We start from the raw sequence: 71,668 nt of genomic DNA, 5'->3' as shown, positions 1-71,668 counted from the left end.
TAGGGGTGTGTGAACTTCCGACAAGCTCACGCCTGATTGACAAGAGTGGTTGTCGTAGAAACAACAACTCAGATTGACTTGAAACAATTTACTGCTTACAGACACCAACATGGCAACATCCCACAAAACGTCCTAAAAAATGGTGACTGAATTGATTTCATTTGGTTGGAACCGGAAGTGAGCCATTTTCTATGGGTGTCGTCACACTCAGTCCAGTTCTTGTATACAGTCAACTTAAGCAAAACAGTCCTAATTGTTAGAAAACACCAGTAGGACAATATTGAGATAAAATGCAGAGTACTATAAAGTCTTTGTAAGGTTAATGAAAGCTGCAAACACTTATGACATATGGGTGATGCTGTCGTACTTTGCCCTTACGCCACACTCTGGTCGTTATTAAGTCCCTTCACTGACCGTACGTGAATGCTGCACGTCCAGGGTGTGCAGGTGAAACGTAGGTGCCTGGAGGACTCCCATACAAACTACACTCTGACTGACTTATTTCCAGTCAAGCAAGGAGCACTCACTTATCAAATAAACAGCACGGGGTCCTTGTAATGAAATCCTCACCTATTTCACATTTACTTATCATCCATGTCGTATAAGTGTTTGCTACGACTGCTGCCTTCGTCCAGGACAGTCTGGGGCCACTCAGCGGGTCAAGAAAATAAACTGAAGTTCAGGACAAAAATCCTTGCATCGAGCGGCCCTGTTTTATTTGTTTTTTTTAACCCCTTGATCAAGTCTCTGAAAACGTCACGTGCGCAAAATCTTTGTTTTATTAAAGGTGGAATTAAAAAGAAAAACAGACTCCTCCCCCTAAAAAACCGCACTTTAATCCATGAATGTTCAACAGCATAAAAGATACAAGATGCTGAAGGAAAGTCACAAAGTCAGATAAATATGTATAGGTGTTTGCACATTTTCCTTTTTCCCAAATACACATCTGGAAACACAGGTGCAAGGTAAAAAGTGCCACCTGTGTGCAAAAAAGTCTGCTCTTAAAGACGAATTCCTCCTTAACCTGAAGGATAAAAAAGGCAGAGTTTTTTTAGAAAAAAGATGACAAGGTTGTTACAAAGAATGGGAAATGGGAACACAGTCTGTTTGCATGCCACAATCAGGGTGTTGATTACAGACTGATTGAGAGGCTTCAATCAGCACTAAATACACCCCCAGAAGCAGCCAGGTGAGGGAGCTTTCAGTCGTTTAGGCATTAATTAATAGTGAGGAGGAGGAGATGAGACTAACATGAGGTAGAAGAGCAGAAAAAAAGGCGTTTTTACAAGTTAAAAATATTCTCAGAGTGGGGGTTTTCAGTTACCTTTCTTTCCCTCTCATAAGTGTCTGGATCTGTGAGCACGTCTGAGTCAAACCTTCCAAAAAGGAAGAGGTGAGCATGTTTTGTTAGCAGCGGAAAAATCACTTTGGATGAATGGAAGCAGCCATGGAATGGGTGGTGAATCTTTGCCTCCTGCTCCTCGTACTCCTCCCTTTTCCTTTTTTTTTTAAATTTATTTATCTATTTATTTTAAGCATTCCTGCTCTGCAGAATAGAAAAGGAGGATGGCGTTTATGGAGTTGAAGCACACAGAAAGATTTTCTCTTTCAATTGTTTCAAAATGTTTCATCCACAGCAACAATATTTGACTCGCGTGCAGCTTTTTCTTCTCTTTTTGTTTTTTGTTGGCGGCTCTGGTGAGAACACACTTTGAAACGTTGCAGGAGATGTTCAGACGTTGATGGATTTGGTTCATTTCAAGCAATTTTTTGCAATAAAATTAGGAAAAAAAGCAATAAAATGTGAAAGAAATATATAGATTATACCTGTTTTAGATATTATTTAAAAAAACTAAATTGAAAATAGCAACAGAAAAGGATTCTAATGCTGATGTATCATCATTTTGAAGATAATCCAGATTATGCAACACATTGGTGCAACTTTTTGGATTGTCCGAAAATCCTCAAAGGCTTTTGTTTTGTTTTTTAATGACTTAACATATCAGACAACTGACGACAGTAAATTAACATACTGAAAACTAAAGTTTCTAAAATAACCCATGCTGGGCTGCTGACTAACATTTTTCTGGGTTATTTTAACTGAGGAAAAAATAAAAATAAAAACTCAGGAAAAAAATACAAAAAATAAAACTGGGGGAGGTAAAACTAAATTTCTTGTACCCAAAAATCAGAATTGTTTCAAATAGTTACCCAAATCACAACATGAATAACCCAAGAATTGAGCTGAAAAATAACCTAAATGTTAGTTATTGTTTTGCTAACTAAGGCTGCCTAAACCTGCCTGACATGAACATGAAATAAAATGTTAAAGGATAAAGGGAAGTTGCCCTACATTTCTTAGAAGTGGTTCAGACCTTGACCCTCATTATAGAACCAGTGAGATGGCCAATCTGTTTACAATGACAAAAATCTCCCACACCCACACCAACAAGCCTTGTTTTTATTCCAAATTTCATGCAAACATTGGAGTTTAAAATAAAAATAAGAGAGCTATGATACACAATTGTGATAACCCTCTGTGTTCAAATTCTTCAAAATGCATTGACTCATTAAAGTAAAACATTAGATCCACACAGGAAAAACCCTTTGAACACGTACAGTTTGTGAAATTCCCTCTGAGTTTTCCTCAGGTTTTATTGATGCAAAAAAATCTTAATTCTGTGATTTTTTTTTTAAATTTTATTTGTCTTATCTGGAAAGAAATTCAGGCAAGGAGTTAAACCTGCGATGCATTTAAAGCCTGACAAACACTTCGAAAGTTTGGTTTACACAGGATCAAAGTTTTATTTTACCAGGTTAGTCAGTTGCATTCTTAGCACACGGGTTATTTCTTCATCCCAACTCTGGGTTGTTCATGTTGGGGTATATTTATGGCCCGCAGCAGCAGTCACTGACTGCAAGGACCATATTGTTTTCGCAGTTGGAACGACGACTTCGCCGCCTTTCAGCGAGAATTTGACCCCCGCCGCATGCTCGAAAAGTCACCAAAATGTCCACACACCTGGGATAAATTGCAAATGAATTTTCCACATAGTCAATGTCACCCCCCCGAAGACGATGACATCGCGGCCAGCGATCCCGTCAAAAAAATGAATGGGCCGAAAATCGCGTATGGGGCCGAACAAAATGTACTTCAAAATACAGTCGCCAAACCAATACACACGTGTCGGGGATATCCCAAAGATGTTTTGAAATCATTATGGGACGGCCACACGACCTACGGCTTGGCGGCCATTTTGTGGCGAACTCTGAGAATTGGCGATTTTCGTGTTTTCCCACAATATGGGGAAAAGACACTTTTGTTTGAAGGATTTTCACGCAATTGCACACACTTGCTGCCAGCTCCAGTCTACAAACACCCCAGAAGTGTCGTTGACCTTTGACCTTGGGAAAAGGCCGCCATCTGGAATTTTCTCAAAAAAGCACCTTTAGCACCAGATACAAACGAAAACTCGTCGTTGGAATTTTCATCAATCGTCTCGTAACTTTTCGGGCACCAACGGCCAGCTACTCTGGAAAAAATTGACTAACGAAACCAATAACCAACGTTGGGCATCAATGGCAAGCTACTGTGGAAAAAACGTTGGAATTAGAAGTTGTAGATTTTGAACGGCGTGCGCGTGGCGAACTAGCAAAGTGGCGCACTGTTATAACTCCTATGTTTTTCAAAGGACTACTGTGAAATTTGAATGCATGCATTAATGCCTGAAACAGAATACATTGAAAAACACTGGATATGGACATATAAGGAATGTGGGCGTGGCTAGCATAAAACCACTGTTGCTAAGGACAACAAAAAGTTTACTTTTACCGATTTGTCCGAAACTGACGTCAACCTGTTCGTCCTCCCAAGGGGACCAAAACATAAAATGGTTGCTATGGAGATAAAATCAACAGAAAAGCTGCCATTTTGGAAAAAGTGGGTTTTTTAATCAACTTATGACATATAGCTCTCACCAATGGAGGAATGTGTTTTTTCTAGTCAGTTGATGATGCTGATCGCTATGCTAGCACTTTTAGCCACAATAGCATAGCTAGCGTAGTTAGCATAATTAGCATTTTAGGTAATGTGTTTTTCTGAGTCAGTTGATGATGCTGATCGTTATGCTAGCACTTTTAGCTGTGTTAGCATAACTAGCATAGTAAGCATAATTAGCATTTTTAAAAATGTGTTTTCCTGAGTCAGTTGATGATGCTGATCGCTATGCTTGCACTTTTAGCCACATTAGGATAGTTAGCATAGTTAGCATAATTAGCAAATGCCGTTTTGATTAGCCTTTATCAAAAGTGGGCGGTGAGGGAGGCGGTGGTGCGTAAATTTGGGCATGGAGGCGGTGGTGCGTAGAGTTGGGCGTGGAAGGGTGGGTTGCGTCTGCGGGCCATACAACGCCGCTTGCGGCTTTAATTTCGAGTTACTTTTTAGAGCAATTCCAAATATAGTGTTGTCGTCTTTTAACCCAATTTATGTTTATCTTCCAGAGTTTTTTTTTTTTTGTGAGTTGACATAAACCAGAAAGTAGTCATTTCCTTTTTAACCTCAAAGTCGGGTTAAAAACAGTCTATCTTGGTGTATTTTTAACTAAGGACTTTTCCGTATCGGAGAACCATTTCTCATTTACAGGGAGGACCTTGAAAGCATGTTTTTGGACTGTGCGAGGGGTCCCCAAAGAAAAGCCTGCTGCTCATGGTCAGGGAGGACTTGGAATACCCTCACAAAGGAGCCCAAACTGGCCTTCTCACTGTACAGCCATTTAGGCAAATGTGCAAACCACTTCATGGCAATGCAGAAAAATGTATCGCTGTTCAGCCATGCATTTTGGCAGAAATCTGTCCGATTTTTATCATTATTTTTTGCTTAGACATTTAAAAAGGAGCAACAAAGCCATTGAACCACTTTAGAAATCACATGAGTTATATTTTAGTGAGTTTGCATACTGTTTTTTCCTTATAGTCGTGTTTTGTTTCAGGTTTAAAACTAGCTTAATCACCTTACGGAGTTTACTGTCAAAGCACTCTCAAAAGTAGAGCATTTTCCCAAGCTTAATGTGCCCAAATGTCTTTAAAACACTGACAAAATTACAAGAATGCTATTTGTTCATTATAATTGCATTATTTGTGTAAATTGCAGAGAATGGAGTCATTACATAACTCATTTTTCAAACTATCTTGTGTATTTATGGAGTTTGAAGAACTACCTGCTCTTGATAAAAACCATATTAAGAAACAGTAAATACAATAAATATCAAAAGGCATCATTTTCATACATCAATGTGTTTTTATGCACTAGGCTTCTCATACTTTTTGAAATTGTTGTAAAAGCTCCAAAAACATAAAAGTTACAAGTCTTTTATTTTGAAGGAACCTCTTCTGTACTCAGATCTGTTTCAGCGGCAAACTGGGACCGAACAAAAAGGTCTTCCACTGAGAAAAGAGTGTGGAGTCAGAGACACTAAAGGCTGTGTGTTGGTTGCTGCCGCGTTGCAGAAAAAGCAGACAGCAACACCAGGTGCTGACAAGCAGAGAACCGTGATCGTTCCAGAAGCTTCTCCGGGGAAGTAGTCACGGCAGATGCCGGAGATGACAGGGCCGTCCTGGAGCGCAGTGACAGGCTTCAGCTCACGTCAAGACCCAGCTGCAGCACAACGCAGCCGACGTGGGCTCTGCGAGGAGGCTCTGCAGCAGCTTAGGTCCCACGAGAACAACTGAAAATATCCCTCCTTAATTATTTGAAAAGGTCGGAAATTGGACAAACACGTTCCATTTCTTCAAACCGAAAAACTGCATTAGAGGAAACAGATCAGGCCCAGATTCAGACAGCTCCACTGTGGGGTGAAGGTAGAATATAGGTAGAAAATGCTCAAAAATAATTGTATCAACATACCAGTTTGTCTATCCACATATCTATCTTCTCATTTGAGCTATTTGATATGTCTTATAAATGTTATGTAGAATGTTCTAACCTCTGCATTTACCAAGCTAGGGACAGGCACAAGCAGGACACTGGTTTGTGGCCAGTTAAGGCTGCATTTATCTTTTTCTACGTCTGCCTATTTGTCCATCCATCCCTAGGTTATTTTTATTTGATTTAATGTATTATTTATATTGTTTTTGTAAGCTTGTGTTTTTTTTGTAATGTTTATGTAGTGCTTTTCATTATTTTGTTTTGACTTGTTGAGGGACCTCACATTTGGGGGGGCAATGCCCCCTCCTTGCCTATATCCAACCTTGATAAAAAACCATAAGAAAGGAAAAAATCCTAATTTTAAGTTCAAAAACATACAACACAAAAAACACAGCAAACCTCAGTTGATGTGGCATTTTGCACCAAATTTTGGGGACCTTCTTGCATTTCACTGAGCTTGTGCTTCCCTCTAGTGGACATCTGGCATAACTGCAAAAACAACAAAAATGCACCTCAAATAATCTTTCATTTATTTATTACTTATTTACTTTCTGTAACTGCAGTTTCCTCTGATTTCTTTTACAAATTTTTTTTATCTCTATGATTAATTTCAATTTTTTTTAAATCAAATTGAGACATAAATTAGACCAAATCACTCAACTTTTTCTCTGTTTGTGTCCAGCAGGACTTGAAAGAAACTTGAAGCCGCTGCATTCAGCAGCATTTCTCCCTCTGCCCATTATCATGTCCTAATAGCTTGCTCAATGGCTTCCTATGTGGGTTCACTGGTCATCCGGGACACGCGCCATTAGCTTGAGAGAGCGCCGCGTCGCAGGCCCACACAAAGCATACCTTATTTGTATCGCATTAGCTCTCTGATGTGGCATAGCATATTATATCAACAGCTGCAATTTATCAAACCATTTTGGGTCAGAATTGCTTCGGTGGCGGTGACGGCAGCACCGGCGTTGGCCTTGGGTTTCCTGCGAGGAGCTGCAAATAAATTACACATGTGTCATTGAGCATGCTAAATGACTTGCAACACATAATCATCTAAATAATTATGAGGCTGTCATTAAAGTGAGCTAGATGGATGACACACGAGGCCTTGTGGGGGGAAAAAAGAGAGAAATACTGGAACTAATGGTGCAGGATTTGAAAGGAGAGAAGATGGGAAGATAAAAGAAAAGAGGAAATGCGTTTTTATTTTCTTTGCACTTTCTGGCGTTGCTGCCTCTCTTCTTTGTGGTGAAAAAAAAATCCCAAACTCAAAGTGCTAGCAGGTGGAGGTGTGGGGTTTGGGGGGGGGGACAATGGGGTGATTAGCCCAATCAGAAAAAGCAGCGAGGGGATTGTTGCACCGCTCACCGCCGTCTTTTTTGTCCTCCCACATTTCATTAATCAGCAACCTGAGGCCGGCTCGAATCAGTTGAGCAGATTGGCAGCTCGCTCATTTGTTCCCGCGTGGCAATCAGAGATGAGAGAAAAAAAAAAAGGAATGGGTTCACAACCTTTACGCCATTACCTGACATTATAAACCGGGCCTTTGTGTTTCTTTGTTTCTCTCCTTTGCATTTTCTCCCAGCTTTGATTTGCTCCTGCAAGTATACATCCAGATGACCTCCATTAACCCCGGTTTGTGCTAACAAAACCCTCAATTAAATCCCTCAAAAAAAAAAAAAGAGAGAGAAGTTATTCCTAATGACTAACGTACTGTGTGCTGCAGCTTCACATTCCACATCTCCACGCTTTGTTTTAATCAGTCTCTTGTATCGGCCTAAATGATGCGACGCGCCAAAGAGACACGGATGGCGGGAGCAATAATATTCCCTTCACGGAGGGTATTGTTCATGGCTCTGCACCTTTTCCACACCATTTGCTCCAAACGTCTGTCCGGAGTGTGCCTCGCCGGGTCCCACTTTGAAGCAGGCAGACAGGAGACGAGCCTGTGAATCGAGGACGATGAGCAACACAACGGTTTCTTTGCACAGGAGCTGCACTGACTCCCTACGTCTGTTCTGTGCTCTGGGTCACGGCCAAGAAGCTGCAGTTTGTTTTTTTTATTGGAAACAATCAGACTAAATCGACAATGATCATTTGGACACCAACATATGTCCGAATTCCTTCACTATTTACTATATAGTGCGTTCGCCATTTTGCAGTGCGGTCCGAATCTACATTTAAAAAATCTAGTGCCCTGCAAATTTCCCAGAAGTCTCTGCTAAAATCCAGTGTGCATCAATGCTCACTAGACTGGCGAATATAGACCACGATAAAAACAATTTTTTTTTGAAAAAATTGTATTTTTTTTAATTTTTATTAAACCATCAATGTTTTCCTTTTACAGAACTCAGTGGATTCATAAATAATCGTTGTGAAATTGGTGACGTCAAATCTCCCGTTAAAAAAAAAAAAAAAAAGCAGTGAGCATGGTGTCTATGAGCTGCTTTTAAAATCCAGGGCACTATAGTCCCACACTTTATAGTTTTTCCGGAGTTAAGGAAAGGGGCGGAAATTTGGACACAGTGTCCGTATTCCCTCACTTCTCATCGCACTATAGTGCGTTTGCAGTTTTGCCGGGGTGTATGAAGCTACAATTCCAAACTTTAGTGCCCTAGAACTTTCCCAGAAGCCTCTGCAAAAAACTAGTGTGGATCAATGGTCATTAGACTGGTGAATATAGACCATAATGCATTGTGTTTAAACACGTGGTCATTTGAAAAAACATATTTGTATAAATCCTCCAAGATTTCATTACCAGAAGGCAGTGGATATATAAATAGTCTTTGTAACTTATTCATGATTATGAGGTTTTTACTTTGACAAATGGGTGGCGTCATATTTTTCATAAAAAAAAAAAAAAAGAAAATAGTGAGCATGAGTAAAAATCAGGTTTAAATCCTAATCAAGCGAGATAAAAGACAGAGGTAAATCTTTCAGTCAGTCGGACTTTTCGGGAAATTCGGACACCATGCTCACTGCTATTTCATCGATTTCACGAAGGTAAATTCTAACTGATATGATCGTTTTGGTCGGTCATTTATGAATCCACTGTCTTCTGAAAATAAAAACGTTAATGGTTTATTTAAAAAAATACATTTTTTGGGCAAAAATTGTTCCGATGCAATGCATTGTGGTCTATATTGGCCTATCTAATGAGCATCGATCCACACTGGTTTTTCACTGACACTTCTGGGAAATTTCTACACTGGATTTTGGAATGGTAGATTCGGACACCACTACAAAATGGTGAACGCAATATATAGTAAAGTATGCAGAGAATAAATAGTGAAGGGATTCAGACACAACCACAGTCCAACGCTGCTACATGTTAGCCACGTTAGTGTAAACCTGTGACTTCCAACCTTCTTGGCAAATACAGCAGCTCTGAACTAAATAGTCTTTAGGTTACAGAGTTTTGAGGCAATGCAGACATAGCCCAGGATTGATTCAAACATTTGTTATATCCAAGTTTATAAAAGGCATTTTAAAGCAAACAGGACTTTTTTTTCTTTTCATTAATTTAGTTTGGGGCAAATATTTACTTATTGCACTTCCTGATGCATTGAAGATATATATATATATATATATATATATATATATATATATATATATATATATGTTACCTAAAAAATAACAACCTATTTTGTAACTTAGGCGTAAAGCATGGAACATTTGGGGACCTTTTTCCCAGGCTTCGATTTGTTTTTTTCTCGTTAAAAAAGCGTGAGGAAGCTCCAGAATTGAGTTTCATCCCTTTGGGGGGTGACAGCATCTGCTTAAACTTAACAAAAGGAGTCAATCAGAATGGCAACCTGCAGCCAATAAGCTAACAATCAATGTGGACCTGTATTGCAGAAACTTGCACAAATTGGCTCAAGATTTCCCTGGGGGGGGGGGGGGGGGTCGGATGACAAAATGCAATAAGTGACAGGGGGGGTTTTGTGGAGCAAAATGGCCGAGCAGGAAATGTGATTTGACAGACTTAATGGACAGATGGGATGCTGTTATTCAAGCTGAAGTCAAGAGTGACCTCTGCTGGACGGAAGAGGTCATGGTCTTTCCCAAATTACTGTGAAAATAAACAGTGGTAGAAAAAATATAAATATAAAGGCCAAATAGACTGTAGGGATTTAGGTTAGTTTTTTTCCATAAAAATATGAAATGTTCAAATATATTTTGTGAATATTTTCATACAGGTGGAAAAAACATCAAGGATTGCATCAGTGATGTTGCCACAGCAATCATCTTCACTTTAACCTATAAAATGGACTGAATTCACCAAAAAAAAACCTTATATCCAGATAGGAAAAGAGTGCATGATGTTTGACCTATACACTCAAAAAACGTTCACTTTGAATGAACATAAAAAAATTATGGAAAGGATTTCCACATGATTAGATTGCGTTACTTGAACAAAAATGAATCATGTTGGTCCTACTTAATTTATTTAGGTTGGCTCAACTTAATGAATTTAGGTTGGGTCAACTTAATGTATTTAGGTTCAAACTAATAAATTTAAGTTGATTCAATTTAAATAGAGCAGTTGCACCCAATTTTAAATTGATATTGTTGCTCACTCTAAAAAGAAAAACGTTGAACCAATTTAATTGAATCACTTTAATTGGTCACACCTAAGTAAATTAAGTTTATTTAACTTGAATTTCTATTTATTTCTATAATTTTATTTATTCATCTGTAATTGATATGTTGATCCAAAGTTACAACCAATGGGTCTTTTAATTTTCACATCAAAGACATGAATTACCCAGCAAAGTCCCACATCACAAGACAGGAGCTCAATTACCGCGAACTCTGTGTTAAGTATTGGAACATTAACAGTTTGCCACACAAGGGGGTTGGTCTTCATCCTCTACCAAACTTTAACTCATGGTGCAAAAAAAAAATAAACATAACAGTTTAAATCACTAGTTAAAACAGATCTAGAGTAAAACAGCTAGACAATAAAACCCATGGACAAAAACTCACACTTAGACCCCAATCTGCCCAGATAGACAAAGAAAATGGTATCCCACAATTCCTTGCGATTACTAATGCATCCAATTTAATGGTATCATGTTGGATCAACATGATTGAAATTAGTAACTTTTAAATGGATTATTTTTATGTACAATCGACATGATTCATTCACGTAAGATTTACAAACATAAAATTTTCTGGTTGAAATGACAAGTTACTTTTTCGTTAACTTAATTGGCTGGTAATTTCCTTTTTTTGAGTGTACAAGGGGCACCATCTAGAGGTAAAAGTGTGAAACACGCATCTGAAACGTGTTTACAGACTCCAGCTTCCGTCAGGTTAATCTGTAGAAATATGCCAGACCAAAGGGCAATGGAAACTTTTGAAACACACAGATCGGTGTTTTACAACCACAGAAGTGTTAGAGAATCAGTCGTTTCATTTAATTAGTCTAAAAAGCAGTTACCATTATCAAGAATTTGAAAGAACATAAAATACTTTTTTAATTCTCATTCAAGAAGCTTTAATAAGAATTACTGTATATTTGCAGTTTTATTTTTAAATTGTCAGTTGAGGGTGTGCCTTGTAGTAAGATATTTATTTGAATTCTTGTCGTTTCCTGGCGGAGCTGTGGGTAACGTGGCTGCGGCTCTTGACTGGAGGCTCCGGTACCGTTCGTGGCGAACTCCCTGAGAGAGAGAGGGGCGAGACAGAGTCCGTGGCTGGTGTTCGTGGTGCGTGACGTGGCTGGAGATCTAGAGGAGAGCAGTGGCTCTGTTCGATGCGTGGCATGGCTGGGAATCTTGAAGAGCACAGAGACTGTGGCTCACAATTGCAGGTGGCGTCAGCGATGGAGAGCTGTGGCTTCTGCTGCTCGCAGTGGTATTGGCTCAGGTGACACTCATGGCATGAGATGTAAAACCTGAAGTGCAGAGGACAAGACAAAGTTAGGTCAGGACAGGACAGGACAGGACAAGACAAGGGGCCAGCCGTAGCGAGCTTCAGGAGACTAGGCACCATCAGGGTTAACAAACTGGCGAAGAATGATGAAGCTGGGTCTCCTTAAGTAGCAGGTGTCTTGATGAGTTGAGTAGTCACAGCTGAGATGAATGAGCAGCAGAGCTGGAGGGGGAGGAGTCTGACAGGCCACCATGGGCCTGTTTCAGAAAGGAGGTTCAACCAACTCTGAGGTTAAACTTGAACTCTGAGTTGGTCAATCGAGAGATTAACAACTCTGAGTTTTCTGTTTCAGAGAAGCTGATCGGAGTTAGGTCAATCAATTCTGAGTGGACTGATTCAGAGTTAAGCGTGCGCACCGCGACTATAAGAAGCCATTATCAATGGAGCGCAGATATTACGAGTCACCATGGCAACCGTGGAAAAAAAGAGGTCTGTATATTTTTCGCCAGCTGCACGTCAAGTGCTGCTGCAGAGTTAGAGTGAATATGAGCACATATTCCGGAAGACAAGCAACACCGCTGCATCTGCAAAACAGAGACAGTTAGCGTGGGAAAACATAGCTGCTCAAGTTAATGCGCAAGTTTGCATTTAAATCATTGTTATAAATATTGACTGTAATAACTTTTTAAATAGCGTAAGGTGTGAAATAAAAAATGGCGATATTTAGGTGTACTTTTGCGGTGTTATTCCTGGTGTTAATGCATGAAATGCTGCATAGTGTACAGAACCAATCTGGGGGAAAAATGCATTTAACGTCGCTAATGTTTAGAGGACTTTTTTTATTAACCTTCCCCTCTTGCAAATGTTGGTCAGTTTAATATTAATACATTCAATTGTGTTTTTAAAAGTGAACTTTTGTCTACCCTTGTATTGATCAAGTGGTATAGGTTTATATGGGATTAAGAAAGTAAGCAGTACTAGCAAATTGTGTTTCCTAAAAGTAATTGTTACATTAATCTAATCCAATGTCCCTGATTTCATTTTCATGTAGATGCAATGCAGGAAATAAAAGAACATGGCAGCAGCTAAAAATGAAGTATAAAAACATAATCAATCAGGTCAAATTTGAGTATGTCATGGATGTAGGCTTTGTTGACAATATTTGACATATGAAACATCTACATAGCAATACAGATCTAATGTTGTTTTCATTGTATATATGTAATTGACTGCAACGAAAAACGGTAACGCTCAAACAAAAACATATGGGGAAATTACCAAAAATCGAGTCTAGGTCTCAAAATTCTCGCACGACGTAAATGTAATTCTCTACGAATTAATGCAGCCTCCTCGACTATTGGGTCCTCCAAAAAAGGATAAGCCATTCTTGTCACTTGTCTCTGTGTGACGGAAATTTGGGCAATGAAGGTTAAAGCGACAAATACCGCTTCGTCTTTAAAAAGGGGAGGGGACCGGCAGAAACCTTGAGTTTAGAGAATAAAACCTGCTCCCGACCAGGTTAGGTTGACAGCGTAAGTAACCATGGACACTGACTCTGAGTATAAGTTACCTCTCTTTCAGAAACAGGTTTGACTTACTCTGTTTACTCTGGTTTAACAAACCTCCCATTCTAAAACGGAAAACCCAGGGTTTCCCTGATTTCAGGGTTAACCCACTCAGAGTTTACACTTAACTTCCTTTCTGAAACAGGCCCCATGACACTTTCCACCTTTATCCACCTTTGTCATGGTAGGGAGAACACATCAATGCAAGGGTGGGGTCATCTAAGATAGCACAAGGGTAAACATAGGAGGCAGATGACCTTAGAGTTCAGGAACAGGTTCAGGGTTTTTTTTATTTTTGTTTTTTTTAATCTTATTTTATTTACTTATTTGTTTATTTATTTATTTTGTTCATAGCTAGCACACCTTGGCTGCACAGCTCACACTCATCCTGCCTTCACACTGAGCTCCTTCCCTCTTATGGGCTCGAGTTAATTAGCTGGCCACGCCCAGGAAGGAAGCCACTTTAACCAAACAATAAAGAAAATATACAACAAAAGATAGAGCTTAAAGTTCTGTAAACAAAGAAAACATATATAAACAACTCAAATCGTTACAACCAAAAGGTATACAAAGAAATCCAAATCCTTCCCACTTCCCATACCCAACTCCTGAACAGGAAGTGACGGCCTTGGCCACTGTAGCTACAATAACTATTCGGCCTGGAATAACCGTTCGGGGTCCTTTTGACTGAGGATAACGTCACACTACGGTAGCCCCACTTAGACAAACCATAGCGTCCAGGGGGTGTTCCAGAAAGCAGGTTATGCTAGCTCCCACGGTAAGTTTGAGGCTAAGGAAGTTGATAACCTCAGCTTTCAGTTCCAGAAATGGAGGTATGTTTCAGGGTATGTCAAGTTGCCATGGCAACTCATGCTCTGAACATAACCTGGTCCGGAGCAGGTTTAGTTGAAGGTTACTTTGTTTACAGAGAGGTGAAGCAGCATGGCGTGTCCATTTGAAGATGATTTAGTGGATGAAGAAGCTCAGATAATACTTTTTCCACCATGAGAGGTTGATAAGACCACATATGGATGTTGGAAAAATAAATATTTTTACAATCTAACTTAATTATTTGCTTTAGTTAAGATAAATTATTTTTTTGTTTAGTCGGTTTAAAAATAACACGTAGTTATCAGACAGTTATTTTCCTTTCATTCAAATTAATTCAATTAAGTAGGTGTAACTTTGGTGCTGCTGTTAGATTGGCAGCGCAAGGGATTGTGGGATACCATTCCCTTTGCCTGTCTGGACGGATTTGGGTTTAAATGTGAGTTTTTGACCAAATGTGTTTAGTTGTTTAGCTGTTTTACTGTTTTACCGTGTTTTGCCGAGTTAATTTGTCCTACTTTGCTCAAGTCTCTGCACCATGAGGGAGAGGGAGGGAGAGGATGATGAGTTTATATAGCAACCCTATGGTCCAATTATATATTGACAATGTTGGAAAATTCCTAAATGTATGCACCAAATACATACTGTTTTGTTCTTTTTATTGTTATAAAAATGAGTATATCTGCCGGCTCACACTTAGACATATGAGAGTTCAAGAATTATAATTCATTACGATGGAAAAAAGATTAATTGAATTAGAGTAATATGACATTTAGTTAAATATGTAAATTTGAGTTGTATAAACAATTATTGAGTTTTATAGACGTAAGAAATTAGGTTGAATAAATATAACTCAATTACTTGTTACCAATAGAAGTAATTCATTTAAGTTGGCAAAATTGGATATATATACATATATATACATGCGTCACATGAAAATGGAAATAAGATCAGAAACTCGTGCGATTACTTTGTTCTTCTACTGCAAGCAGAAACTCTTTCTTTTGATGATGCAGCCGTGTTACTTTTTGATGGACGTATAATCTTCATACGCCGTCATTAATCTCAGACTCCGTCTCACTGAAGTATAGCGCTCTCTGTTTTTCTCCACGCATTTCAGTGGTGACTCTGGAAATCGGCGATCCATTGAGAATGTCTTTATGTACCTGCTGTGCACGTGCATTAACCCAGGGTAACCAAGTCGAGCGTAATTACGCTAACTCATATCCGGTCTTTTGGAACCGACATACCCCGAGTAAGCAAGTTCAGGCGGATTTCAGCCAGAGTTCAGGCTTAAAGTCAGGCTAGTTTAAACTTGCTTCCTGGAATACCCCCCAGATCTGATCAGGCTCTACATATTTTCATTTCAAGTGTCCTTTTATAATATAAAGTTATTTTCCCTCGTAGGTTGTGACAAACATTATTCTTTATAGTGTTTATAGAGAGATTTTTGCCACAACCCACTTTGTAAAAAGATCTGTGGCTGTTAGAATGAACCAGCTGCTCCGAGAAACCGAGTTGAAACCATCCCAAGCCGCAGTACGTTTTTTACCAGGAACCATGGTAAAGTGTAATGAACTGACACTGATTCAAAAACAAGGGAAATAATAGAACTGGTTGGGAAATTTTCGGGATTCATTTGTACTATTTACAGATATTAGCGCGCCCAACTGTAAAAAGAAAAGGGACATCTGAACCGTGATTCGACCAAATGCTGCATTTGGGGCTTCATATGTCATCAACCACATGATCTGCGCTAGTTGACACACGCCCCGAAACATTGTGCCGAACTACTCTGCTCTGGAGCGTCCGGGTCAAACCGGCCATACCTAATAAAAATGAATTGTTTTAGAAAACAAAAGTAATTTTCAGAAATCAAAATAAAATGCTAAAAATCTCAGCAGAATCCAGCTAGGTACTATGGGACATTGCTGATTGGATGATGGCGCTTGATTTTTGACTTTTACGTTTTTTCCAATGATCTCAAATGTTCGCATGCTTATATAAAAGTTCTATGATTAGTATGGTGGAGTATCTAGTACGGCTTCCAGCCAAATAACTTTCACTTAAAATAATGGACAACCGTAATCATCCAATCAGCCATGTCCCATAGTACCTACTCTGTTTTACTCTGAAATGTCTGTGGCTGAAATAAGTAGGAAAAACAAAACAGACTGGTGATATTGTGACGAGTACATAAACAAAGTGGACAAGGGTTATGTCTATAGCTGCGTTTCCATTACATATATGCTCAAAACTTTATCGAAATTCTAGAAATTTCAAAGAAACACTATTTTACATTAACACCGTTTCCATTAAATCCTAATTATGTGAATGAACACAAACCAACTCACGCGATGAGTCATTCAAAAACACGGATGTAAACAATACTTGGATTTCCAGCAGATACATACAAAGGTTCTGCCACGGCTCTAACGCTCATCATCATATATCTAAGGACACGTCTGCATCTTATTCCGGCCATGGAGCGGCGAGCTCATTACACGCGGGAATGGCAATACATGAAGCGATTTTGGGAAATCATGGTTGGGGATTTTACAGAAGAAATGTGGATCTAACATTGCCGCCTGACACGCTCAACTTTTGATGAGGTGCGTGATGCTGTGGGACCTCTTGTGGCGCCCGCTGTGCAGCGCCCAAGGCAGCCAGTTCCTATACCAAGAAGTGCATTGCTGTCACTATTTAGCAACTGGCTACCCGTGGTCACATGACTCATTTGTTTAAAAAAGTCTTTCCTTCACAGTTTTGCGAAATACGTCGGTTTCGATACGTCTCAAAAACCACCTCCCCGAAGCACAAAAACTTTTTTTTTTTCCGATAAGTGACAGTTTAATTTAAATTGTCGTATTTCCATTAGGCAAATTGATCATCCCAAATCCAATTTGCAGAGCTTCATAGGGAACAGAAACACAGCTGATGACACGGACACATTGTGGCTTTTCAACTTCTAATTGCGGATCATCTTATTGTTCAGGTCAGTTTGTAGTTCTTTGCTTTTGTAGTTAGTAGAAAAGAAATTCAGAGAAATTATTTGAAGATCAGCCGTGGTTTTTTTTTTCCTTTTAAAAAAAAAAAGTAGAACGAAGATCCCCTTTTTTTTACTGAATGCAATACGCTTTCATAATAATCTGACCTAGCAGCATAAAATCTTGATGCAAAAAAAATTAAAAAAAGATTCAAAAGTGTTGTTAAGCAAAAGAAATTACAGTCAAAGTATTAAAATATCTTCCCAAGAAATGTCAAGATTCAACACTTCTGTGGTCTGCTTTTGGTAAACAGCTGAACTGTTTTTTCTGCTTCGTCTTCCAGCAGGGATCCCAATTGTCTCAAACTAGATATATTTTTTTATCTGCTTTTGTTTTTATGCAATTCACCACCTCTTCTATCACTTTTGAAGAACCCACATTGTACGACAAGGGGACCTTCCAAAACTGCTGTGTTTCATGCTTAGTCTTTAGTTTAATTAAAAGCTTTTTAAAATGTTTGCCTAAAACGTTAATGGCTGCCGACAGAAGGCTTTTTAGTGGATTCAGTCTGCATGCTATTATCATTTTCTGTCAAGTCCTTTGGTGTCATCTGGTTATTTTCAAACTGGTTCTAAACTGCATTAAACAGGAGATGGCTTCCCTTGACAGCTTCCATGTTATGAGGCAAAACCACCTGGAGGCTAAATCTGCAAAAGAAGCGCAGGCAGCTGGTTTCCCTGCAGATTCTGTAGAATCTTCTCAGCATCTGCCTGAAATGAAAGCATTCAACACATGCCTGAGTGGGATACGACTGTTAACATGGAATAAAAAAAAACCCTCTCCCAAAGGATGACTCCTAAGAAATTAAGCAGGAATGAGAATTTGAGTGTGATGTGACACATTTTAAAGGGCAGATAGAGTTATGTCTGAAATTTACATCTGTTGTTGCTGAAATGGTCTATTCCAACACCTGATAAATAAATATGTTTCCCACTTTGTTTTAGGAAAGGATGAATTTACTCAAGCAAGATCGATGCTACCTAAAAGTTAAAAAAAAGAAGAAGAAAAAAATAACTGGCTTAAAAATATGGCCCATGCTAACAAATAGATCACATGACCTAAAAGTGACAAACGATTCTGGAAGGTCTGGTTTGGATTTAGAACTCTAATGATACAGCGTCATACTACAGATTCTTTACATTTAAACAGAAACTAAATTGAGAATAATTTGAGAAGCATTTGAGACAAAAGTCACAACTTTGTTTGTATTTATCAAGACTTTTGTAACCTTTTCTTAAATGTAAACTAAAGAAATGGACAATGCTGCGACTGAACTCCCTCCAGAAACCTTAACACTTTGCAGAGTTCCTTCCAAACGTTCTCTGTGACTTGTAGTGAACACACAAAAGTCCTCCTCCCCCAAAAGGAGGATGCTAAAAGGATAGGAAACATTTTGTTTTTAAACCAATACAAGGACATACGACTTCCTCTCCAATCTCCATGAGTGGCTCGTTCATGTCCACGCCCCCGTAACCATACTGTAGGTCTGCTTCTGTCAGTTTGTTCTTCTTGATAAACTGTGTGTTGAGATACCTGTACAATGAGTGGATGGCAGAAACATGTTAAAAAGAAAATGTTTCTGCAGTTTTACAAAATTGCAACATTAAAAAAAAGTCAATTTCATGATGTGTGAACAGAAAAGAAAAACCTCTAATCAGTTAAATATTTAGAAATGGACAAAAATACTTTAGCTTTAGGAGGAGTTCATTTTGAAATCATAAGGTTAGATTTTAACTTAATCTTTAGTGCAAAATAAATGTACACAGTTTCTATTTAGGTTCTTATTTTTGACACAAATGGGGATTGACGAAGCGGATGACAGGTGGAAACATCCAAATATTTACCGTGTATCCTCATATCCTCTGATCATCTTTTCATCTATTTTTAAAGCGTTCCCAGATTATAATTTTTTTGCTTTGCAATTTTTAGCCAAAATCCAAAAAACTGTCTGGTTTTATAGGACATAGTTTCTGCAGAGCAGCAGTGGCCCACTAAAAATTGAGCTGTGGGCGGGACTGAGGGACTGACGGTGCAGATCAACCCCACCCCCCTTTCCCTCCCAGCTCCTGAAAGCTCTCTATTTACACTCTCCTGCTGGCTTACAGCCCCTCACACCTCCAACCTAAAGGCCCGTTCACACCGGGACGAAATTCGCCGGCGATTTTCGCCGACGTTTAACGCCTCTTGACTAAACAAAGGGCACCAATGAGAGTGTGCACACCGACGCGAAAAAACGCCACGCGTCAAAAAAAAAAATGCCTCGGGTTCGTTTTTTTTTTTTTTTTTTGACGCCTCGCGTCGAAATCTATTCGACCAATGAGAATGGCGCTTTTGCACACGTGTCTGGAGCTTCTGAAGTTACAGTAAAACACAACTTGGGGGCGCTCAAACACAAAACTGCCTTGCTGAGCATACATACCAGCGAAGAAGATAGACGCCAAGTAGCGTCTACACTGCCGCGGAGAAATAATGACGGACATTCTAAAACATCCCCGAACCAAGCACCAGTTGGAGCAACTGGTGCTTGAAATATTCATGTTTTCTTTGTATTATTCTGACAAGCGCGTAAATACTTGCTCTCTTCTTCTGAGTGAAAAGAGACTTTAAGAAGCGTAAAGTTGCGCAGCGCCACCTTGTGTACAGGAGTATTTCTGTTTACATTAAGCGCCATCTAATGTCAGGGAATGAAATTGCATGTTCGCTCGGCTCATCGTCAGCGAAAATCGCCTGGGTGTGAACACAAGAAACGAGGCGAAAAACGCTGGCGAATAACGGCTGGCGGATATTCGTCCCGGTGTGTACGGGCCTTTACATTAGCGGTACAACTAAAATGTTAAGCAATAACTGAGCTATCCAGCTGTACAGTTCTGATCCAGATGCCAGTTCAGACAAAGACGTGCATGGATCTATTTGTCTACGAGTGGATGTATCAGAATGGAGCGGAGCAGGAAGTGTGTGGCACACCCAGCATATTTTCTACGTCCCAAATAAGCTCTTTTTTTAAAAACTTTTTTCCTCTGCCCCTGATTCACAACAATTTGAATAAACGGACACATAAAATGCAATTGAGCTCAATTTTTATGGAATAATATTAATGCCAACACATTGCACACAAAACTTTCTAAGCTGCAAAAGAAAATATGAAATATTTCCAAAAGATATACAAAAAAAATGAAAGAAAGAAATTTGAAACCAAATATTGAATATTATTTAATTATATAATTATATATAATACAAGGTGAAATCTAATTTTTGTTTTTGTCAGATCTATTTTTATTTACCCAATTTGTACTTTTATTTATTTATTCTTATCCCTGGAATTTTACTTTTTTATCGTCATACATTCCCTATAAATCTGTAGCAGCGTACATTGATATTTTCGTTTGGTACCCATTGTACCTCCTTTGCAGTAACAATGAGGCTTTTGGAAAAAAACAGTCAATGGGGGAATCTTTTTATTTAAAAAAAAAAAAAACTAAACACTTCACATTTGCTTCACTGTTGTTGAATTTGAAGGTTTGCTTTTAAAGTTTTTTTTTCTTTTTCAGATATTGACTGCTTTGGAAAAAAATAATTTTACAAATAGCCCAAAAATATGACTCTTATATGCCCCTCCCGTCCTCAATATTGGTACGTCCTTATGGTCCTTTGGGCACCTAGCAACATTAGAGGAAAAAAAACAAAAAAAATCAGATTCACCCCAATAACTGTTGAACTTGTTGACTGTTACTTTATGAACATCATTTAAGGGTACATTCCTGCGCTTCTTGACTTGAGCTCGGTATTTTTGGTATGGTAACATATATTAATATAACATTTTAAGAAAACACACAAGAGGATACCATTTCAGGCTAATTTCCAGTGAGTATTATTTTAAATAACTAACATAACTTTATAACATCACATAACTTAACATAACTTTTATAACAGTTATAACTAACAGTTTATTTACTTAGCTAAAGTAAGTTTTAGCGCTTGTTTGAAGAAATATAGCATTGCTGGTAAAATTAATGCATTTTGGACTAAATTTTTGTTAATCACAACATTTTTAACTATAAATTTGCATTTTTTTTGCTTTGTTTTGTTGGGGAAAAAAAGAAAATATTAGACCAAGACAAGTTATTTGTAGCTTTTACCAAAAATAATCAAATCAAATTTTTTTGAGCTTGACATTTTACCAAAAAGGAGGGTCAGATGCTCTTGTATATAAACCTGCATTATTTCTTTTTTACAAATACAGTCTTGCTTTCCATAGAATGACTTCAAGGATGATGCAGCTAAATACAGAAAAGAGTGATGAGTCACAACAAGCTCCAGCTTCTCCCAGTTTGATTCCTTCTTACCTGCAAACTAACAACAGTTATGCTGGTAAACATGTCGATAGTGGTTAACATGACCATCTCCACATGTATATTGTGTATATATTGTGGCATATATTGTGTTCTCCTTGGTCTTTCAGGGCTGTGTTTTGATTTCCATCCAGACTTTTCCCCTTCGGATCTTCAGGGCGTTACAGATAACCAGCCATTTACAAACAACCCACAATTTTTAACTGTAGGAGCCACAAACACGCCAGTTGGTCCACTTCAGACAGGTAACCCCTGCTGTTTACTCTTGAAGGTATTTGTTGTCAAATGTGATTTTTTGTTTGGTTTTGTGACAGAAACAGCAATTACAATATATCTCTCCTCAACCTGTCCTAAAAACATCTAAAAATATTTTTCTGTAATCCATGTGTTATATGAACTGCTGGATCCAAAACTATTTCATGCAACATTGTACAAATCTCTCATTTCTTTTGTTTAAACAAATGTTTAAACATGGTGGCCAAAAGTTTTTTAATCTAGGAACAACAAATGTACCAAAATTAGGGGAGCAGATCTCATTCAAATTCTTAACTGTTCCAATGTTTGTCACAAAGAGGAAGGTTTGTGCATGCGGGGACCGATCCGGTAACTGTTACAGGCTGGGTAGCATCACTAGTATTTTACAATATGCTAGTCTGCTAAAACTAATATGCTAATTTCTTTTAAATGAGCATTACAATATGCTTATTTTCAGTAGCGTGCATTTGCAATATTCATTAAATCAACATTTTACAACATGCCGATTTGCTAAAAATAGCCTTTTACATTGTATTCAATAGGTAAAATTTGCATTTTAGATAAGTGGTAATTTGAAGTACATTTTTCTACTTTTGATGTTTAGGTAATTCCTTATAATGTCTTTTTTTTTATCAAAAACAAAAAATATTTTAATCCCTAACACTTACAATTGCTCTTTCGTTACATGTTAAACTTAAAATATTTTTGATGGAATTGGTTTTATTTGGCTCAGAATCTCTTAAAAAAAGCCAATGTCCCTTAAAATGTTGCTTTTAGAAAGTTATATTAGTTTAATGAATATGCATGTTGAAAATTAATGTATCAACAGTAAATGCCTCTAAATACCTTGAATAAACAAAACAGAAAACAAATCTCGTGATGCAACTAAAGGCAGCAAAAAACATAGAAAATAACCTCATAAATTTGGAATATTTTCATCCAAAAATCAAATTATTTGAAGACAAAATCTCCAATATGAAAATACGTCTGTCAGGAAGCAGCATAACAATAATAAAAATCCAAAAAGACTTTAATCCTCCCCAGATAAGAGTGGCACCATGGTTCTTTGTTTTGCTTAAACATTTGAACTTGCATCAACTTTTTCTTTGACCTTTTTTATTTTTAAATAGCAAATTTCTGGCTTTGTGACCAGAAACCAGAAATTCCAACCGCCGTCCTCCCAAAGGTGGAGAATGGAGCTCAGGCCAACCAGAAGGATCCACTGGAAGACACTCAGAAACGGCAGCTCCGTTTGCGGAAGAACAGGTGAAAGGGAGTGATTCTGTTCGCTGCGGTTAACGTGGGAATCTGACCATCATCATCATCATCATCATCATCATGATCGACGCTCACCATGGCCACTTTATCAGGCACACCTTAGTACCGGGTTGGACTCCTTTTGCCTTCAGAACTGACCTCTGGCAATCACCTTTCTTCTCCATCCTGATGCTCCCTTTGAACTTCAGCAGATCGTCTTGACCATGTTTACATGTCTAAATGCTCTGAGCTGCTGTCATGTGATTGGCTAATTAGAAATTTGCATTAACAAGCCGTTGGAGAGGTGTGTCTTATAAAGTGGCTAGTGAGTATAACTGAGAGTTTGTCATCTTATACTTCTTCTCCTCAAATACTGTTTATTTGCTGAGTTGACAGGTTTAAGTCAAAAAAAGTGTTGCTTATTGTAATCTAAACTGTTTTTACTGCAACATGGGTTTTTTTTGGCATTAGTTGTGAGGATGTCCTAATATCAAGCTGCATCTGCTGTTGTTTTTGCCCGCAGGGAGGCTGCACGAGACTATCGGCGACGGAGGAACGCATATATAGCAGCGTTAGAAAAGCGCGTGGTCAAGCTGGAGCAGCAAAATACGACTCTGGCAGCGGAACTCCGAGTCCTAAAAAGCCTCCACCAGAACAACATGGGGAGTTTTTTCAGAATGCAATGAAAAATTAAAAATGTGTTTGTTTTATTGCTACATGTTAAAGAGCTTGTTTCTCCATACACACACCTACTGACTAAAAGTACTCGACCAAGCTTAAGAGGTTCAAAAAGCTTCAGCTCAGATAAAACTGGGACTATCGTATTTCGAATTGGATGGAGACTTGTTTTAAAAAATATTTCCATCATGTTGGATGCCTCCACATTAGCTACAGGTTCCTAGGACAAATATATGCTTCGATTTATGTTTGGCAAACCAAAACCAGCTCCGTAACCAGAAATGATTATTCTGAGGCTTGAACTCCATGGAGCAGTGCTAACAGTGGAAACTGCTGAACTACTAACTGAAGGTATGAAAACACAGATGTACTCCAACGCCTGTCAATAGTAGACCGAAGATAAACTCGCAAGGCGCCCAAATCTTCCGCACGCCATGGGGAATACAACATCCCGTCGTCGAGCCCCAAGAGGAACAACAAGACTGGAGCCCTATCGACCAGAGCCGGAGCGAGTGAGGACACGGGCTGCAACCTCCAGCCCAGACGGTGAAAATGCACCACATTGGACAGAAAATCCATTCACAAAGCATTAAAATGCTGGTTCAGGTTTGATTTATTGCGCCACATTTGGTGGACACACAGTGGTCTTGATTCTTACCGGTTTTCTTTTACATTAAGGCTGAAGTGATGTCATAGCGTCAGTTTAGGCGACACACCCACCCTTAAGACTCCATGATCACTGTCCTGCACATGCACTTTAATAATCACTGTTCTGCAGAGGAAAACTCTAGAAATCTGGTAAGGCGGAGCTTTGGAGAGACAGTGATCATATGTCTGAGTACTAGACTGATAATATCACTTCTTGCAAAAAATTGTTGCATTAGAAAGGCAAGCTCTATTCAAATAAGGCCTTTGAAATGTTTACTGATTACTTGGCATGATCACTGAGGACATGGTTTCATTTTCATTTGTACTTCATTTTTTCATGTGTAGCAAAAACCAAACACTATACTACACACTGTACTTTAGGGTTAAAACCACACGATGGTGATATTGAGTTCATCCATATGTTTACCTCCTTCACTGCACATCATCATATTTGGGGTAACTTTACGTTAAAGCAGCTGCAAATGTTCAAAATGAAAACCAAGAACTTAAAAGGACTTGTGAGCGGCAGAGGTCACTTGCAGCCACTGCCTGACGTCATTTACAGAAAATGAAACCACAGTCTGGAATTAATGGGTTCTCAGGAAGCCATTTCCCCAAAAGTAACCGAATAAAAAGGATGTTTTATTACGATGCAACATAAAGGAAAATGGCTGTAGATAAGGGAAAATTAGTCTAAGACATGGCTTGATTCACCAGCTTGTTTGGTAAAATAAAAACTCAAAAATCCTGATTCTGTTTGCACAAATTTGCATTCAGATTCCCAGATATGATGTGCAAACTTTTATATAATGCATTTGGGTCCTGTTTCAAATATGAAAGAAGAATAAATCTTTAAAAACATTTTAGGGTGAGGCAATTTAATTGATTTTTCCAGGGAAAACCAAAGTAATAAAATGGAACTCATATAAGAAGTAAGGAACAAAAAAGAAGGTGTGTAAAATTAAAAAAACTGGAGATAGGAGAGTCATATAACAGAGTACGACATTGAAGCTCTTATGCCCTGATCATCTTTTATAGAAACTTGTTTTTAATTCTAATGTTTTTTTTTTTACAAAAACGATGAGAAAAGAGGCAAAAAATGCAAAAAAAAATAAATATTAACAAAATACAGTTTGGTATATAGAAAGTTGGAAATATGTAATCAAGTATAATTTTTTTTGTAGTTTTGTGAAATTTTTATTTCTTTTTGACAGAAATATCTAGTACGTCTGATAGTAGTTTGGGTTCTGAGAAACTTTCCTTTTCACGGTTGCAGCCTTTCGTGCAACATTGCAGTTTAAACCGCTCATGTGGGGTATCTTTCTTTTCATTGGTTGAGACTGCAGCTAGGGTGACTCATGCAGGGCTCTGATTGGTCCACCGCCCTGTCAATAACCGCCATCGCGCTCAGTCTGAGATACAGCCGTATAGATGCGGAACAGGGAGAAGTAGGAGAGCAGGCACACAACAGAGGGAGCTGAGGACTCCTGCCCTTCAACACTGAGTACAAACTGTTCCCGCCGGAAAGCCCATTTGGTCAGTTTTGTCGAACCGAACCGGGACAAACCGTGAACAGCCGTGGAAATGGCGCAGCCAGACAGCAAGAAGATCTTTTTTGAGAACCTGTCCGGAGCGGGAAAAGCCATCGCGGTCCTGACCAGCGGAGGTGATGCTCAAGGTAAAGTGTCACGTCCACAAGATGGATTTTAAGGACAAGATGTTGGAGGTTATTCCCCCAATTCCAGCTGTGAGATGCTAGAAAATAGGCTACTACGTCACGTGGAGGGGCCTAACGTCTAAAAGTATGTATCTAAACTATGACGCAACATGGAGTGGTTAGATATTATTTTACTTGATCGCCACCAAAAAGCATGCAATTAGCTAGCACGTTTCGCTAGTTTACCAGTCACATTCGGATCTCGTGACATTTCGTGACAGCATCTTTCAAGGTCGGGCTGCCTTTCCTGCACACACAGGAAACTATTCGCGTAGCGACAGTCTCAAACAAAGCGCGGATAAAATGTGACCATTAGAGCTTTTAGGAGTCTTTTTGGACCGCTGGACTTATGAAAAATGCAGAACATAAAATAAAAGGGTTTTCGAGGGGGATGAGAGTCTGCGGGCCGGCGGTTGATGCGTTCTGTCGGTGTACGTGATGAGCAGCACCCGGCCTCTACGTCACAGAGGAAACCCTGGTCACGTGGTTAGCCGGCTCTTCTTTGATAGTGTCTGAAGCTCGACGAATTCCATACAACGAACCAATCCAGTTTCCCCTCATAATTCATAGCGATACCGTTCTGTTCGTCCCCATATAAGGTAAAATGACCTTTTTAGGTTTTTCCTCGATATGTTTGACATTGTTTCCCCTTGCAAATGTTTAAATAAATAATTATTTTGAAATAAAGATAAAAAGACTTCCTGAGTTGCGTGTTTCCAAAGCAAAAACCCAGGTTTGACCAACACTATGCCTGACTAATAATAATAACAAATTAAGGACTGCTCATTATTTTTGATTCTTTAAATGTATTTTTCCTATTTACATTTTTGTTACTTTTAGTTTGAATAAAATATGCCAAAAAAAAAACAATAACATAGAAGTAATTTCCCATTTTCTTTTACCTTACAGTTCCTACTGCATTTTAAAAGTAGTTTAATAGGTTGCAAACTGTTTTTTCTTTAAATATTTAGTTTGAAATGTTGTTTTTTTTAATTCATAATTGACCATTTGTAACTTTATATAAATACTCACAAATCTATTTAATAAAAAACCCTTTGTCTTTGTTTCTTTGCATGTTTTTCTATAGCTCGGTGAACAAAAGCAGATCGATATGTCATCACTGTACCGCTTTATTACAAATGTACAAAGATGGAACACAAAAAACACACAACAAAGCTATGAAATACATGTAAGCTAATTATCAGAGAAAATTATGTGACATTGCTATTGTTTAGCTTGCTGTTATTGTACAATCTTGAGTAGTTGTTGGGTAGACCTGTACGATAAATAACAGCCTACACACACCTTTACACACATGCTAAAGCAATCTGACTCGTTCATAAAATGAATGAAATGTATGCATTTGACAATCGGATGGACTCCTCTTATGAAAGATGCCTGCCTCCTGTGTGAACATAGGTCATTTAAAGTATTTAAGTTACTTTTATTTAACCCTTTTACAGCGGAGCTTCAGCTCCATTGTTTAGATTCTTTCAACTACTGTAACTCTTCAATCACTGGTGCAGTTAACGGCTGATTCGCGGTGAATGATTGATCGGTCACGGATCTACGGTATGTCAGAAGCGTGTTATATTTAGATGTCGCTAGCGACAGCTCTGGTGTTGAATAAAACTGTTGCAGTAAAATGAAAATAAAGTTTTTAGATGTTTTTTGTTTTGGTTTTTGTGTATTGCAAGTCATTTTATCATCAAAACATTGACCTCTAAAATTTAACATTGCAAGTTTTCCTCATATTGTGCAGCCCGGCTTTTGAGAATATCCATGGATTACAATTTATGTATTGAATTAGGACAGTTTACTCTATAAAATGTTCAAAATCTGAATGACAAGGACATCTTCATTTCACAAAAATACCATGTAAGGGGGCAATTTTCACATATTGTCATGTTGTTTTCCTGCAGCTGTCATTCAGCACTTGTCAGAAAGCTTCTCATTCAGCTGCTTTTGTGGCTCGCTGTGCTCCGAGCGAGTTTCAGTCATGCAGAATGAGGGGCTGCCCGCTTTGGCGATGACTTGCAAACTCTGGAGAAGAAGAAAACGACAGCTTCACTCTAGCTCAGGGACACAAACGCACATGTTTGCATGATTACATAACAGGACTGCTGGTAACGAGCTGGCCCGCGCTGTTAGCCGCACTTGTTGGTAAAAGAACAAAAGCAGATGCTTTCATACAAAGTCTTTCTCTCCCGCCGCTCTCACAGTCTAAACCTCCGAGTTGCTTAGTAACAGCTCTGCAGACGCCTACGGCTTTCTGGGAAAAATGTTGGTTTGGGCTCCTCCAGCCAAGTTCCCGTTTGGCCGGCAGCGGTTGAAGCATTAACCATTACCTGTGCTGCTGGCGTTCGAGCCTCCACCAATGCCATTCACTCGTCTTGGCAGTTTTACGTGATGAACTCTGCTCTGCTCTGTAAAATGGGGAAACATTTGACCCAACATGGCAGCGTTTCGGCCTGCTCCTTTTTGAAATTTGAAACTAAAACGCTGGCAATTGTGTGTTTCGCAGGAATGAATGCTGCCGTCCGTGCGGTGGTGCGCATGGGGCTGTACGTGGGTGCCAAAGTTTATTTTATTCATGAGGTGAGTCAACACGATTAAAAATGTGTCTCTACAAACACATCCATCTATCAGCTCCAACTACTATCTGCCCGCTGAGGCTTCAACGGGTTCAGCCAGTTAACCGGGAGATGGACTAGTGACCAGGAAGTGACCTCGCATTTCAAACAGGAAGTACCTGCTGGTTCTAAAAAGCCAAAATCTCGTAGACTTCTATAGAGAAATAAACATCTATTACTATAACTTTCTGTTTGTCCGAATCATTCCTGTTGTTCTGATGCCTTTTTTTTTGTTTTGTTAACACGTTCTTGCAAATTCTAACGGTATTTTTCCTTTAATGGAAGTTGAGTTATAAACTGGCAAATCAGATTCCTCGAATATTTAACATGTTTGACACCTCCTAATGGTATGGACTTCCAACAAGCTCTGTCCTGATTTGGTGAGAGTGGTTGCCATAGAAACGTTGACTCGGACCTCCTTGGACCAATCACTGCATACTGACAACACCTGGCCAAAAGAAAATGGTGACCGGGTTGACTTCATTTGTTGGAGCCTTAAGGAAGTCCTTTTCTGCATCCAGTCCTCATTTACAGTCAGTGGTTCAATCTGGACGACTGGAAGAATTTCAACAAACTCCACCATTTCTGAAATGTACCGTAAATTTGCCAACATGAGGTGGAAACGAGTGAACTCTGCAGTCTACAGTCTCAGTTGTAATAGGTTTACAGGAAAGGCGGCGTGCGCCTTTTACCAAGCATGGGAAAGCTCCACAATAAACAAGAGCTGTGCTCTTTGTCGTCTGTTTCACAGCCTGTCCTCCTCTGTCAGGCTGTTACGTAACTGACTGGAGGCCTCAGCGGATGTCTCCGCTGAACCTCCCTTTGTGCTCAGTCAGCACAATAATGAAAAACCACGGAAGATGTCTTTTTTAAATTCCATTTCCTTACGGAATGTGGTACATCTAATGATTCTGACCCCCCTTTTTTTGTCTGTTTAAATCAGGGATATCAGGGTATGGTGGATGGAGGGGACAACATAGAGGAGGCCTCATGGGAAAGTGTCTCCAGCATGCTGCAAGTGGTGAGTCACAATACAAGTCCTGCTGGTTTTCTTTACTGTTTTCAGATTATTATTTTTTTTACTACTTTTATTGAGGATTATTCTCTGGAGAGGTTAGCTCACAGAAGTGGATTTTTTTTTCTCAGTTCAGTGTTAAAACGAGGGATGTCACAACCCGATCAGCTGATCGGAAATCGGTCCTGATCACGTAGTTTGGGCCCTGATGGGAATTGGATGTTTCGTCCCGATCAGGGATCCCGTCTTTGTTTTATTCTTGTTATGATCAACACTATATATTTCAAGCTTATTGTTACAGATAAAAACTCCATTTGAAGTCTGCATATAATGAACAAATCACGACATTCTATTGCCGAAACCCTATGTGCTATCTTATGGGGTCCAGATGACCCCACCCTTACATGGACGTGTTATCCCTACCATGATAGAGGTGGAGATTCAAAAAATTAAATATTTCTCTTTCTTTTCCGTGAGAATTAAATGGAGACGGCTTCCAAGGGACCGTCAACAAAGTGCAATTTCTAAGGGGGAAAAATGATCTAAGCTAGTATTGAATACTCATATTTATGCTACAAAAATTTGGGAAGAAAGTTATTGTTTTTTTATTTTTAGGGATTTGTAATTGCAATATGAATCAAATATGATCCAAAGTGTTCAACAGCCCTGAAGATTTTAAGTCGATTGTTGAAGTTACTTCACAGAACTGCTGTGTTTAAGTGTTAAATTATAAATATGTAACAAAAGTGTCACATCAGAAGATCCTCGAAATCAAATGACTCCATTTGGATCGGGGCCGAGGAAACCGGATGGGGCATCTCTAGTTCAAACAGCTGTAAACACCAGTTTCTGTCATCAGGGGGGGACCGTCATCGGCAGCGCCCGCTGTAAAGAGTTTCGCTCCCACGAGGGTCGCTTACAGGCGGCTCACAACCTGGTGCAGCGGGGCATCACCAACCTGTGCGTGATCGGCGGCGACGGCAGCTTGACGGGAGCCAACCTCTTCAGGGAGGAGTGGAGCGGACTGCTAAAGGAGCTGGTGGAGAAAGGTGGTGGAGAGGCCCCCACCATCAACGCAAAGGACAAAAGAAAGAAGTCTGACGCCTCGCTCCTTCTCAGGTCTGATCGAAGCCGACGCCGTGGAGAGGTACGCTGCCCTGCACATCGTCGGGATGGTGGGCTCCATCGACAACGACTTCTGCGGGACGGACATGACCATCGGCACCGATTCGGCTCTGCACAGAATCATCGAGGTGGTGGACGCCATCATGACGACTGCACAGAGGTAAGAGGGCCGCCCCAGAGGGGGGCTGCTGAACCCAGCCGGCCAGTTCTCAGCCCGATCTCTTCTCCTGTTTCAGCCACCAGAGGACGTTCGTGCTGGAAGTTATGGGCAGGCACTGCGGGTAAGTAAGCACCAACCGCAACAGAAAGACTCTCATCTCCTCGGTTTCCACCCACATGCGTTGCGTTTCAGATACCTGGCGCTCGTGAGCGCTCTGGCCTGCGGGGCGGACTGGGTCCTGATCCCTGAAATGCCTCCTGAGGACGGCTGGGAGGAGAAAATGTGTCAGAAACTCTCAGCGGTAACAGCCTGTCGTTTGTTCCCACACGATGGCAAAATCTTCTCATCCTCAATGTGTAGCGTTCGATTTTTACACATTTGTATCTCTCCGCAGTCCAGAAAGTCCAGTCCAGTCAGGGGAATTTACTGGCCTGGTGTCTTAACTTGACTGTTTTTTTTTTTTTCTGCTTTGGGAAACGATGTGATTCAGACCCGCTCCAGGGGCACAAGGCTGAACATTATCATAGTTGCAGAGGGATCTCTTGACAGGCACGGGAAACCTATAACTTCTAGTTTTGTCAAGGATGTGAGTACCCGAAGACAAAAAGAGGCGAAGGGGAAGCCAGAAGCACGGAGAAACCCGCCTAATGTGGGGCCAAACACAAGCGACCCGACAGTTCCAGTCTTAAAGACCCACTCCGATCATCTGAGCTGTTTTAAAAACAACATTGTCATGATGCCTTTTTTGGCCCAAATCAAGCAGACATTGGTTTTCTAGGACATACTTTCTGCAGAACGGCAGTCCATTGGAAATTCACCTCTGAGTTAAGAGCAGACCTGTTGACCCGCCCCCATTTCCCATCATGCATGTGTTTATGTGCCCTCCCTCTAGCTTACAGCCCCTTACACCCTCAATTTAACGTTACCGGTGCAACAAAAATGGCGAGAAACGTTGGAGCTATCCAGCTGTACAGTTTATGAAGCTTGCGGCCGGCCCAGCGTAGTTTTCACATCACAAATACGATCCTTTCTCAAGCAGCATTTTTTCATCTGCTCCTGATTCACAATTATTTGAATAAAGAAATACTCAGAAATGCCATTTGAAGCTTGATTTTCTTTAAAAAGGTCTTCCAACATTAGAAAAATGCTAAAAGAACATATTAAAAACACTTTTTTCATTGGAGTGGGTCTTTAAAAAAGCATCCTGACGCTTTGACAGCAATTGACCTTGGCCGAGACTGTCGGCAGGGCCGCCGTGCTTCTGAAAGCCCAGGTCATTAGCCGCCCTCTCAGTTTTTCTGTCATGTCTCTCCACCACACCCCCCCTTGTAGAACCGTGCAGGAATGAAACGGCTGAATATCATAATTGTAGCCGAAGGGGCGATTGATCGTAACAACAAAGCCATAACCACTGAATACATAAAAAATGTAAGTACAAAGCTTTGGTGGCCAGCCTCCCATACGACTCCTGCCCTCCTACCCCGGTGTGGCTTCCACTCTGTCGCTGTGTTTCTGGAATGCTCTATCAGGCACACTGGCTTGTTTGGTAAGATGGCTTTCACGGTTTGGGACTGCACCGCAACAACACTAAGAATTAAAAAAATTTTCTCTCCCTGAAGCTGTGTACACACCAGGCCTTTAGAACATGCTATTCTCACGTTTCTCACGCTCACATGCTTTTAGATGTTCACACTGGGCAAGCAGGCAGGGGCTTCTTCTTCTTTATCTTTTTCTTTTTCTACTGTCCGCCACCTACAGTTTGAAGAGACTTGATGCTAAATGTTAACGCGATTCAAATCTCATGATTTGACCACAAAATGCTAACTAGTCAGTTTAGCGTCCTAGCAATAGCACATATAAAATACCGTCACATCAGGATAGTGGCCGTGGTTTATCGTTATTTGAAAAACAAAAGCAGACGTCGTCAGCCTCGCCGCTGTGCCAGAGAAACCAGTACCTTGTCACTACAATATCCAAGACCCTGATTGGTCAAAGTTTCACCAGGTTTAGCTGGGAACGCGTGTTCGTTCACTGGCAACGCATTTTGGACGTAGAGTCTTAAAAACTTGCGTAGCTACACGTGATCGTGAGAGTTTTGAACACTAATGCCCTAAAACGATCCAAAAAAATGGTTGCTGCTACGCTCTATCGTGGGAAATTTCAACACAGAAACCCTGAAAAAGGTTATGAAAACATGCGTAGCTACTTGTGAATGCGAGAGATTTGAACGCGGAAGTCCTAAAACGGATAAAAAACACGTGAACGCAGGGGCCCGAAACGGGCGTTTCCATAGACTTTTCATTGGAAGTGGCTGCTTGAATAGGCGTTGCCGATGGCGGTGTGTACATAGCTTCACACACAGTTTTTGGACTGAGGGATCTTTAATTTTTCATTCCCCTCCTACTAACTAGTAGTTCATTCATCGAACTATTTATTTGTTTGTTTTAAATTGGTTTTAAGCTAACACTTACTGCCTGGGATTGCATTATGAGCTCCCGGCTAACATGACTGAAAACTTAGAATGGCTTGCTTGTGCTTTGCTGTTTCCCCTTCTCCACCTTTATATATATATATGTGTATATATATGTATATTTATACATCTATACTGTGTTTGTGGTTCTTCGTGTGTTTTCAAAAATTGCACATTTTGTCCGTATTTTTAAGAACATTTGAATTATTTTGCAGCGGTAACTGTCTTCTGCCCTCGCAGCTCGTCGTGAAACACTTGGGCTTTGACACACGCGTGACCATCTTAGGGCACGTCCAGAGGGGCGGAACCCCGTCCGCCTTCGACCGCATCCTGGTGGGTTCATTTAGCCTCGGAAGTTGGTAGAAAACTGTCAGAAATTCTCATTTTAAGGAGTTTTTGGATCCAAATCCCTGCTGAATACAGTTTAAATGTTAAATCTGATCTGTTTACTGACTGTTTCACATGTATTATGCATTAAACAGCGGTGGATGCATTATTTACTGTTCTGTTGAGGCATAGTAGTGAGCCAGAACATCTTGTCTAAGCCCTCAGGCGTGAGTTTAAGCACATTAACAGATTTGTGGCTGAACACATGAAGAGATGCACAGGCTACTACAGACTCACAGGAAGAGACGAAGGTGCAGAATCATGTTAACGCCTGGTGTCGGCTCCTGCAGGCCAGCCGCATGGGCGTGGAAGCCGTTCTGGCGCTGCTGGAGACCACGGCCGACACGCCGGCCTGCGTGGTGTCTCTGTGCGGGAACCAGTCGGTGCGTCTGCCCCTGATGGAGTGTGTACAGATGGTAAGAGCTGGCCGCCGACCAAAAACTGTAAGCGCACGTCTACGGAAGCTGCGGGGAGGAAAAGCCTGTGGGGCCGAGCAGCTTAAGGGGTGATCAGAGTGTCTCTGATGTTCAGGAGAGAGCAGCGTTGTCGTGTTTGGAGTGGCGAGCGCCTGTAGGGATGATGAGGAGTTGGAAGAGTTGGTCATGACTCGTACACAATTTTGTAATGATAGGCAGGTTGCCATGGAAGCATACACAGATGCTTTATTCTTGAACTGGTTTGTCACGAGTGAAAAGAATCCTGAAGGAGCTTTGATGGATGAATCCTTGCAGACTGTAAACACAAACGAACTTGTGTTTTTGTTTACAAGCCGTAGAAACATAGGGCTCTTTAAAGACCAAAGTACTTAAACACAACTACCGGTATTTAATCTGTAACACACACAAAATGTCTCTTTACTGAAAATGAAAGTATGCTGAGGTAAAGAGTTTCCAAATTACATTTGGGGTTCCACAGGGCTCATTTGTGGGCACCTTTATTTTTTCTATTCATAAATAAGATATCTGTTTCTTTATTGACTCCATTAGACAAAAACAGGGTTAGGTTTGTATTTACTGGTTTTCTCCAGAAAAAATGCCTCTTCAAAAATCACAGAGCTTATACACAGCTAATTGCTATATATATAAAAATCATGATTTAAATAAGTAAGCCATCTGTTACAGATTCCCTGGGGAGATAAAGCCAGGAGCATGAAGAGTCAAAGAAGTCCAGATATAGTTCAAACGATTTCATTCTTCCTAACTTGTAGAAAAAATACAAAGGAACTCTTCTTAGATAGTGAGACCATGTCACGAGGTCAGACAAAACCTAAATGGATCTCTTTGGTAGAAACGCCACTCACCATGCTTGGAGGAGGAAGAATGCTGAGCTGCATCCCAAGATCACCTTTCCCCCTTTGAAGCATGGAGGTGGAAGCATCATGCTCTGGGGCTGCTTTTCTGCAAATGGGACAAAACAGCTGATCTTTATTAGGGAAAGGAGGAATGAGGCCATGTATGGAGATTGTGGGCAAAAAACCTTAGTCCATCAGTGAGAGCATTGAGAAAGACTGTGATCCCAAACACATCGCCCCGGCAACGAAGGAGTGGAAGTTCTGTAGTGGTCTAGCTAGTCTCTGGACCACAATCCAATAGGGAATCTGTGAAGGGGGTTGTGTTGCCTAGCAACAGCTCAAACCATAACAGCTCTTGAGAAGACCTGCATGGAAGAATGGACCAAAAACGCAGCAACAGTTTGCGGAAACTTTGTGAAGATCTACAAAAATTGCTTTACGTCTTTATAGGAGCTAAAAACAAATGTTTTTCAACATTATACAAATACATTCTTTAGAAATTAAGCAGTAAGATTTCCTTGATTGAAAGTGTCACTGATGAACATTACAGAGCAAACTCGTCTTTTTAAATGGGGCCGTTGTCAGAATCAAAGAAGGACAAAACCTTTTTCTTCCCTTTATGTTAGAAATGACAGGAAAAAAACTGCAAACCTTAAATATTTTGTAAGAAAACAGCCGTCTAGAGTTCCTGATGCTGTTCTGGAAGCATTTTTAATAAACATAAATCCATTTCCTTCAGACCCAGGAGGTGCAGAAGGCCATGGACCAGAAACGATTTGAGGAGGCCGTCAAGCTGCGGGGCAGGTATGGCTGACCGGCCGACCGGCCCAAAACTCACTTAAATGCAGTGTTGTGGTTCGAAATCTGAGCTGACAAAGAGGTTTTTGCAGGAGCTTCGAAAACAACCTGCGGACGTACAAACTGCTGGCTCATCGTAAGCCGGAGTCGGAGCTGCCAGTCGTGAGTCCTCACTCTGAACCGTCCTGAGGTCCACCTACAAACGCTGACTCACTGTAAAGGCGTGGCTTGATGTGTGTGCGTGCATGGATAGAAATAAACTGGAATCCGCTCCATGAAAAACGATGGACTGCACCTGCTTAAGTGGCCTGCAGGTGTCTGTATGCTGCTGTCCTGCAGAGAGATGACTAACACACGCACACACACACACACACACACACACACATTTCTAATGATAGTCTATGTGGAGTCAGACCAAAGCCATCAAAAACCCATTCTTATGAAAAGCAGCAGATGTAACACAGTTACCCCCCACCTCAATAATATTTTGTTTTGAAACTCCCAGAGCAACTTCAACGTGGCGGTGCTGAATGTAGGAGCCCCCGCCGCCGGCATGAACGCCGCCGTGCGCTCCGCCGTCAGAGTGGGGATCTCGGAGGGGCACAAAATGTTTGCCGTCAACGACGGATTCGAGGGGTTTTACAAAGGACAGGTGAGCAGAACAGCACCATCTGAAGAGGAACACACAAAGAGATCCCATGTTTTGATTGAAATGCATAATTGACCCGAGAAGCTTCAAAAAATGATTCTGTGCAAGAATTCCAATTTTTCTTATCACTCTGTGGGAGAGAATAGGCTTAGCTCGGTGAGAGTGAGAGCGGCGTGCAGCCGCTGTTAGCTGCCTCACTGAAGAATTATCATGGGAACCCAGGGGATAATCTGAACAGATTAATGTAAACCAATTTCCCACACTGGCTGTCCGTCTGCTCTGCTGAGCAGATGCAGTTCCGTAGGGAGCCACTGGGTGCAGCAGAGAGGTGGTTTACAGCCAACTCCGTGAAACCATGGTCACAATTTAATTAAAAAAATAATAAATAAAAAAGTTTCAACACTTTTATTTATTTTTTGCTGCTGTTAATTTCTGCCACCCAAATGAACACAAAAAAAGAAGATCTAATGAACTTGAAACTCTGAAAAGCCCAGAAGAAAATTGTTCTTCTTGGGTTCTCCAGGGTTAAAACTGTCTTTTAAAGATTTTAAGTTGAAACTTTAGCTGATTTAGTTGCCTTTGGATACGCAGCAAATATTGAACTAATCTGTTTTCTGAAATCTCCCCTCAGATTAAGGAGGTGAAATGGAGTGATGTTGGAGGGTGGACGGGACAGGGAGGCTCCCTGTTGGGAACTAAAAGGTAACACGCACAAATCTTCTCAGAATTTCTATAATTCTAATTCCATTCATTTGTTTTGAAGCAGCAGGTAACAACAAAGGCTGTCTTTAGGTGTTTGAGTCGATGAAAAACATCTAAAGTGGAATTTCTTTGACCAGTTTGGTTCAAATCCTTCCGGTTTAACCCAAACGAGTGTAGACAGTGTGTGTCGACACACATGCTTTATCCTCTCCTTTGTTATTAAAACTGTTACACAGTGACTAATCAGACCTCTGAGGGAAAAGAACCTCCAAACACCAAGTTTAAGTACATTTTTAAAGAAAGAAATGACTGATTAGGCCAACATAATCCCTTATTTGGACATTTACGGTTATATACTAAATATAAGAGTGCAGATGTAAAATGATCAATGATTCTGATGTTTAGATGGAGCGTTAGCAGAGTTTCACTGTAGAAGAAGACTAATTGATTGCATTTTGAAAAAGGCCAGAAAGCAAACGGTCAAAGAAAACTAAGTTTATGGGTGATCAGCTTCCAGAGTCTCATCAAAAAAATATTTGATAAAATCTTTAGTCTGTGTAGAAAACAGTGACCCCTAGTGGCCAAATAAAGCAACAATTTCTTAATACCGTATTTTCTGGACTATAAGTCGCCCTTTTTTTCATAGTTTGGCAAGGGGTGCGACTTATACTCCGCAGCGACTTATATTAGAAATAAATTGAAATAAATACATTGTTAACCCTCCTGTTATGTTCATTTGTGAGGAACAGAGATGATGTTCCTGGGTCAATTTGATGTATGAGGTATGTTAAGTGTTAAGAGTATGTTAAGTGACTCAAAGAATCAGCAAACTTTTTTTTACAGTAAGATCTTGAAGGCTAACAACATAATATTCTATTTTCCAATGATTTCATAGATTCAAAAATGCAATAAAAGTGAAAACTGTTTCTACAAATACAGGATGAAAACAGAGTATTAGTTGGCCAATGATGCTTCATGAAAGGAATAAATAAATAAGTTTGAGAAAAAATTACTGTGAAATTATTAGATAAACAGTCTGCTATGATTGTGTCATATAAGGTTGTGAAAGTTAAAATGCGACTTATAGTCCAGTGCGACTTATCTGTGTTTTTTTCTACTTTATAATGCATTTTTGGGCTGGTGCGACTTATACTCCGGTGCGACTTATAGTCCGGAAAATACGGTAGAAGCATGAGTTAAGTCAACATTCACCAACTACTTCCTGGAATTTATTCAAAAACTAATGGGAGGGTTAATTACTTGAATAATTATTAAATGGGTCCCCTAAAGAAAAAAAAAAACGGTCCAGAAGTCAACATCTGCCTCTGCTCTTGTTGTGTTTCTGTGTTTTCGGACGTTTCTCTTCTAACTCCTCTTCCTCCCTCCTCAGAACGCTTCCTGCGAAGCACGCAGACAAAATAGCCGAGCAGATGCGAAAATACAATATAAACGCTCTGCTGGTGATTGGAGGATTCGAGGTACGTACCAGCCACCCCCCATACAAAACCTTGTTTTTTTAATTCATGACAGAATCTTCTCCTTCGTGAGCATCCATGACATCATGAGGCATAGAGAAGCCCGTTTCCTCCTGACATCAGACTGTAACGCTCCCACCAGTCCTGCTTGGCTTCACGGCAGCAGACGGACCGCGTCTCCATATCTATGCTAGTTCAGATCCCCAACTGTTTGCTTCACCGCAGCCATTTCACGCTCTCCCATGTAGACGCTCACCGGCTTTGATTTTTCCTGTACGATGAATGTCTCCTCCCATGTATACAGTATATAGATATATATATCTTTTTTGGAGGGGGTGAATGTGGAGTGGTACCTGTCTGTTTCGCTGCTGCCCGTTGTGATAGACCTGGCTCCTCCCCTTGGCATCCTTCCACCTTCTCTCGCTCACCTCTGTTCTGTGCGGCAAGTAGCGCCTCCTTCCCTCCCCCAAGCCCGCCGGCGTTGCAGCCCTCACTAAAGTCGTGGGTTCTGCCCCCCCCTCCCTTCCCCGCAGGCCTTCCTGTCACTGCTGGAACTGTTAGCGGCTCGCGAGAAGTATGAGGAGTTCTGCGTGCCCATGGTCGTGGTTCCAGCCACGGTCTCCAACAATGTGCCTGGCTCAGACCTCAGCATCGGCGCCGACACGGCGCTGAACGCCATCACTGATGTAAGTGATGAATCCTCACGCACGCACGGCAGGAAGGGAGGGGCTGCTCGGTCTCTGAGTCCCTCCCTTCCTTCCGGACAGGTAGGTAAGCGGGTGACCACGCACGCAGGAGTCATGCTGAGAGGCCCGACTGCGGCCGCCGTGTTTGCTCTGCCCGCCCATATTTGACATCTCCCCCCCCCCCTGTGTGCCTGTTTTAAGACCTCCGTCCAGCTACATCGCTCACTTTGTCGTCACACCGCCTCTCCTCGATTTCTTTTTTTTTTTTTACACTACCGTCCTCCCACTCTATGTCTGCCAAAGGGAAGCCGCAGCTTCTATCACACGGAAAGAGCCGGAAAGGCAGGATACGCTCCCGATTCCCCCTCCGTGTCTCTCTCTGAGTGGCCGCCGCCGTTCCCAACGGCTCTAACCCGGCTCTCCTATTGACTGCCGCTTCAGGCGCTCGAAAGTCTGCTGCAGCTGTATGAGGTCCGCACTACCTATGAGGAGTTTTGCATCCCGATGTGTATGCTGCCCGCCACCATAAGTAACAATGTTCCGGGCACGGCTCTGAGCATCGGGGCGGACACCGCCCTGAATGCTATCGTGGAGGTAAGGCAGCCAGCTGGGCTCCGAGCGCTGACCACAAACACACAGCCTCCAGCCACACACTCAGATATGACCACTGATGCTACGTTCACACAGACCATGTGACACGCACACCCACACGGTGTTAGGTAGTACATTGTTTTTAGTTTTTTATTAGGTTTAAATTTGTTAAGACGTTGACAATAACGCCAGCGTTGGCAATCGTGACAAATATTTATTAGCTCTTTACAGTAAGTACCGTATTTTCACGACCATTGGGCGCCCCCTGCTGGCGGAAGAAAATTTATGACTTTTAAGCTCCACGGGCAAAAAAAAAAACCTGCATGTCACATCCTCAAAACAAACTTTCAAGCACGGGGGTGGAGTGGTGATGGTTTGGGCTAGACTCCAACTACAGCGTCTTGGAGTCAAAGGTGAAAACATGTTGATGATAGAAGGTAACCCTCTCTTAGTACTGTTTTCTGCAGACCTGCTGTCTGGTGAGGGCAGACCCCATCAATGACTTCAAAGACCAGCATGCTCTGTGTGGAGTCCCCCCCCCCCCCCCCCCTTCTGTCCAACCTGCCACTCGCCTCACTTGCTTGATCTAAGCCACATTTTTTTTGCCACATTAACGTTTGCTCTTATTGCCGCGTCAGACGTGCGACCGCATTAAGCAGTCGGCCAGCGGCACCAAGAGGCGGGTCTTCATCATCGAAACCATGGGGGGCTACTGCGGATACCTAGCCACTGTGGGGGGCCTGGCAGCCGGGGCCGACGCCGCCTACATCTACGAGGAGCCGTTTGACATCAGGGACCTGCAGGTGACTGGCACGCGCAGAGCGCCCTCTGCTGTTTTGGAGGCTGCTCTCACGCTGCTTTTTCTCCTCGGGACAGGCGAATGTGGAGCATCTGACGGAGAAGATGAAGACGAGCATCCAAAGAGGACTGGTCCTCCGGTGAGAAGACGTCTGTCGGCAGGGAGCACGGCTCTGCTCTCACGCTGACCCGGTGTTTTCCCGCTTCCAGGAACGAGAACTCCAACGACAACTACACCACAGACTTCATCTACCAGCTGTATTCTGAGGAGGGGAAGGGGGTTTTCGACTGCAGGAAGAACGTGCTGGGACACATGCAGCAGGTCTCACGCCGGCTTATCAGTGGAAACAAATCTCTATGCTTTGGAATTCCGAAACATGAAAAAAAAAATCCCCTGCACTGTTGCGTAAACACAGAAAATCCTCGGTTTGGTGTCTGGAAATGATTGCTGGAAGCTTTCATGATACAGGAAAAAACTAAACCTCTAAAAACTGAAAATGTCTCTCTTCCTTTCCGAAAGGGAGGAGCCCCGTCCCCGTTTGACCGCAACTTCGGGACGAAAATGTCGGCCAAAGCCATGCAGTGGCTCTCCAAGAAGCTGCTGGAGACGTACCGACGAGGTGAGCTGGAGCCCCAGCAGGGCCGCGGTGCAGTAGCGCCCCCCTCCCTCCCTGCAGAAACCCGGCATGGAGTCACTTAGCCTTAAGAAATGTGGGAAGACTTCATTATAATCGTCCAAATCTATGTCTTTGTGTGTTCTTTTTGTCCTTTTGTACACACGGACAACATAAGATGAAGGTAAATCTTTTGCTTATCTGCTGGCTCCATGACCGTCTCAGTGTTGACACTGAAGCTCCTGTGTGTGGCGCTAGAAACGCGGCGTTATGGGCGTCTGCATGCGTGCTGCTTCCAGTCGAACCCTTTGACAGAATTATCGGAACTCTGTTACGAAATTCCAACGGATTCTGATTCGGAGAAAAGCCTTCGCTTTATGAGGACTCTCATCTATCCAGGCAGATTCCATCATTGACAGAACCTTTTGGATATGAGGTGAAACCTCTTCAACTTTAAAAACCAAGTCCAGATGAAAACCTTTAAACCTACTACTAGGATTTACTCTGGACACTTTCTTCCTTAGCGTTGTCTGTCTTTGTGTCAGAATCCATTGCATAAACGGAAGAACCGTCATGGTAGTTTAAAGATCGTGTGTCATTTAGTCGACGTCTCCGATGTTAAAGGCTTGGAAGCAGCACGGATTAGCGAACATCTGCTGTCTGTCTGCTGTGTAGGACGCTTGTTAGTTGGGATCTTGATCTATGCACGTAAAAAGTTCGTAGATTGTATCAAAATTGAAGTGAAGTTGCGTCAGGTTTTTTTTGTTTAACGTAGGTCGAGTGTTTGCTAACTCTGAGGACTCCTGTTGTCTGCTGGGGATGCTGGGCCGGACGCTGGTCTTCCAGCCCGTCGTCACGCTCAAGGACCACACCGACTTTATGTAAGTGCCGCTCAGATCAGCCAGCACTTGTTGTTGTTGTTGCCATGGCATCGAGGGCGTGACCGTCCACCTCCTCGTCCACAGTCACAGGATCCCCAAGGAGCAGTGGTGGCTGAAGCTGCGTCCTCTCATGAAGATCTTGGCCAAATACAAGACCAGCTACGACGTGTCTGACTCGGGACAGATCGAGCACGTCATCCACACCCGGCCCAAGGAGTCAGACGCCTCCGTGGCCATGTGAAGGCGGCTAAAGGCCTCATTCCTTCTCCTGCAACCCGTTTCTTTCAGTGTGTCATCTCCTCCTACCAGAGTGCTTCTCGCACACACAGCTGTCCCGCTATGCATCTGTGTGTGTGTGTGTGTGTCCCGGGTCGTTTTAGTGTCGTCGTTGTCGTTTGACATAAACATTTTGCACTTTCTCTGTCTCGAGTGGCGTAGAGAAGCTCTGGAGACGGAGCTGCACAAGGACGAAGTAGAAACTGTCTCTGCAGTCTAACGTAGAGCGCGTGAGACGGACGAGCTCTGCTCGCACTCAAAAAATTAATATTTATCTTTTTAGATTTCTTTATTTTGCTTACAGACATGGTTCTATTATAATTATACATTGGCGCTGCTGCTACCAAGCAGCTGTCTGTCTTTGCACCGGATGTTTGAAACTGTTCCCATTGAATAAAGTCCGACTTGAAAAAGTGTCTCCTTCTAAAATGTGTCTCTTTGTGGAGCCACCACCAGTTTGAAGTCCTCTGGCTGAAAACAGAAAGACAGTTTTATGTGTTCACATTTGGGTCTAAAATGACTTTAAGGTATAAAATAAGGGAAACCATGCGAAAATGAATTATTTTTTTTTAAAAAGCACATTTTTAAAGAAACCAGTAAATAGGAAACCTTGTTTTTAGAGACTTGTATGTGAAAGGAAAAATAAATAAATTAAATTAAGACAAACAGAATAAATAATAAATATAATAATTTCAAATTCAAAAACTTTTCTTTATAATTTTTTTTTGAATGCTTTTAATTTTGTAAATCCTTGAGCATCTTTTAAAGTTTTTACAGCCTGATGGCAGAGGTGACTTCATTTCACCATATTTGATCATCTTTGCCTCCTTTACAAACCATTTCAATATCACAACCCTCAGTTATATTTTTATTAAATGTGGAATTGCTTAAAAAAACAACCCAAATTGAAACCCGTTTCAACCATCCCGCTGAATCAGCATCGATTCTCTGCAGAGCGTTTCCCCTCGTGACCAGCAGGGGGCGGCAGAGCTCCATCGAGCTCCATCCGCTCCTCGCTGGTTCATCGGGTCCACTGTGACATGGATTCCCTCCGTCGCGTGGCGTGTCCACTCCATCTGCAGGAGGTTGCTGTCTTATTACCGGAGTAGATTAGCTGTGAAGCTTGTGCCCGTGTCTGTGTGTAGCCATAATTAGGAATTAATCTTATCATTTGAAAGAAAATTTCAATTTCCCATGGGTGTATTAATTGTGTGTACATGTAATTGGGATTCCTGGCTAAATTGGCTTTTTTTCCCCTCTGTCTCCTGTGTAAGTATGAGTAATTACATGCATATATGGCCCGGCTGAGGCCATCGCTTAGCGACAGTGGAGTGACGTGAAATGTAATTTGAAGAAAAAGCTACCTGATTCACCTTTACTCCCCCCAGACTGTCCAGGAGTAATTATTATTCCTAACTTAAACAAGTCTGCTTAATTCGGGTTCACACCCACAGCTCTGCTGCAAAAAAAACAGCAACCAAAAAGCTCGCCTCAACTGATGGTAGGTGCATTTCTGCAGAGTTGGGTACTTTCTCTTTGAGCATGAAATTAGAGAACCCAATAATTTAGGCTGATTTAGGAATGCAAAAGGGGGGCATAGGGTCATGCGCTCATAGGTAATCAATACTAATTACCATTGCATTTCTTTTTTTCCTTCACATGAATGCGAACACTGGACTTATTAAAGGCTGCGAATGAAGGGCTCCCCCTTTACCCATTCTCATCAAAGGCCGCCCTGCGACTTTGTCTTCCTTTAATTCCTCGCTGTCTTTGGACGAGGCTCCAATTATAGCATTGCCGTGAATCTCTAAAACGGGCTGCACATTGACCTTTTTTCCCAGATTAAAAGCACATTCTGTATCTCTCGTGGACCCCCTGCACTCCTAATGAAGCCCATTTGTGGAACCGTAATAACTGGCGAGGGGCAGCCCTGTTAAACTAGACCGCTATCGCACATCAGGAGCAACAACAGCTGATCCTCTCTGGGTGATCGCATAATGTCAACTATTAAGCTACATGCACGTCGCCCTTGGCAACGCCGGTCAAGCTACCACTTCTAATGAAAAGTTTACGTAAGCGGACATTCAAAACGCTTTGAGCCAGAGTGAAAGCAGAAAAGCTCTAAGTAAACGCCATTAAAACGTAACTTTGTCCAGTTTCCGAAAAAAACTGGTGCCCCTCCCACTTCTCCTCATGTTTTCTGTACAGAAATCATCAGTCTGAAGTCATCATCTAGTGCGTTATAGATCTGTGGTAACGCCCCCAAAAATGGGAGGAATCATCAACTTTGATTTCTCAAAATGTGGTTTCGGCACATCCCTTCATGGGGGTCGCCACCAGCGTTGACTGATTCACACAGGTGTTGGAACTGATGCCCTTCCTGACACAGCCCTGTGTTTTATCCGGGCTGGGGACCGGCACAGGGAGACCCAGACTTGTGGCTACATAGTTAGGCCGTATAGCGTGAAGGGGTCTTGCCTAAGGACCCTCACTGGATGAAGCTCATCGAACTCTGCACTTCACCAATAGAGCCACCCAGAGCTTAAAAAATGTTACACAATAAATAAATAAAAACTGTTACACAAAAAGCTGTTTGTGTTGTGGAAAAAATGTGGTGAAAGAAAATAATTTATTAACAAAAAATATTTGCAAAATTCCAACAAGTTATTGAAAAACAAGAACTTTGGGGAAAAAAAAGTTCCGTATTTAAAACGTATATCAACGACACAAAAGTGGAATGTAAGCGGGAGTTTGAACAGCTTATATATAGCTTATAACCTTTTTTGGTTGGTTTTTTTAAACAGTGCACTGTGTTCTGCGTCCTGATTGGCTGTTGACCTTGTTGATCAATCTCCTCTTGGCCGTGTTTAATGTGTTCAGTTTTTCCAAATCTTCATAAATCCTCCGGAGCTTTGGTTTCAATCTCTAATTCTGGACGTATTTTCCTACAAGAGGCTTGAACTTTGATAGTTTAAATGGGAGAGAGGTCTAAAATGTTAACATCTGTCTGATAAAGTGTGTAGTGAGGAGTTTTGGAGCCTTAAAACATCTGTAACACTGCAGATTTAATTTGTCATGAGTCATTTTTTTTAGAACGTAAGATAAATGAGGGAACGCTGTACGCAAAAGTCATTCAAAGACAAAGTAATGCAGTCGTGTCATCCGATAGAGAGGCAGTAATCAGACAGTTAGTTGAGCAGTGCAGGAACAAAAAGCAAAGAACAGCAGAAGTCACGCCAACTAAAAAAGCGGCAGCCAAAAAGGATCTGCTTCCAGACTCCAGAGCAGGGATTTGATCCACCCAGAGACCCTAAAATACAAGTCCGATTCTCCGATTCCAGCCTCCTGAAGACCCAGCAGCTCCAGACAGTTGAGACCCCATGGAGGCCCAGAAAGCTGTGGATTCCATCAGCCTGCGGGCTGTTTAGTTCTATCTGTCCACTGAGCCCGAACTTCCTTATTAACACAAAGCTGTCGTACTTAGTTAGGGAGGTGATTAGTGAAATCTACATGAAAAGGCAATTTCCCCTCTTCTTTTTGGTCCTCCTCACTCGCCCGCACTCCATTGAGATCAGACAGATCTAAAGAATGGCATTTGCGCGCTAATGAAATCCGCTCTGCACCATTTCGGATGTTAATCTTCAGATGGAAGTGACTCGTGTCTTTATTTACTCGTTTCTGTGTAACAAATGGTCAGAGTTGACAAAAATTACATTGCTCCCCCCCTTCCCTATTTAACCACAGGCCTGAAGCACGGGCTGGCAGTCGGCTCGGAGACCACAGCTTCCACTTTGATGTATTGGAGTTAATATCTTCCTGACATTTCTCAAGACAGATTTTCATCACTGGATTCATCTGTACTTTTGGGACTGTGTGATAAATGAGCGAGGACATTCATTTTCCTCTTGTAGAAGTAGTGGTGGTGGGGTTTGGGTGTGTGCGGGAAGGACTTATGTGTGTGTGTGTGTCCTCTGTCAGGATTCAGTTGGGGCGGGGTGTAAAGAAATCCGGGCTGGTGCGCACGCGCAGCCGCACTGGCGAAAGCGACGGCGGCATTAATGGAAGTGACGTTAATTTGACAGAGCGCTCACTAACATGCAAAGTCACTCGCAGTTCATAAGAATAATATTAACGCGGCATTAACATGCGAGGCTGTCTGCTGCACCAGATGCCCAGCGTTTTGGGGGAGCGGGTGCCGCAACCAGCCAGCCAGCCTGCCTGCCTGCCTGCCTGTCTGCCTGCCTGCCTGCCTGCCTGCCTGTCTGCCTGTCTGTCTGTCTGCCTTCCTGTCTGTCAGTCTGCCTGCCTGCCTGCCTCTCTGCCTGCCTGCCTGTCTGTCTGCCTGCCTGTCTGCCTGCCTGCCTGTCTGTTTGACTGTCTGTCTGTCTGCCTGCCTGCCTTTCTGTCTGCCTGTTTGCCTGTCTGTCTGTCTGTTTGTCTGCCTGTCTGTCTGTCCGCCTGCCTGCCTGCCTGTCTGTCTGTCTCTCTGTCTGCCTGCCTGCCTGCCTGCCTGCCTGCCTGCCTGCCTGTCTGTCTGTCTGTCTGTCTGCCTGCCTGTTTGTCTGTCTGGGCCGCCAAGCTTGCATCACAGCAGGAGGATACAATTTTTGTTGTTGTTGCTTTTCTTTTTTTATCCTGGCAGGATTCTGGGACAGGTAAAGCAGTAGGAGACATAAAGCCTAGTCATCCCTGCAGAGCAGATAGAGCTTGTTCAACTTGATGAATTGCTAGCATGCCCTTGAGCAACGCAGCAACACATAATAACAAGTGTAGCCAGTAGAAAAGCTGAAGGCTATTTAGTTCCAGCCATTTACACTAATCAAAAACCACTTTACCTGATAAGAACTACAGGGGTCGCCTACCAGCCAATGGCACCAACATCCCTCTTTGCTTATATTGACTGGGCTTAAACAAGGTGCCACTAGTAGAAACCATGGAGGTGATGAAAAGATACAAGGGAGAGCGCTAATTCGCAGCCAATCGAAAACGCAGCCCGTTCATTAGCTGACCCAAACAATTAGTCTATGACGGATTAAAGCCCTCCCCCTGCCCAAAAGTAGACCCCCATCAGGGCACATGTGGCTTGGACAGACACAAGAACATGCCTGCAAGACACAGAGACCAAAGTCAGAGGGGGGCGGGGGAAATGGCACCCAGGCGTGCGCGCACTCTCACTGCACACAATCCTATACAGTATGGATCGGGCATTGACCACGGCTCATGAAAGATGCAGTTATGCAGATGGGCTCAGGGTGACTGAATGCAGGCCAAAGGGGGCTGGAGAGGGCCAGCCCAAATCCCCCCCCCCTCCCCCTCCTTTATCCTCCTCCGCCAACTCTCCGCTGAACAGGCAGCTCTGCCAGGCGACAGAAACCTTCTGGTGTCGCAGCGAGTCACCGAAATACAATAATGCTCGCGCTGTCCGCAATGATTTGGAGAGGCGGATTCGGGAGCCAAGAAGGTCACTGGGATAGGCCGTCCTCTGTTGAGGCTGACAACACGTCTTCAAAAGTTAGAATGCACCACAGGGACAGTAAACTGAGGAAACGAGTTTCTAACTTTCTTTTTCAGATGGCGTTGAGACAACAAAATGATGAATCGCAAACAGAAACGCTGCCGTAAACATCATCACTGATCGTATGTTTTAAACACATAGGGGGAATCATATACAGAGTTAGTTTTTATGTTGAGTTTTTATTTAGTCTCATGCTGCACAAAGATTACAAAGCTATGTTTGGTAGCTCCTGCTACAACAACAGATGTTTAAAACGTAGCAATTTTGATGCGCCATCTTGGTAAGCAACTTGTTCTGCCTATTTAAAGGCTGCAGCAAAAGATCCTCCAGAGGTGGATAACCATGTGACACCCTTGTGCTATCCAAGGCACTTTACCATTGGGAGTTGGGTCATCTAGACCCACTAGACAGTGCTCTAAACCTTTTTTCTTCAATGATTTGTGATCTTCACTGGTGTCCATATATTACATGAAATCTTTCCACCTTTATCCACCTTTGTCATGGTAGGGAGAACACGTCAATGTGAGGGTGGGGTCATTTTGACCCCATAAGATAGCACAAGGGTTAACACCAGAGCTTTAGCTTGAGTGTTGACGCTCTATGAACTACCGAAACTTTCCAACCATTTACACAATTCCAACTGATTCTGAAGCAGAGAAAAACGGCTTTGTGCTGATATGCAATACTTTAGATATCAGCACGAGTTCAGAATCAGGTTAATTGCATAAAAGGTCAAAGTTCAAAGAAGGTCTTGTTTTGCTGTCACTCTGTTGTTAAAGGGTTAAGTTTAGGTTGTAGAAGCTCGTTAGATTACCAATCAAAGTTCGAACATCTGAGCTGCTTAAAAAACCCAGCAGATAGCTGAAGGAGGTTTACTTTTGAGACTTTGGATTTCTCAGGCACATGGTTGATCAATAATCTACCTGAATAAATGAGGAATAGTTGTTTTTTTTTTTTTTGTCCAAACATTCAAAGGCTGAAATAAACCTAGAAGAGGGTGGTTTAATATGGAGTGTTCACCAAATTATTGTTACTTCAATAAAACTTGCTTTACAGCAGACATTAACTGTTGTACGTCACATCCATCCATCATCCTCTGAACCTGCATTATTCACTTTTAAGGTTGTGGGGCTGCTGGGGCTTATCCCAGCTGCTGTTTGATGTAGGCAGGATGCACCCCTGGAGAGTTTGCCAGTCTGTTTCATGGCCACACCATCATACACTCACGTTCACACCTAGGGACAATTTTAGAATCCCAAGATAGCCTATGAGTGGGACGTCAGGTTACAAACGCAATTTGTCATAGCGGTATGCTTGTTACGTGAGGAAGTTCCTTATCTGATGTCCATAGAAAAATCTAAGCAATTAGGGGGGGAAATGGAAGGCAGTAGAGTCAACCAGTAAAAGTGTCCACTATTGTTTATGAGGTTAGGAAAAATTCTTCATTTCCTCTGACAAACATAGTCCTCCAAAAAGCAGACCTTGAATTTTAGCCCCAGTAAACGCACACACCTGAGAAACACAACACACCATCTTTTTAAAACCAAAACTTCTTTTCTTGCAGCTGATGGACAATTTGTTTAACAAGACGTGGGCGTTTGCAGCGGCATTCATTAGGTCTCCATGAATTTTTATTACTCCCATCCTTTTCCTTTATCTGTAGATCAAACATGGACCAAACGGGAGTTTATTTGAACCGTCTAACCCCCAGCTCTCAAATTTTCCCACAACAGTCTTATCGTCTGTCACAGTGGCTTGTTATGGAAAAACGACTTTCTTTGTCAATCTCTTTCTACGCTCACTGGTCTTTTTCTTCATAACCTTAAAACTACGGACATGTGTCGCCTGTTCAAGACAGTATAGTATAGCCCATGGGGTTCACACTGGGCAAGCAGGGAGGGGCTTCTTGTCCCTCTTCTTTTTCTACTGTTTATTGGCGCAAGTCCACCACCTACAGTTGGAAGAGAATCTGTGCAAAATGTTCCATCAATTAAAAGACATCCATGGGTCACTACTAAATCGGAGTTCCTGATGGAGCCTAATTTGACGTTTGTTCAACGGCCACGCATTTTGTACGCAGAGCCAGAAAACTGTCGTAGAAACCTGTGTAGCTACTTGTGAACACGAGGGTTTGAACTCGGAACATGTGTTTACATAGACGTTTCATTGGAGGCATGGATGTAGCTTGATATTGAACGCCATCTTTTGAACACAATTAACCCTTGTTCTATCTTAGATGACCCCATCCTTGCATTGACGTGTTCTCCCTACCGTGACACAGGTGGATAAAGGTGGAAAGATTTCATGTAATCCATCATCAATAAATCATTGAAGAAAAAAGGTTCAGCGCACTGTCTAGTGGGTCTAGATGACCCAACTCCCAATGTTAAAGTGCCTAGGATAGCACAAGGGTTAATCAAACTTTCAAGTTAATTAAATGGATAGAGTTTACGAAAATCTGGCACACTTTGCTTTGGTAAAACAGATACCGTAGGGTATCTGTTACAAACTACATCAAACGCAAATAAACGGAATTAAACCAAATCACGTCTGCATTATTTGAGGTGTTTGGGATCCAAGTGTCACTTCAGAGCAGACACGTCTTGCTGGATCTTGTTGCTCTTGTCGCCGTCCACCTGCACCGTCCAACTCATCCAGTTTATTTCAGAAGACTAATTCAGCGGGTGAGTTCTATCCACCAATGCCACATTAAAAACAATGATATCTTCAGGCCGTGGTTATAGTTAAAGAAAAAAACTGTTCAAACGGTGTGTTGAGATCCTCCTTCAATGGGAGGATTTTCAGGGTTGCTGCTGCTGTCAGTTTCTCTGCAGATACAAGAACCTGATGAGTTTTTGAGCAGCGAGGATAGCATCTCTGCGGCAGTACACTTCTATCTACCACAGCAGTTTTTTTCCCTTTTCTTTTGCTGATTCTTAACACACTTTTCATCACATGTTGACTTCACCTCCTACACAGCCTGGCTCTCTTTTTTTTTTTTTTTTTGATCATCTCACTCCTCTTTACAGAAGAAAAACTGTGATTTTTATGGGTTTTTGGCAGAGTGGACAGCATCAGCACCCACGAACCTGCTGCGGTCCGTAGGTTCATCGGGGCACTGAACCAGTTTACTGCACAGGCAGACAACAGCGTGCCGCTGCGTCCTCCTGCAGATCCCATCTTTCCTTACATGCATAATTCAATGTAATATCTTCCCATTTTATGGAAGCTAAATATTCATGAGTGATAAGAGCTCTGGGCAAACTTTCCCAAAAACTTGGCGATTCCCCCTGAAAAGCGCGCTCCCCCACCGCCACACGTTTTCGGGCTGTTTTTGTCGACGACCCTTCGCTTTAACAAGATCAATATCGCTGCGTCGTGGCGCTCGCACGGCGGGTCCCGTAACACCATTGCCGGCAAATAAAGTAATGAATTCACGGTTTGACACAAAGGCAGATGAAGGCATATTTGAACACTCAAAAGAGGAGAGCAAGGGGAGAAGAGCGGAGACAACATTCCCAAAATTAATTTTCATCTCCAGGGTTCATGCATATTTAATGGGGGAGCGCTTGAATATCATAGGGTAATACTAGCCCGGCGTGCATGCGGAGGCCGGGTTGCAGGGAGGAAAATAAACGACCGTGATCGTTGTCACGAGCAATAACTCTGCAGAGCTGGGAAACAAAATAGCCAGAAATGCTTTGATGAAGCAAGGGAGGATGGGAAGGAGGGGGGGTGCAGAGGTTAAAGACTGGTGGAGTGATGGTCCCTTTGGATACAGCTGCTGCGGCTCTTTGTTTTGCAGCGCAAAGAGGAGTTTTGGGGGGGGGGGGGGGGGAGTTGTCAGAGCAGGGGAGTATGGGATATGGGCGGCTGATGACTGAGTGACAGTAGTTGACAAGCTCCGTGTCTCAGGAGGCCCCCCCTCCTCTTTTTTTTTTTTCTCTTTCAATGAGTAAACACATCACAGAATCAGCACACGCAAGCATGCGTGCACACATGTCACCCTGCACAAGCGCAGATACACACGTTCTGAGCGGCGCAGCGAAACGCCGACACAAAGCCGCAGCGCTTTTAAAGCCGCCCAGCACAACCTGCGAGGGAGCTGCTGCTGCTGATAAGCTCGCAGCGTTTGCGTCGCTTCCCCACCTTGCGCGCCGGAGGTGGCGCAACACCAGTGGCGCTTATTTACCTATTTAAAAAGTCTGGGCTCCCATCACCGCATTCATGCCACGTGCGCAGGGGGAGGGGGGAGGGGGATGAGGCATGAAACGGCATCGTCACGCCGAACAGTATTTTAATTAACGACCTTCTACTCCCTTCGGTGGGAAAAAAGAAGAGCGGGAGAGAAAATGAAAAGGAAGCGGCCTTTCTGAGGGGCAGACGGGGCCATTAGCACACGCCACTATCAGAGCACGCCGCTAAGAGCCAATAGCAAAGCAGTGAGCGCCTCGCTGCCTCCAGAAAGCGGGAAACAACCTCCAGACCCCAAGTTGGCGCGAGCCCGGGGAGGCTAAAGACAGATCTGAACAAATTTGATTTGGCCATATCTGAACAAATTTGATTTGGCCATTTCTACATTTCTCTGCCCCCCCCCTTATTCCTCCCTCTGATCCTCCAACCCCCACAACGCCACGGCGAGCTCCCTGACAGAGCCCCACTAACTCATCCCCACATCGCCGACACCGCGCTTGGTTTATTCACCGCTAAATTGAGTCGTAAAGATTTGTAAAAAAAAATAACGACAGGAGGGGACGGGTTGCGTTTGGCGTTCCCATGGGTCCCAGGTGGGCTGTTTGTCGACCCAATTAGAAGCAAAGGGGGAGCGAGAGCGAAAAGACGCTTGGCGATGTTCTCCTGAAAGGTAAAGGTGCATCCAAGACCTTGACCCTCCCCACCTGCAACTAAAAAAGGTTAACTTTAAGGCGATAAATCCCAGTTAGAGCAAAAGCAAATCAATCCTTCATACTCTTGTTTCACACGCTTTCCCTATTAACCCCTTCAGGATTGATTTCTCTTGCCGTGGTGGTTAACCCGTGTTTAACAAAGGCGCCTAAGTAAAAGAAGTGTTAAATTCAGTAAGGAGCAATACAATTCATTAGTTGTAATTTGGTGACTGTGTACCTCATAAATCACGCTCTGCCGGGTGGTAGCTCTGCCCCACCGTACTGTAGCAGAATAATGCAGGCTTGATCTGCAAAAAAACCTTTCTCCCTGAAGCACAATCGCAGACTCTGCAGCACAATAGAGCCACACACACACACACACACACACACAAGAAAAACGACAATGTAAGTTATGCAGCGCTGCTAAAATGCATCAAAAGTGTAAGCACTGAAAAATGTATAAGTCCTGCAGCGCTTAACACCGCCTTTTCCTGGAAATATTTCACCCGGCTCTAAATCCTCATTTGCAGGTGCTTAGAGTGTGATGGAAACATTTAATATACAGAAAAAGTTGACTGCCTCCGCTCGAGCTTTTCGGTGTGGCGGCGGACGGCGCTTGCTGCTAGGACCCCGAGAGTTGCGGTGACTCATTTGTGCACATCTGAACACGGCTGCATGCTGTCAAGTAGCTCGCGCTTCCATCTCATTCAGGACCCAGCCGTGTGTGAAGAAGGGATCTGCTCAGTGAGCCGCTGATAAAAGCTTTACCTGCTGCCTGTGTCACTGTGGATGTCTTGTTTCTCATCTGCACTGAGCTTTTGGACAAGTGACAGTGGTTTCCACTCAGTGGCTCTCCTGGCTTTAAAGGTGCTGTTTGCAGAGCGTAAATGGCGGTATCTTTGAGGAATTAGCATGCTTTGTTGATCGTACTTTGACATGTCCAACCCACCCAAAATTGTTTTGAAGGCCAGACACTCACCATGACAACTGTAGTCGTGGTTCTTAAGTTTGTGAGGGCTTTATCATTAAGCTTTCTGATGGGTATAGTTTTAACAAATCTGGTATCTACTAGCAAAAGCAACGCAAGGAAACCTAATGAAGTGGCGATGGGCATCTATTATGACAAAACATACACCAAAGCAGCTTTTAACCATCTTTCTGTACAGTTGACGCATTTTCTTCCTCTTCAAGCGTCAACATGACAGACTTTACCCAAATGGATACCATAAACTAGTGGTGTCAGAGTCCAGGTCTTGAGTGCCGGTGTCCAAAAATGCTTTCCAACCAACCTACCATTGAAGCTCCTTATTGGCTAATGACACCTAATCCAGGTAATCAGCAGCAAATAAGGCAGGATTTCTGGAAAACCAGTAGGAGGCCAGCCCTCATGGCCTGGAGTTTAATACCTCTGCATTGGTGAAGGCGTGCAAGAAGGCAGTGGCAGGAGATATAAAGGCTTTTCTCAGAGCTGTTAGCTGTTAGGAAAAACTGGACATCTGCGATTGAACTCTAACGTGTTTCTCTGTAGTTGGGAATAACATTAAAATACTGCTCTATCTTGCCCTTTCATCAATAAAAAGTTGTACAAGACCTTGCTGAAATTTGGAACGTGGTGAGAAAGTTTCGTTAGAGAAAACCTGGAACAGTGAAGAACGTTCATAGGACTGACAACCCGACAAAACAACCAAATGAGGCGACAAAATGCTATCAAAAGTAAAGGGACAAAGACCCTCCTGAAAACAAAAGTACTTAAGGATTCTTCTCACATGTGGCAAAATAATCTGGATTATACCCAAAACCTTTGGACAACTTTGTAGGAAGTGTGTGTAGCAGAAGTACAAACACAAGCAGTCAACATGGTGGTGGAAGAGTAATGGTGCGAGGACCCAAAGGACTTGTGATACCTGATGGAGCCGCAAACTCTTAAGTACCAGGGAACCTTAAAGGAGAATCAGTTCTTGATATCAAACGTCTGCAAAAAGATAACCATCAGAACATGCAAGCAAAACAGATGATAAATGTTTACCAAAATATACCACATTCATATGATAGACAAGAGTATTAAAAAGGTTTTATTGCTATGCAGGAGTAACACAACCAGTTATATGGTTCATAGAGCTATTACTTTCACATCGAATCAGGTAAGCTTGAGTACATTTGTTTCCCTAAAAAACTCACCAAACTTCACAGTACAGTTCATGTGAGAAGGCCGGAGTCATACCAGGAGATGGACTGGCTCCTAACTGAGACTTGTTTCTAAGTAGAAAGAAAAGGAGTCGCCACTTTAACATTTTGGATCTTGTGAATAAAGACATAGCAACATGTTTACGGGGGTTGACCTGTACTGTACAGGGGCTGCAGGTTTTTTTTGGTTGTTTGGGCCCTTGGAGGATAATAAAGAGGACCGGCCAGTTCAAGGCACATCTTAAGGGGAGCCTAAGTGTGTCCTGCAGTTCCCTTGAGGGTTAATGAAAATGGAAGGTATGATTCTGTGTGATAAGTGTATCGTGAAGTATTTATAAGGCTAATGTAAGCTACACGCACTTATGTACAGGTGATTCTGTGGTACGGTATCCTTACACCGAACTCTAGTCATTGGTAAGGTATTTGTCACAACTGCCCTTATGGTTAGATATGGGCTGTCTGTGGGCAAAAATGGGCAAACGTGTATGGGGCACGGCAAAAACACGCACTTAACACTTGAACACTGCGAAATCTACAGGATTCGAGGGGTCAAAAAAAAGAAAAATCATTTGACTCCTCTGCCTCTCACTTACCTCACCTTTACTTACCTTTTTGTGTTGTATGCGTTTGCTAGAACCTGTCGTTCGCAGCACGACCGTAAAAATATTTGCACGAACATTGTCGCTCTACAGTTTCACCATGCGGTTTAGGACCTTTAGAGTTCATGCGACCCACTTGTGTGCTACGTGCTACGTACACATTTTCCCATTTTTTGTCATGTCCAGCCCTAAGAACAGTTGTGACAAATCCAAAAAGAAATGTTTCCACTTATAGACACCCAGAGACTAAGTTCACAGTGTTGGAGGTAAGTGGTTGACCATTTTAGGGGGTGTTAAGACTCGAGGAGAATGGATTCCACTTGTTATTCAGATGATAAAATGTAGTGAAATCCCTAATCATAAATCCATTTATTCCAGCATTTCCCATGCCAGCTCTGAGGACGACAGCATGGCTTTGTAGCCTGATTTTTTTTTCTTTAATCCCACTTGTTCACTGCAAAGAAGAAAAAAAAATCTGACAAATGGGACTGCTAGGTTCGTGCATTCTGCTTCACTGACTTGCAACAGAAAACAATCATCTTAGCCAGCGCTCAGTCTTCAAGCGCGCTGACAAACCCTTAGATCATTCTTCTTGTATGCTTCTGTGCCAGAAAAGCACCATAAAATGAAATCTCTCTCAGATATCTCAACAATCCAATCGCCTGCTTGTCCACAGAAGATCAAGAGCCTCTAGAGACCTGCTGATAAACTGTAGTCAGGTAAGAGAATGGGAACCCATCCGTGATTTTGTTTCCCTCACAGTCATGTGACACACCGGCACCTTTACCTTTGTACATTTTTTCTGGTTTTGGAGCGATTTTTATTGATCTGATAAGGTTAAATAAAGTTCACCGGATCACTTCAAAGTCCAGTGCCAATGTTTGTTTAGGCACATTGACCCTACCACTCTTTGAGGATGAAAGCGATGGCAGCTAAAGACAACAACTGATGTCTACAGACAAAGCAGCCTAATTGTAATCCCAGGACTCGTATTTATTTCACAAATGTCTTTTTCCTGGCTGAGACGGTGAGTATGCATGGCAAAACTCCGCTCTGGACATCTGTGATGGCAGCTGACAGACCAGTTAGGGAGATTTTCTGGACGCCCACAGAGCCTCAGAGCACAGAGAAAACAAAAAGCATAAAAAAAGTCACTCTCCGCACAGCAGAGACACACTGGCCTTTTGGTTTGTCTGCACTCCGTCGGTGGGGGTGGGGGGGCACGCAGGTGCCATCTGTACCGGAGAAAGAAAATCATCTTGAAGTTGAGAAACAATTTCAAAAGGGCCTGTAATATTTTTGGCACTTTAAAATCTTTGATTTAATCTAGAAGTAACTCTTTTTATCCTGTGTTTCCATGGAAACCAGTGAGGTTGGGATACGGGGAGGCTAAGGAGGGGGGCTTGATAAGGCGAGGAAGAGAGAGTAGGAAGGGGGGGAGTGATGAGGAAGAGAGGGAAGGTAGATTCAGCAGTGGAGGGGAGCGGTAAAGGATTAGCGGTGGAGAAAAGTGTCTCCTCTCTCCCGCTCTGGTCCAAAAAACTCTATCCCATCACCTCCGCGTCCTTGGCCCACCTGCTCACAAAGGTATTTATTGGCCTTTGTTCCCTTAATTATCATCCAATTAGCCTCCCCAACGGTGGAACCGCTGCAATCCTGCAAAGTGTCAAGTCCCATCCACTTAGCAAGTCTTGACGGCAAACATCTTTGCCGGTTTGCTCCGAAAGTTTTCCTAAAGCATCCCTCTGCACACCGAAGCATCCATTAGGGCACCATTCGTCTTTTTGCTCGTACGTTAGCGGAGGCTTCATTTGCTGCTTGGATGATTTGTCACTAAACAGCTATTGTGGCTAATTAGGAAGGCAGCTTAGCTTTGTGTATTTGATGCCATTTGCGACTTTCATGTCAGCGACTCAGGCTTATTAACGCTCTTTCCACTCCTCGTGGACTGCTCTCAGTCAAAAAACCCTCAGAGGGCAAAAGTTTTCAGCTACTTTTGCGGGAGGGGATGGGTTTGACAGGCCCCGAGTATGGCTCGCTAATTGGTTCGCTTTGAGACCGGCCCGCTGAGCTGTGGGCAAGGACGGGCATGTGGCATCGCTGACTTGTTAGCACGGTATTAGCCTCTGAGAGTGAATTAGCCTTGCAGCCTCCGGCCACTAGCCATCAAGCGTGTATGTGTTTGGGGGGGTTCTGCACTCGGAGAGAGCTCTCACCCTATTCCGTGAGTGCAAAAAACAAACAGGCATTTGCAGAGTGCAAGCATGGATGCATCCTCCACACAAGAAACTCATTAAGCCTATAGCTGGAGACGAAACCCCCCCAGAGCTTTAGGCTTTGTGCTTTGCATTCATAACAAATCAAATTCGCGTTTCTCATAACAGGCTCCTCTACTCTAGTCATAACCCCCCCCGCGCCTCCATTAAAAGAAGGGGGAAAAAACGCCTGTCCTCGTGGGTAACAAGCATATTTGCTGGATGAATGCAGACAGTAAGTATGTTAATGTGTGTACAGGCGGGTCTGTGGCGGTTGTGTGTGGAGGGAGGTGTTCTGTGGGCTGAGAGGCTGAGTCTGCAGCACATCATCCCACACACCAAGCACAGAGCCGGAGGTTGTTGATGAGTTCTTTAGCCATGCTGCGTGGACCCCCCCCCCCACAGTAGAGTATGCTGACAGAGCAGCTGCTGACATGGACGGAAACACACACACACGCACGTTGAAGGCTGCTGTTCTTTGATCAGACGCTGTACCACAGTTCAGGGAGGAGAGGATGCCGATGTTTTAAGGTGACGGCGGGTCTGTGTTTGCTCGTGGAAGTGGAGTCTGTCAGCTGTCACTTAGATATGGGTCACGACTGGCGAGTGTGTCTGCCGTGTTACACTTCGAGGTGGCATTTTGACGGATTAGCTTTCGCCCTGTCACATAATTATGATAAAGAGGGGAGGAAAAAAAAAGTGTTTTCAAGTCTCAGGGCGCTTTTGCAGACTAGCTTAAAAGTTTTCCACCCTTCTTTGGTTTGCTTTCACACTGCACTTTTGAGAGTCGACCAATATGACAACATATGCTACGAGATTATTTATTTTGAGTGATTAATTAATATTGAACTTGAATTAATTAATTGAATTAATCTATTTTTAAACTAAACTAATAGTTGCGGTGGAATGCCTAATTTTAAATTTAAATTTGGATGTGTGTAGTAAAGTTTGTGCAGCTAATTTGGGATTTTATCTCTGTTCAGGGATCTTGACTTTTAGAAAGGCGCCTAGTAAATTCAATGTATTGTTATTATTCAAAGATCAAAATATGGAAGAAAAAAAGGGCTTTTTGAAGGTTTTTTTATTATCTCAAACAATTAAGAAAAAAAGAAAAACAAAACATCTGGTTCAAAGTGCTCTAATTTAACAAATCAAAAACAGTAGCAACACTTTTCTGGGCAATCCAAAAGATATGGGCGACGAACTTCTTATTATTTCCATAATCCATACGTTGACAGGCTTTGACATCCCCCATAGAACTTTATGCTGCAAAAACAAATCAATAAAGTACTGAAAAATGGGATTTTGGGTGCGACAAAGTAAATGAAGAGTTTTGTTGAGTCCATCCATGGCTCCACCTCCTTGCCAGTCAAGTAAACAGACACCCGACGAGTGGGTGGCTTCCCTCTATCTGCTAATCAATGCCAGTGTCGGGGGGGGGGGGGGGGCTCCCACTACCACTTTGATGGGGGTTCTTGGTGAGGGGACGGCCCGGCGCTGTCCCTCATTTTGCATCCCATCATCCACCCCAGCAGAACAAAAACACCCACCTGAGCAGAGGTGTCAGCTCACCTTTGCACAAATAATATGTGTGACAGGATGAAATGCTTTACATGTGTTGGTTTGTATGTATATGTGTGTGTGAACTGTAGTTGAGTTGAGTACATGTTGACATGATTGTACTGTATGTGACGATTTTTGAAGCCAGCAGGTATGTTTGTACCACCTGAGTGTGTGTGTGGACAGGCCACGCCCCCTTTTGACTAACATTTACACCAGACAGTAATGATGATAATCCTCCAGCATCTTGTTGCTTAAAGATTGTACCCCCAACAGGATTCAAATCCTGTGCAGAATAACATTTACTGTTATTCAAGTGTGCAAAACACAAGAAATGTCCTAGAATCTTTTCCTGGTTTCTGCCTGAATTTTTTGGCAGCACCGGCCTTCTTCCTGACCTTTGATGGGCGCCATCAGTGACCAGACTGACATCACGTGACCAGTTCACTCCAACATTGTCCAGCACTGTAATAAGAGAGCTGACTATGTCATCAGCTGTTGTGTCCATCAACTCAAGAAACTCCGCTGTCATGGTCTCCTCAACACCTTTAATAAATATTCACAGTCTCCTCAGAGATGTTGTATCTGCAATCGTAACCCTCATGTTGGCAAAGGTCGACTGCTGTTTGGGGCACAACCCTTCTGCAGCCTTCAGCATTTTTCAATAAGTTTACCATCCGAAAATGGTTTCGATGTTTGCACCAATTTGTCTGCAATAAGGTGTCTGTCACTGCTCCATCACTGACGTCACGGCTGCAGTAAATGCAGACGGTTGTTTTGTCAGTCCAGCTAATAGGTGCTAAATCTTTTCATTCATTCATTCATCTTCTTCCGTTTATCCCTTTCGGGGTCACTGGGCTTCCGGAGCCTATCCCGGCCACTTATGGGCAAAGGCAGGGGGCCACCTTGGGCAAGTCTGTCGCAGAGTCACACATATACTCACATTCACACCTATGGATAATTTAGAGTGACCCATTAACCTTTTAAGCATGTATATAGACTGCACGGTGGCGCAGTGGTTAGTGCTCTTGCCTCACAGCAAGAAGGCCCCTGGTTAAAGTCCCGGCTGGGGGACCTGAAACAGAACAACTATGGGGGACCTTTCTGTGTGGAGTTTGCATGTTCTCCCCTTGCATTCGTGGGTTTTCTCCGAGGACTCTGGCTTCCTCCCACCGTTGCTAAATCTTCTCTTTTCTTAACTGCAAATGGTGAAACTTTTCTTTATGGTGAGTCTCAGTGGTGCTGAATGTTAAATTCTTTCAGCACTGCGACCTGTTGATGACATTCCAAGCACGCATTCAGCTTTGCATTCAGCTCTGTGAACAAATAAAACTACTTCCATTTTTACTAGAAAGCTCAGCACTTCACTTCAACTTTTTTCTTTTTGACAACATTTTGGTCATTATTTTGTCACTACTGATCATTCTTATAGCAATGTAACAGTGGTGAGTCTAGCGGGGAACCAAACTGCAATCTGTTAGGTGTTGCTTTTGGCACATGCAGAGATATGCTGTTTCACCTGTTTTGCTTTTCCTTTGCTCCCCCTAATGGTGGAATTGCGCATTTCGGTTATTTCTTTTAAGTTCATGACTGGGCCGGATTGAACAACTTGGTGGGGTGGATACGGCCCGAGGGGTGTATGTTCGACACCCCTGCTTTAAGGCTTGTTTCCACTGAGCGGTACAGTCCGGTCCAGTTTAGCAGCAGCCCTTTTTTTTCTGCTTGGCGTTTGTACATACAAAGCTTTAAAATTATTTGAGAAAAGATTGCGGGCGGTGAAGAAAAATGCAGCCCCTTTCTTGGTGTTTTCTATTATCATAATGACCTTCAGCCAATCAAAAGCTCCAGCCAAACTACTTCAATCCCTTTTGCTTTGGATCTTCAACCAAAGGAGACCAAAAATGGTACTGTTCGCTCTGGCTTAAGGGGTCAGTTTTAAATTGGAAATACCAGACTAAACTGGACTGGACCGCTCAGTGGAAACGAGGCCTTAGGTTGGCTTTAAAACAATCAGAAGGATGAACCCAAAGCAAAGTTCCGACATCAATTCTGCAACTTTCAAAGTAAAACTCGAACAAATTTAAGATTATCTCTTCATTTAAGGTGGTTGGCTCAAACTAATTTCTATCTGCCCATTTTCATACCTAAGAAGTAAAGTGTTGAAAAAGTAAAACTAAAATAAATCATCTAAAAAACCTACTAAAGAATAAACAACAATTTGTGTACTTCCAGCTAAGAGCTTTGGTCAACTGCAGCAACCCCAAATAAAAAGAATCAAAGTCTTTTTTGCTTAAAGGCATTTTTCTACCAGTGGAGCTACATTTGTAATGAAAAGCTACTTCCAAATGTGAATACAAAGTGTGGACCCAAGATTGGATTTCTAATAGCTTTAAAATCAATTTGACTACACCTGACTCGGCCATCAGGCGTAACATCAGCCGCAGATGTTATTGATGATGCTTCCGGGTGTTTAAAGTGCAGACAAAAGATAAAAATATCAATCATGGCCCACAGAAACTGTCCAAATTCACTTGAAGAGCTGACATGAGCAGGAAAATTGCACATTAAGCCCGAGTCAGTTCAATCCGTTTGGAAAAAAGTGAAAGTAGAAATGTAATCAGGAAGCGGGGGTCTTAAAAAATAAAGCATCATCTGGGAGAGGAGTTTATGAATAAATCCTTGGTAATCTCTGTTTCTGCTGATGCTGTACGAACTTTTTTGACGCCTCAGAGGCTGCACAGACAAACGCATTTATTGTCCTGGATGTGGCATTAGTTTGGAGGAGCAGGTGCCCGAAACATGAAAAAGAGAGGTCATTAGACATTCTCAAATGGGGAGGGGAGGGGGGGCTAAACATGTCCTTAAAGGACTGATTACAGTTGTGACCTTTCATCTGATGGCTCACTAATTGAATCGTGCGGTAAACAGATGATGATGGTAGTAGCGACAATGACGATGATAATGAAGGAAAGATGCCTTTTTTCCCTCCCCCCCACTCATGAAGACGAGGTAATAGTGGTAATTGCAGCTTAAATGGAGGGGACTGAAGGAAAAGTCCAAAGATGACATGAATAATCCAGGAAACAGAGAGATAAAAGCAGAAGCAACGAGTTCGCACTAAAATAGAACTTCCCCTCACAATTATTACTGACACAGAGTGAAAATGATCATTATGGGGAACATATACAGACCATTAGTAATTTCGAATGAGCCGCCAAGCTCAAAGGTAATGGCGCTGGAGGCAGGGAGATCATGAATTTTTTAAAGTTTTTCTACTGTAAAAAGGGAGAAATACAAAAGAAAAAAACCTCAGTCGCACCAACCTGTGCCTTTTTGATGCCACGTGGTGCAGAGGGGTACAATGATTGACATAATCAGAATCATAATAATTGCCACGGAAATAACACTGCCAATCAGGCAATCATGTCAGTGTGCAGGCTATGGTAATTGGAAAACATGGTGACTGACAGTATCTGTGTGAGCTGTCCCCACAAAACCTGCTGAATTCCAGCGAGGGATAACACTAACAATGCTTCCCCTCACTCCAACCTCCATGACCCCAAACAGAAAGAGGCTGGATCAGAAAATGGCCTAAATAGATAAAGGACAGCGAGGATGAGTTGTTTAGGCCTGAGCTTTGGGATTTTTCCTGAGGGTCGGCTTCATCAGAAGTACAGAAACTATAGCAGATTTTTGTACATTTGTTGTAACTTTTGTCCTTTTTTTCAAAATATTACAGTGAGAAAACTAAGTTAAGGGCATTGCTTCTTCGGTCTTGACGTTTGTCAAGGCTCTAAAAGTTGTAAGAAAGATTTTTGGGATGGAATGTCTACAACATCACATGGAAATTATTATTATTTTCTGACCCAACCTAACCCACCTCTGGGACATTCGGTTGCTGTAGCCTAACCCAGCCACTGTAGGGCAATGACGGGGGGGTAAACATTGGATGGTATTTCCACAATAGGGGAGGTACCCCCGGAACGGGCAATCTAGGGTGGTGGTTTCTCTCTTTATTAAGGGGGCCTGAATGATGTCTTCCCATCAAAGGGGAGTCACACTTCTCAGAAACACGTGGTCACCTGAATCTGTCTGAATTTGGCTGTATGAGTGATTGTAATAGTTTGTACTAACAGGTGGATACAGGCTTTCTGCAGGCAGAAAATGGGCAAACCTGTAGGAAATACGCAATATCTCTGAATCCCAACCTTTTTTACAACACATAAATAAACTGATACCGCTCAAACAACGTTACTATAACTACGCTAACTGTCAGCCTTTTTTAGTACCATACACAAAATAACGTCCAACACTGTTAACCGTATTTGCGTATTTAAAATACCATCTAACTTTGGCTATGTCCAAATTCCACCCTAACCCATAAATCCTAAAAAAACTATATAGTGCGGCACTATGTAGAGCCCTGACTTTTAAAAGGATATTCGGACATTCTAACTACGTTTTTTTTAAACGACGGAAAAGACGTCATCGATTTCCCGAAGTTAAAATCTGATTAATATGAGCGTTTTGCGATGATTATTTTTGAGTCCACTGTCTTCTATAGATAAAAACGTTGATGGTTTATTGAAAAAATACATTTAAATACCTTTTTTGTGGCAAAGATTGTTCAGATGCAATGCATTGTGGTCTATATTCGCCTAGTGACCATTGATGCAAACTTGTTTTTCGCAGAGACTTCTGGGAAATTTCCAGGGCACTCGATTTTGGAATTGTAGATTCAGAATGAAAATGGTGAACACACTATATAGTGCACTATGTGTCATGGTTTGAGTTTGTTGTCTTGTTTTTCGTCCTTGTTCTGTCTTGTTTGTTTCTGTTTCCTGTTTTATTTTGAAAGGGTTTCTTGTCTTGTTTCTTGAGTTTTACTTCCTTTGGTCCCCATCTGCCTTGATTGTTTTCACCTGTGTCTTGTCTGCCCTGTCTGTATTTAAGTCTTGTCTCTGCCTTCCTCCTGTGCTGGTCCATTAACTCTGTTATGGTGTTCATGTCATCCTGGCCTGTCTAGTCCATGTTCCTGTTTCTTGCCTCGTCCATGTTTCATGCCACGCCAAGTAAGTTTTTGTTTTTGTTCTGTGAACCTGCTCTGCAGCGCTTTTGTTTGTTTTTGCGTATTAAAACCACTAGTCCCTGATCCTCGTGCCTCCGCCTCTGCATCTGGGTCCTACCGGCTCACTAGCCACCCTCACGCTGTGACACTATGTAGTGAGTAGTGAAGGAATTTGGACACAACCCTTGTTTGCAACATGTTCAAAAGCACGGAGATCAAATGTTACTGTATGCTAACCGCTAACCTTGTTAGTAACATTGCACTGTATTAAAAACACAGTTCGGCACAACTAAACATTAGCATTTTCCCAATATTATCTAACCTTGTATGGTAACAAGTAAAAAAAACAGACTGATACTAATAAAACAACATTATTTTAACAACGCCAACTCCCAACCTTGCTAGTAACATGTAAAAAAACAAAGCAGACACTGCTACACGTTATCTGCATTAGCGTATTTACAATACCATCTTATCTTGTTAGCCATATGTAAAAAAAAACTAATACCGCTAAACCGAAGTTACTGTAACTATGCTAACTCCCAACCTTGAAAATAAAAGGTAAAAAGAAAAAAACATAGTCCAACACATTAGCCGTGTTAGCATATTTACAATAACACCCAACCTTCTTTGTAATTCATAAAAAAACAGAGACTAACATTTTAACAGAGCGCTGTGTACCTCTCAAAAACATTTCAACATCAGTAAACACAACCAGAGTTGATCAATATAAGGCGCTCTTCCCTTTTTCCGCATATTTAAAGTTTCCTTCTAGGTGGATAAACCCCCTATCCAGACTGTTTTCTAAGTATTAGAGTCAAACCAGACTTTTTTCCCCGCCAAAAAACATCCATCTCAAGTGCTGACCTGCTTAATCCTGCTAATGTGTACAGGCCACATATGAATCTTTTCATAGTACCAATATTGGGCGATGACTTTTAATAATGCATCTCTCTATTTTCTAAAATGAAATTACTCTCTTTGTCACCTGCCCTCAACACTAAAGGCTCAGTGGGAATCATCTGCACAGCAAACCCACTGTGGCCTCAGGTTGACTCAACCTTAAATTCACCCCTCTCTCACAGCCCGTTTTCCTCGCCACACTAATCTCCCGGGTGCATTTTACTGCACACGGCTCATTGTTTGTCTCGGGCTCAAGCTTCCAACCTAAGGGCAGGTAGCAGTAATGGGCTATACAGGAAACAACACAGAAAGGCAGGACCCTGTAGTGTCGATCGTAATGAAAATAGGAAGGAACAGACACTGGGGTACACACAGACGCGCACACAGGCAAACATATTTCTCCGGGAGCCACAGGGGAATCAAATCTCCCCGTGGCTTAGAAATGCTTTCTTGTGCAGAAACATGCAAGTTACTTGATTTTCCAGGCTTTTATGTAAAGTGGTCGTCTCGGTCCTCCTATCACGGAGGCTTCCAGACTCAGGGTGTCTAAATATAAACATACTTTTTTTGTTGTTTTCTTCTCTAAACTGGGGTAACAGCAGGGAAAAGGTGCTTCTGAGTGATGCATTCTAAACTGGGGCCAGAAATGCACTTTAAAACACACAAAATTCCAACACTTCACATGTTCCAGGCAGGAATTTGTGACAAAACTGAACTGGCTGTGACAGCCTTTAGAGAGTGTGAAAACACTGAGCGTGTGTGTAGGCATATGTGCCCACATGAGTGATTGAGCGCGCTCACCAGACTCCCATGCTAGCGTAGCTGTGTGAGTTTCTAAAAAAACAAAACAAAATTCCAGCATAGCAAACACTTTTCCATTTTTTTACTTGTCTTTCGCAAAGTCCTCATGCCCACTGAGCTGATTTGGCTCCATTTTTTCTGCATAAAAATGCTGCCATTTTTTTTTCTTTCTTCTTCCCCCGCGTTGCCATGACAATTGCACCACGCTGCATAAAAATCTCCCTTTTCTGTTGTTGTTTCCCACACAAAAGTCACAAAAAAAACAGTGTCTGCTGTCACTTTCAAAACATTTTTTTCCCATTTTGTATTCTACAAAGGCACTGAAACATCATTAGGCCTCCATTATTATACAAAAATGTGCTCACACTTGATCATTTGCATATCCAGAGTGTTGTTCTGCACGATATCAGACTACTAAACACTCTCAATCAATGAGGCAATAAAAGTATTAAAGTACTGCAATTTATTCATCAGAAAAGGACTGTGGGAATACAGTTTGTTTAGGAGTGTTTTTATTTTTCAAAAAGCGACAACCCAGTGAGATATGAGACGAAAAGAATCCACCGCAGACATTTGCTTCTCTATTTTCCTTCAATGATCAGTGGGCCTAAATGTAATTTATGTGAATAATTACATATAATCACATTTATTTATTCATTTTTATGCAGATAAAACTGATAATGCAGTTTAATGAAGACAGCCGTGACAATTTCAGATTTGCCAAACTGTTTTATTTTGAAAAATCTGCTCATGACAAAACTGTTCCTTTCTAATGTTGCCTCTTCATTTTTCTGTTGCTGTCAAAGGACGCCAGTGCAAAAACACAGGTGGTCTGCCCCTGATGCAGCGTAATAACACCTTTATATGTTATTATCATAAATATTGATGTTGCAATATAACCCAGACCTTGCCCACATACATTCCCCGCCTCAGTAAAGGTCATGTGATGTCTTGCTATCAAATCCGCCATGAAACTGATTATCATCACCGCCTCGTCACACTCGGATGTGTCACTAGATGCGGGAAGGCCAGGATACGACACACTGTCTTTTGATCTTCCGTTAGTTTTAATTCCGTCAGCAGCGAACAGACGGTTAATGCAATGATTGGTTGAAATGTAAAATGTGACCTTTCCGGAATAGTGCCAGCACCATTAACTAAAGGTCAAGGCAGACAACACACTTAATTTTGACCACAGCTCTGCTGGCTCTGACCAGGCGGACGCACAAACAAGCCCACCACCAGATTCATTGGCGTCTCGTCATTAAGCAACACTGACGTCTAGCAGCTCAAATGTTCGTTCGCCTCATTTACATCCAGTTGTTTAGACTGTTTTAAAAATCGTGTGTATTTTTAAGTTTCCCAAAGAAACAATTTTTAAACATTACAAATCCATGCAGGAGAGGATTTTGTGATTGAAGATGAGCAGACAAGGGAAGTTGTTCACTGTCCTTACTTTACTCAACTTCTGTAGCTCATGCCATCCATCCATTTTCTTCTACTCATCTGGGATTGGGCTCCGGGGGCAGCAGGCTAAGCAAAGTGGCCCAGACTTACCTTTCCATGACCATTTCCTTTAGCTCCTCCGGGGAGACCCCCGAGGCATTCCCAAGCCAGTCGAGATGCAGTCTCTCTGGTGTGTCCGTATACTTCCCCGGGGCTTCTATCAGCATGTGTAAAAGCTCGTGTATTGGCCTTTTGGGCTTCCGTGTTCAAAACTCTCGTGTTCACGCTAGCTGCGCAAGTTTTTAAGTTCATTTTCAGCCTCTAAATACAAAAACAATTGAACATTGAAAGTTAAACCAGTTGAACTTTGATCAATCGGGGACTCGGATGAAGTAGAAATGTATGGGCAGTGCCCTTTTTAATCATGGAAGTACTAACCATTTGAAAAGTGATCATAAAGGAGAAATAATAATCCCAGTTAGTGCCTGGTTGGAATGCACAGAAACTAAATTAGAAAGAATGTGTCTCCGTCCAAATATTTATGGTCCTGACTGTATATCCTAATATAGCTGTGAAAAAAAGCCTGGAGCAAGATTTACGAAATTTGCACTGCTTCAACATTTCGCACCAAGATTCTTTTAACTGTAGGTGGACATCGGATAGTGACAGTCCAGTGTGAATACCAGGGGCTAAAAGCGCACTCAACATCCCATTTTTAGTGTGCTCTTAAACATGCATCCCACGTCCAGTGTTTACGTAGCATAAGAGCTGCACCCACCCATGGTGTGAAGGAAGCCCATTTTGGCTGCTTGCATCTTGGGACCTTGTTCTTTTAGTCATGACCCAAAGCTGATGACCATATTAGAGAAACAAAGACTGACCGCAACATTAACAGGACCCCAAGATACTCAAACTCTTCTACCTGAGCAGGAGAAAACTCCACCCACTCAGAGAAGACAAACTAACATTCTTCGGTTCAGAATCGTGGCCTCAAACTTGTTTCTCAACCCAGCAACTTCCCCCAGTCAAAACTCCCCTGGAGCAATGAATCAAATGCACAATATTTGAAACCACATGGTCTCCATCAGACCCTGTTGCCACTGGTTATGCCAAAAAATGTTGTCCATGAAGATTATGAACAGAACCGGTGATAATAGGGAGTCCTGCCAGAATCCAACATGCACCAGGAACAGGTCTGACTTACTGTCGCTATATGAACCAAGCTCCTGCTCTGGTCATACAGATGCGGGACAGCCCTCAGTAAGGTGAACCCCATACACACAGGGCACCCTCCACAGGACACCACAGGGGACGCGGTCGGGACGCCGCTGAATGCCTTCTCCAAATCCACAGAACACATATGGAATGGATGAACAAATGGTTAATGTTTATACTTATATACATAAGCATTTACCTATATACAATAACCCTACATTTACCTATGTGCTTATATAGCGCTTCACTACTTTATTAATATATCTGGAATTTAAAAAGTCCATAAGTGCTTTACAGTCACCCATGTACACAAACATTCACCCACTGGCGCAACCTGTAACCACCAGGAGCAATGTGGGGTTCAGTGTCTTGCCCAGGGACACATGGACGGGCAGGGCAGAAACTGAACCCGCAATCTTCCAGTCAGAGGTACAACATTCTACCTATGCACAACGGCCACCCACGAACTCTCCAACACTCAGTGGAGAATGTTGCTAATGCCTCTTTTTTAGAAAGAGGCCTAAGCATTTATAGGCCACAGAGTTCAACATTTGTTCTGTACCCAAAATTCAATTAGCATTAGCTTGGGCCAGCTAACATACATTCCTAAGAGGTGAATCAGCTTCTTGTGTTTAGTTATTGGTTTTTTAATAGAAAAAAAAAAGAATTCTCACAATTATATTTTTTGTGAAGCACTTTTAAAACCTTTTTAGCTACTTTTAAATTCAGTGAGGCACTGCTTTCCCCTTTTGATGCTACTGTCAGGTTGGTAATAAGCTAGCCCGTTGCTACATGCCAGTGATTGCCAGCCAAGGCCTGGTGACATTGCAAAACGAGTGTCAATGATATGCTAATTGTCAGCACTTATCATACAACACCGCAGCATTTTTTTTTTTAATCTAAGAACTTCACAATCTGCATTAATTATACACATATGATTTCTTAGTACTTCTGACAGCACGAGGAGTCCTCTGAAGTTTCTGAGCGGCTCTCTGTCTGGGCGTTTTTTGACCTGGAGGCCCTGTTAGCACTCATGACATTGGCATGCTCCGACTGGTGAAGATAATGGAGCAAAGGGACGACCTTTCTGATGAATTAATAATTGATAGAGTAATTGGGTTGGCCTCTTCCTGGGCTCAAGCAGCTAAAGGTTTTGCCTTGTGCCGCTCATAGAGGGCTATTATTGTGCACTGTGTGGCCAGCAAAGGGCAAACAGTGGATCAAATATTCACCATGGAGAACACACACACAATTATCCTCGACTTAATGGGGCTGAATTCACAAAAAGTCTTTGCTAAATGCAGCCATCTGGAGCTGACCGTTGTTTCTGGCGGTCACCTTGGAGGAGTCGGTCAACATTGCTGCTGTGGAAGCGACAGTACTGGAAATTATTTTCATCTCGCTTTGTCAATAAAGGCCCAGGATATGATTAAATATAAGTCAGGGGGAAGGTTGGTCTTTTTCAAGGCAAATAAGCCCAGATAGCACTTGCCTCGAATTGCTTGATGGGAGATCATCATATAGAGGGCAGCTCCACTTACATCTGAAAGTGTTACTCCTCCATCTGTCCTCCCTCTCTTAGTTTGTGTTTGACATATAAATAAATGTGCCCTGCCATCTCCTCTTAACTGCTGTCAAAGCCTGCTTGTCCGTTTTTGACAACGTGCCTTTGCCATCCATTAAGGAGCCATTATGTTAAAGATCTGCTGTCTTTGATTTGATGTTTGCTGTGCAGCTAAAATCTCAGCAAGGTCAATCGAAGTCTGTTGTTTAGTGACTCTGAGTGCCTTGCAGGTTTTTATAACAGGCCTTAAGGACACTAATGGTATGTCATGGATGATGAGCTCTTCAGTTTTCAGGCTCAACATATGTTTTTTTTTGTTTTTGCCTTTCCGAAGCAGATGGAGAAAAAGGCGTTTCATCTTGCTGATGGCGAGCACATTCCATGACTGACTAGTTTGTATTCTCATGGTAGACTGCTGTTTGTGTCTTTTCAGTGTGATGTTGTTGAAAGGGTTGAAGAAAAGTCATGCTTGGAATTGGAGAAAAGAGAATCAGGGGGATCTCTTTTGCACCAAGGGTGAGTGGGCTTTTAACTTATAAATTGTACAAATCCTCTTTCTTTTCTTATATTGTGTAGTAAATCATTTTTTATATTTTGAAATGTGCACTGTGGGGTAGTGGTCAGCACTTCAGTCAGACTGCCCTGGTTCGAATCCCAACCGTGTCTGTCGGGTCTTTTTTAGGCACCATGGCTTCCTCCCACAGTCCAAAAACCAATCCCTCATAGTGTTATCGTTTAGCTTACGACTGTGCTGAGAAGGCCGAACATAAAAGCTTGAGTAGCTACGCATGAATGTGGGAGTTTTGAACACAAGAATCTGCGACACATTTACTCAGGTTTCCATAGACTTTTATATGAAGTGGTTGCTTGAACGCATGTTGCTGAGGGCGGTGTGAATGTTCAGAATCACAGGATCAGAGTGACTGGTTTCCTTTTGCTCGTCGGGCTCTTTAAAGTGTGGGTCAGTTCACTCT

At 42.2% G+C, this 71,668-nt stretch overlaps 2 protein-coding genes across 10 annotated transcripts; both read left to right on the top strand.

Moving 5' to 3' along the window:
- The first annotated feature begins 20,923 nt into the window (after positions 1 to 20,923).
- Positions 20,924 to 23,820, top strand: LOC110017327 (cyclic AMP-dependent transcription factor ATF-1). Of its 3 annotated transcripts, none has more exons than XM_020712799.2 (5): positions 20,924 to 21,104; positions 21,499 to 21,611; positions 21,703 to 21,837; positions 22,978 to 23,113; positions 23,628 to 23,820. In XM_020712799.2, the coding sequence occupies exons 2-5, from the start codon at positions 21,500 to 21,502 to the stop codon at positions 23,788 to 23,790; spliced, it is 546 nt and encodes a 181-aa protein (XP_020568458.1). In that variant the 5' UTR covers positions 20,924 to 21,104; position 21,499; the 3' UTR covers positions 23,791 to 23,820. The 3 variants fall into 3 exon arrangements, with proteins under 3 accessions (XP_020568458.1, XP_020568456.1, XP_020568457.1); XM_020712797.2 differs by having other exon boundaries at positions 21,484 to 21,611; XM_020712798.1 differs by having other exon boundaries at positions 20,926 to 21,033.
- Positions 23,821 to 25,827: 2,007 nt separating this feature from the next.
- Positions 25,828 to 43,114, top strand: LOC101155970 (ATP-dependent 6-phosphofructokinase, platelet type). 7 transcript variants are annotated; one of them, XM_020712703.2, is made up of 23 exons: positions 25,829 to 26,108; positions 28,672 to 28,745; positions 29,724 to 29,801; positions 30,655 to 30,844; positions 30,915 to 31,080; positions 31,157 to 31,201; positions 31,273 to 31,381; positions 31,571 to 31,666; positions 33,791 to 33,883; positions 34,228 to 34,353; positions 35,968 to 36,032; positions 36,119 to 36,188; positions 36,532 to 36,678; positions 37,307 to 37,377; positions 38,768 to 38,855; positions 39,980 to 40,132; positions 40,768 to 40,932; positions 41,006 to 41,067; positions 41,138 to 41,249; positions 41,448 to 41,547; positions 41,720 to 41,725; positions 42,317 to 42,422; positions 42,507 to 43,114. In XM_020712703.2, the coding sequence occupies exons 1-23, from the start codon at positions 26,015 to 26,017 to the stop codon at positions 42,661 to 42,663; spliced, it is 2,373 nt and encodes a 790-aa protein (XP_020568362.2). In that variant the 5' UTR covers positions 25,829 to 26,014; the 3' UTR covers positions 42,664 to 43,114. The 7 variants fall into 7 exon arrangements, with proteins under 7 accessions (XP_004080939.2, XP_020568362.2, XP_004080941.2 ...); XM_011488732.3 differs by lacking the exons at positions 31,571 to 31,666; positions 39,980 to 40,132 and adding exons at positions 32,413 to 32,508; positions 39,386 to 39,538 and having other exon boundaries at positions 25,830 to 26,108; XM_011488733.3 differs by lacking the exon at positions 39,980 to 40,132 and adding an exon at positions 39,386 to 39,538 and having other exon boundaries at positions 25,830 to 26,108.
- Positions 43,115 to 71,668: the final 28,554 nt, after the last annotated feature.

Source organism: Oryzias latipes, chromosome 20 (assembly GCF_002234675.1).
Source record: "Oryzias latipes chromosome 20, ASM223467v1".
Classification (NCBI taxonomy): Eukaryota; Metazoa; Chordata; class Actinopteri; order Beloniformes; family Adrianichthyidae; genus Oryzias; species Oryzias latipes.
The sequence above is the reverse complement of the archived record's forward strand: the minus strand, read 5'-3'. Positions and strand labels throughout refer to the sequence as shown.

Excerpts from the sequence above, each read along its gene's own strand:
- LOC110017327 (XM_020712799.2), top strand. The coding sequence starts at position 21,500 with ATGACTTCAAGGATGATGCAGCTAAATACAGAAAAGAGTGATGAGTCA. Across the intron at positions 21,612-21,702 it reads AACTAACAACAGTTATGCTG|GGCTGTGTTTTGATTTCCAT; the intron begins GTAAACATGTCG and ends TTGGTCTTTCAG. Across the intron at positions 21,838-22,977 it reads AGTTGGTCCACTTCAGACAG|CAAATTTCTGGCTTTGTGAC; the intron begins GTAACCCCTGCT and ends ATTTTTAAATAG.
- LOC101155970 (XM_020712703.2), top strand. The coding sequence starts at position 26,015 with ATGGCGCAGCCAGACAGCAAGAAGATCTTTTTTGAGAACCTGTCCGGA. Across the intron at positions 26,109-28,671 it reads CAGCGGAGGTGATGCTCAAG|GAATGAATGCTGCCGTCCGT; the intron begins GTAAAGTGTCAC and ends TGTGTTTCGCAG. Across the intron at positions 37,378-38,767 it reads TCCCTGTTGGGAACTAAAAG|AACGCTTCCTGCGAAGCACG; the intron begins GTAACACGCACA and ends CTCCCTCCTCAG.